General features: G+C 46.5%; 1 long non-coding RNA gene across 1 annotated transcript; it reads left to right on the top strand.

Annotated features, from left to right (window-relative positions):
- Window positions 1–16,083: 16,083 nt before the first annotated feature.
- On the top strand, window positions 16,084–32,531 carry LOC137677124 (uncharacterized). Its single transcript, XR_011050220.1, has 2 exons — window positions 16,084–16,201; window positions 32,046–32,531. It is a non-coding gene; the product is annotated as an uncharacterized lncRNA (long non-coding RNA).
- The last annotated feature ends 33,839 nt before the right edge of the window (window positions 32,532–66,370 follow it).

The following is a 66,370-nucleotide window of genomic DNA, read 5'->3' as shown; positions in this document are numbered from 1 at the left end:
AAATCCCGTTCCCATGAAGATTCTAAAACATGCTGGACTAGGCAAGCTTGTAAAAATCTTGTAAAAATCCTTTTCTCCAAAGTCTTAATACTTTCTGAATAAGTCATAGATTTTTCTTTCATATGATAAACCACTGGAATTAGAAACTTTTTTATTTGTCCTTGCTAGGGATGAAACAACATGAAAGGACCTTAAAATATTTATATTTAGCCACAAAAAAAGACTTATCCAAAAACAATGACCTAAACTATGTGCTGGAGGTGTGACTGAGAAATGCAAGGAACATCTATAGGTCTCAATTTAGGACACCATGTTCTACAGAGGGTATTGCAGCCCTCCAAACATCCCAGACCACGAGAGCACTATGAAAGGGTTGGGGCCCCAAGAGCAAGTGGGATGTTGTAAATACCTTAATTACTCAACTGTCCTGGGTGCTCAACTAAACAAAGGGAAGCCTTTGTAATTTGGAGAGCAGTAATGGCTATAAGATAAGGAGGCTCCAGGATGGTCTCACTTCAGATGGCTAGGCCTTGGGATGAGGGGATGCACGAGATAAGGGAATTGCAACAGTTACCTCGAAGGACACGGCCTACGTGATTCCAGGACTGAGTTTGCGCAGAGGCAGGGGTCAGTCAGCGAACACAGTGAGGAAGACTACCGGCCTTCATCTGAAGACCCCTGATGACCACCAGGGAAAACGACTGCGCATGCGGAACGGACATTTGCGTATCTCATGGCTATGTAAATGAGTTCTCAGAAATCCTATGGCTATGTATAACTTTATGGTATATATTCTCTGAAAATTTGCCAAACCGGTGGAGTACTCATGGTGGATAATCCCCGGTGCTGCCCAGCGCTGCAATAAAGAATGCCTGCTTAATGACACTCCAGTGTTATTGAGTTTTCTTTCGGACTCTTTACCCAGCCGCACCTAGCTTCCCACTTCGGTGAGGAAAGTTAGAAAGCAAGGGGGTTTGGAGATCTCAGATTTTTGTATCAACTATGATGGCTTATGGTCATCTTAGCGCACAGTCTTTCTGGCCATAAGAGCTGTGCTTAACCTCTTAGAGACACAGCACTGACATTTGCTGCATGGGTTTTAGTACAACCCAGCAGCTTAAAAAGAAAAAAAGAAACCAGTTATTGAAAACCACATTTTTTGATTAGAAAGTCTGAGCGAAGCACAAGAAAAGTACCAAAAATAAGTAAAGTAGGTCTTCATTAGAGATGGCTTTGACTCAGAACTGTGAATCCCACATTTCCATTTCCCTCTCGTTGCATCTCTCCCTGTTTCAAGGACATCTGTGCCACTGTGGGAGTCAGCCCTTCCAGCTGGGGGATGCTCCTTCCATGCAGGGCACTTCCTGAGCCAGGAGTTTCAAAGAGTGATTTCTGCTTCTGCATTTCAGGATTTGGACCTTGGTCACCTCTAACTGAGCTTTTCCAGTCCCTGCATGTGGAAGACCCTCAGCCTGCAAACAGCTGTGCTTTACTTGGGGAGCAGAAGATTCGCTTGGGAACACTGCATTGAGAATAGTTTTTGCTTGCTTCTAAGATAAAGGAGCCGAGACCAGTTCACAGGGCCTTTTGAGGCATGAAAGAAGTAAACATGTGTTGAAGGTCAGTTCTGAACACAGAGCTGAAAACAGGGAATGGTTGTTGATGTTTTGAGCCCAGGACACTGTGGCTCTTCTGTTGCCTTTACTGGCGTGGCGACCCGGTTCGGGAACGGCACGGCGACCAACCCCAGGCCGCTCGGGCCATTAACTCACAGACACCAATGTGGTGGACGGTAAATGGCGTTTATTAGTGTGTAAAACGGTATTATATATCCTGAGTTCACAACGTCACTTACGTCTAGTTGTGCCCTAACCCACACTCTATTGGCTATCAGGGTATTTGGGGAGGGGTCATATCTTTCCGTACAGCCCGATATCTTCCGGCCGCCAGACCCTAACTGCCTACATTTCCCCCCTCTCCATGCACGAGTAAATCTACTAAAGTATAACAATCCCAAAGAACACATGTGAATAACGAGAATAAAGAATACGTGTGTCATAGACGTGTATAAAATATGCTAAATACAAAGCGCTCTTACTCTATATCTTAAAACATACATTACAAACTTGAAATAAGGCACGTTATATAAAAGTAAATGGGGGATAGCTGGGGATAGCTAACGGAAATTTTGAGACAGAACATTCTTAAGGCAATTAGAGCATTCTTAAAGCATTTGTCGGCGTTCCATCAGCATAACATTAACTTTTTCTATCCGACTTCTGACAAACGACACGATCCTATTCAATATACAGGGTCCAAGGATCAATGCCACTACGATCATTATGATCGGTCCCGTCAAGGTTGATATCAGGGTGGTCAGCCATGGTGAATGATTAAACCATGATGCAAACCAGCTCTGCTGTGCTTCTCGTTCCTTTTTCCTTTTTTCCAGTCCCTCTCGCAATTTGGTCATGGTGTCTCTCACTACTCCGGTGTGGTCCGCATATACACAACATTCTTCCTTTAGAGCGGCGCACACTCCCCCTGCTTGTAAGAACACCAGATCTAATCCTCTTCGATTTTGCAATACTACTTCAGATAATGATCTAACTGATTGTTCTAATGCACTTATTGATTGTTCAATTCTAGCTAAGTCCTCATCCACTGCCATCCTCAAGGTGTTAAATTCTTTATTCTGTTGCACCAAAGATGCTACTCCTGTACCTACTCCTGCACCTCCCATGATCAGTAAAGCAGCTATTGTCAGTGCTGAAATGGGTTCTCGTTTTGACAAGTGATGTTCTGGCATAGTATGTAAGTCATAGGCAAAGTCCTCAGGGTGGTAAGAGATTTTAGGGACTATAGCTACCTGAATACAATAGTCGGCAGATTCGTTAAACATGCTTAATGACAAGCAAGGTGTAACTCCCGTAGCAGAACAAATCCATTTGGTATAGCTAGCCGGTATCAGCCATTTTGCTCTTGGATTTTTACTCAGTGTTCTAATACACAGTGATTCTACGTTTTTTGGGATTTTACCCACACAAATACCCCTTCCTACCACTTGTGTTAGTGTGATCCCTAATCTTTTTGGGTCCCATATACATTGGGGTGGGTTTGGATGGTTTGCCCATGTGGGTGCATCACTCACTCCCACCGCCTCATAAAAGGGTGGTTTTATTCCATAGCACAGCCAACAATGTTCTGTAAGATTCGGGTTAGTTTTGTTCAGTACCCGATAACTAGCCTGCATCATTTTCCAGAGAGAATTCCCATCAGGATCTTTGGTGGTGTGTATTGCATCACCTAAGGTAGCATGCCGTGATGGTGTAGGTAGAAGTGCTGGTGTTTGTGGCTTAATGGTGGGGCTAAGTGTGGGTGCTTGTGGGTTAAGAGCGGGGTTAGGCCCGATGGCTTGGGGTGCCTGAGGTAGAAGCTTAATAATGTGTACCACTACTCCCAGATCTGTACCAGCTTTGTAAATGAATACCGACCACATTTTTCCCACCATCCAGCCTGTATTAGTTGGCTGCAGGATTTCTAAACTCATATGGGTACAGGTACCTCTGAGGGATATCATTCCGTCAATCGCAAATTTTGGGTGGGTGCATCCATTTGGTCCCCATTTTACCCGCAGAAATTTGTCTTCTCTCTTTGGTTTCCATGCATCAGCTGTTACAATGGTTTCGCATCCCCAATGTCCACAATACAAATAACCTGGATAATTGCAATAACTCATTCCTGGGTTTGAGCTGGGACACCAATATGTTCCCCATAATGATTTGGATTTGGGCCCTCCCACCACGGGGAATAAGTCACCAACTGTTATCGTAAAGGTCGGAGCACCTACTGTTATACTTTCCTTTATCACCCTGCCATCGCTTGTGATGACCCACTTGAATGGTTGATAGGGATGATGCACTGATTCTGCCTGTCCTGTCGTGACGAGTCCTAGGATTAGGATGATGCAAAGGTGTCTTAGCTCTCTTCTGTGGGGGTCATATCGCTGGTGTTTGGATTCCGCGGATGCCGGGCTCTCAGGCGTGGGTAGGAAGCTTGTCGACTCGTCGTCCTGTCTCGCCACTAGGTCATACGGGTCACGAGGGCGTCCGATGAACTGTTCCTGCGAACAAAAACTCACAGTTCTCATTAGTTTCACTCTGGAGGTCTGGTTTAATGGACTTAAGTGGACACCACTTAACTTTCCCATCCTTTTTGACCGCGGCATACCCTCGCCCTGTAAGAACTAGCCTCCACCCCTGTTCCCATTCTCCCAGCTCATTTTTGATTATGATCAACGGACCTTCCTCTAACGCTCTGGTGGCCCAATGTTTTTGGGTGGGGCTATTCTTCTCTTCCCCCCTAGGAAATTGATTTAGTGCTAGAAGAGCGGTTGCTAACAGGCATGCTTGGTCTCCCGAGGGAATGGCGTTGGTGAATCCTTCTGTTCTCGCCAACACCTCTAATTTTGATTTCAGAGTCTGATTTGCTCGTTCAACTATGGCTTGTCCAGTACTGTTATACGGGATGCCATGTGTTAGGGTGATACCCCATTTCAAAACAAATGCCTGGACTGATTTAGAGATAAAGTTCGGACCATTGTCTGTTTTGATCTGATTAGGGATGCCAAGCCACGCCATGACTGTTAACCAATGTTGGATGGTTGCTTTGGAGTCGGTTTTGCGGTGTTGTGTGGCCACAATCATTCCACTATATGTATCTACTGTTACCGCTAACCACGCTCGAGGTTTCAACAACTGACAGAGCGTGAAATCTGTCTGCCACACCTCGGAGGCCTTGAGACCTCTGGGGTTGACTCCACTGGACCACAGTGGTGCTTTCTGACAGTGAGGACATGTTGCTACTACATGTTTCGCGTCCGCGACTGAGATTCCGCATTTCTTCGATAGTGCTTTCGCTCCGATGTGGAGAGACTCATGCAGCTGGCGGGCATCTCGTAATGTCCATAATCCTTTTGCTGCGGCGTCTGCTTTGTCATTGCCGTGTTGGAAAAACCCTTTAATTGGGTTGTGGCTGTTGACGTGGATGACCGATACGGTGCCCTTTCGAGAGAAAAGTGCTTCTTCCAGCATTAGGGCTGCTGTGGATGTTGACATGCCGGGCCCCGACATGGCTAAGCAGAGCTTGGCTACAAACATCGAATCAGTCACTATGTTGAGATGTTCCATTGGGAACAGTCCACACGCCAGTACCACGGCCTTCACTTCTAGCTGTTGGACTGAGAGCGCACGATCGGTCATTTTAATACACTGCCATTCATCTCCTGACTGCCACACCGCCGCCGCGGTTGAGGTCGTAGAGGACGCATCTGTAAAGACCGTTGGTCCCTGTTGGGGTCGGTCCATGATCTTCTGTGGGAGGTCGATGTCGACAATGGCCAGCATTTGAGTCCAGGGGGGTTTTGCAGCATACTGGACTTCGCCGCCGAATCCGGTAAGAGCTATGGCTAGATACTCTGACATCGCCACTGATTGCGTCGGGAGTTGTTTGCGAAAAGGTAGATATATCCTGGTAGGTTCGATGCCTAGGTGTCTTAGGGCGAGTTTTCTGCCTTTCATGATAAGATTACCAAGGCATTCGACTCCTGGAGAGAATGCACGTGATGGTTTTCCCAAAACTATCCACAGTATTGGTTGAGCTTTTTCAGGGGGCCCCTGGGCTAGTGCTCCTACTCCTCCCCCCTCTGTGAAATGCACATACAGATCGAGTGGTGCATCCGGGTTCCACCTGGCGAGTGTGCTTGACGATACTTGACGCTCAATAAAGTCAAGGGAGTTCATTGCTTCCGCTGTCAGAGTTTTCTGTTCCCATGGGTTCTTTCCTTTCAGAAGATCGTACAGGGGGGCCATGATTTCGGGAGGGATCAGGACAATGTGGCGAAACCATTGCAAGGATCCCACTAACTGTTGCATATCGTGGAGTGTTCTGATGTCTCGGCGGATTTTTATTTGCGGGGGGGTTATGTAGGAGCTCGTGACCCCTACTCCCAGGAAGGTTATACACGGTCCCTTTTTAACCTTCGCACTCGCGATTTCGAATCCGTTTGACTTTAGAGTTTCTGAAACTGTTGATATCAGCTGGTCCACCTGGTTTCCTGATGGTGCGGTGATTAAGATGTCATCCATGTATTGAATGATAGTCGCGGTTGGATTGTCACACCGAACCGGTGCCAGCGCCCGATCCACTGTAATCTGGCAGATAGTGGGTGAGTTGATCATTCCTTGAGGTAACACTTTCCACTGGAAGCGCAAGTTGGGGCGTTGGTTGTTTGGGAATATGACAGTGTCCTGGTTTGGCCCAAACCAGGCCATTTAGTCTTAGAGAAACCAAGGTCACTGCTAAATTCCTCACTGCTTATGAGTGAAGAGCCAAAGGGGGGTCACAGCTGCAGGGGGGAACAGACAGGGCAGGTGACCCAAGATTGACCAACGAGGTATTCCATCCCATACATGTCATTCTCACTTTCCTATTTATCACTAACCCACTGCCTCCTGGAGGTGGGGCCCAGGAGGGAGGGGCCCTCTTGTCTCCCACTGATTGGTACCAGCTTTGCCAGTTTCCAGTTAAAAGCCTGCAGGTGTGATGGCAGGGGGAGCTATTGAATTTTGCCCTCTGCCTGTGCTGGGGGGAGCTACTGCATTTTCCCCTCTGCTTGTGCTGGGGGGAGCAACTCTGTCTGAGGAGGATTTCCAAGCTCTCAGTCTTGGTTTTGTATATATTTGTATATATTTGTATATATTTGATTATTCCAATATTATTATTACACTCTTTTTCATTATTATAGTTTATTAAAACTGTTTTAACTTTCCAACCCGTAAGTCTCTCTCCCTTTTCCCTTTCCCTTTCCCTTAGGGTGGGGGGGGGAGAGGGTTAACAGAGAGCATCTGCCACCTGGTTAATAGCTGGCCCAGCTTTAAACAGTGACAGATTTATTGGTGCCCAACGTGGGGCTCGAGAGAAGCTCCAACAGGTTGCTCTGATAAGTTGAATCCTGGCTCTGGTGGGAGGAGACCCGGAGAGCTCAGCTGAGAGAATATCAGATTTCTTCCTTTGAGATTTACAAGGGGTTGGAAAGTTAAAACAGATAGTGAAGATGGTGATGTCATTTTTGAATGCTGTGTTATCTCGTCTTTTTATGGAGTTTCTTTCACAGTTGAGTATTGCAATGATGCCTTACCTGCCGTGGGCACTGTGTTATTGCTTGCTTCTTATGAATGTTTACATGCAGTTTAGCAGTGGGTGCTGGTCGAAATGTGTTGTTTTGGTATGGGGTTTGATACTGATTTATGCTGTGATAAACTGGGCAGTTAATATTCCGATCTCTTATCTCTATGACACGATGATGGGCAGCTTTAATCACGAATCAGTAGCAGCAACTTCATCTGCACGCTCCAGGCGTCCTTTAGCTGATTCTGTTAATGATTACACTTCCAGTTTTACTTTGGGAAATAGCACCTTCTCCTTTTCTGCCAAGCTGATTCCACTAGATTTTGCGAAATTAGGATGGTGCTGTCTAGGTGGCATGTTTTTATTTTTGGTTGTCCTGAATGTGTTTCTGATGTGGGATAAGATTAAATATCGGTGCAGGGACAGTTGTAGGTGTTATGCAGCCACCTCAGATCCTACAGTGTGTACTGCCGCTACAGCCTCAGATCCTACAGTGTGTACTGCCGCTACAGCCACGAAACCCACTGAAACCTCGGCAGCCTGTACCACAGCTGCTGCACCCCCCAAGATGGCCACTACAGCTACTCAGACTCTCAGCACTCCCACGACAGCCACTGCATCTACTCGGACCCCAGCATCTATCGAATCTGTACCAATTGCTCCTGTAACCAGGAAGAAATACCAAAAGAAATCAGCTCGTGAAGAGAAGGATGATGACTTAGAGCCTTCTAAGGCAGAGCCATCATATGACCCAGGTGAGGGCCCTTCTCAGGCAGAGTTAGGGCCTGACACAGAGGGGGGTTTCCTCGATCCTCCTTTTAAAGCAGACCCATCACAGAAGAAAGGTCCTTCTAAAGCAGAACTATCACAAGAGGACTCGGACGTAGAGATAACCTACCACTCCTTATCCCTGAAGGACCTGAGAAATATAAGGAAAGACTTCAGCCGTTATGACGGTGAACCTATTATTACCTGGTTGCTCCGATGCTGGGATAATGGGGCAGACAGCATGCAATTAGATGGCAGGGAAGCCAGACAGTTGGGATCCCTGTCCAGAGATGGTGGTATTGATAAGGCGCTCGCAAGAAAGTCAAACACTATCAGTCTCTGGAGGCGACTCTTGTCAGCTGTAAAGAGCAGGTATCCCTATAAAGATGATGTTATGAGTCACCTAAGCAAATGGACCACTATAGAAAAAGGTATTAACTACCTTAGAGAACTGGCTGTGCAAGAGATCATTTATAGACACCCACGGGACATTGTAGATCCTGTAGATCCTGATGAAGTGGAATGCAACCGATCCATGTTCCGGAAGGTTGTGAAGAATGCTCCACCGACATATACCCATACATTGTCAATATTAGTATGGGGAGAAGATGATATGGCACGATCTAGTGTGGGCGAAATGGCTAACTGTATGCGACAGTATGAAGATAGTATTTCTTCCCCACTGCGGGCACGCATCTCGGCTGTGGAAAAACTGACTAAGGAGAACAAGGACTCATTTAAACAACTGTCAGACAAACTGTCCATGATCGAGAATAAACTTGACTCTCTACCTACACAGGCCCGCGTTGCAGCTGTTAAGAGAAAACGTTCTCCTACAGGACCAGCTCAAAGGAAACAGAACACATCACGAGGTATCCTGTGGTTTGCCCTGCGTGGTTATGGGGAGGACATGAGCAGATGGCATGGACAACCTACCAGTACCCTACAGGCACGAGTACGTGAGTTGCAAGCTAAAAGAAATACCAGAGAGAATTTTCCTAGGAGGATGGCTGTTGAGAGGGCATGGAGTAAATGCATGCAGACCAATATGATCGTTAAGCAGATCTCGTTTATTCGCATATCTGAGGGTACATTTATACTATTCTATTTTTGTACACACTCTGTGTGTACATGTCATTTCTATTATGATTGGTTAGTATGCTTTGTTCACACGCCTCTATATTAGTTCTGATTGGCTTATGCTAAAAAGTTATATCTTGAAGGTGCAGCATTCTTTCTTATTTTTCAACTTCCCTATATCTTATTTTTCTCATAGCCAAGGTCCTCAACTTCCCCCATAGCTTGTTGGTCTCATAGCCAAGGCCCTTGTTCTGTATTATGATTGGCTAGTTCATCACCACCCCATTACCACCCCCTGGACATGCCTGGACATAGCTCGTTCAGTACTTGACCGTTGTCCCGTGGGAACCCCACAGATGGCTGCTCCAGTTACCAGTGAGCAGGACCCCAGTCAGGGGAGATGGGCCTTAAATCACTTTTTCCCAAGTGTGAATAGGAGAAATGAAGGTCCAGTCCCTGTGAGCAGCACGAATCCATTTCTTAATTAGGGGGGCCCTGCCTCCAGCCAGGTGGAGGAGAGGGACAACCGAGTTTATTGGACTGTGTGGATTCGATGGCCTGGCACATTAAAACCACAAAGGTATCGAGCCCTGGTAGACACTGGTGCACAGTGCACCCTAATGCCATCGGATCATAAAGGGGCAGAATCTATCAGCATTTCAGGAGTAACAGGAGGATCTCAAGTGTTATCTGTATTGGAGGCCGAAGTGAGCCTAACTAAAAATGAATGGAAAAAGCACCCCATTGTGACTGGCCCAGATGCTCCGTGCATCCTTGGCATAGACTACCTCAAGAGCGGGTATTTCAAGGACCCAAAAGGGTATAGATGGGCCTTTGGTATAGCAGCTGTAGAGACTGAGGACATTAAACAGCTGTCTACCTTGCCTGGCCTCTCAGAAGATCCTTCTGTTGTGGGGTTGCTGAAGGTTGAAGAACAACAGGTACCAATTGCTACTACCACGGTGCACCGACGACAATATCGCACCAATCGAGACTCCCTGATCCCCATTCATAAACTGATTAGACAATTAGAAAATCAAGGAGTGATTACCAAGACTCGCTCACCCTTTAATAGTCCCATATGGCCAGTGCGAAAGTCTGATGGAGAATGGAGATTAACTGTGGACTATCGTGGCCTAAATGAAGTTACGCCACCGCTGAGTGCTGCTGTGCCAGACATGCTAGAACTTCAATACGAACTGGAGTCAAAGGCAGCCAAGTGGTACGCCACTATAGACATTGCTAATGCATTTTTCTCTATTCCTTTGGCACCAAAGTGCAGGCCACAGTTTGCTTTTACCTGGAGAGGTATCCAGTATACCTGGAATCAACTGCCCCAGGGGTGGAAACACAGTCCTACTATTTGCCATGGACTGGTCCAGACTGCACTAGAAAAGGGTGGAGCTCCAGAACATTTGCAATACATTGATGACATCATTGTGTGGGGTGATACAGCAGCAGAAGTTTTTGACAAAGGGGAGAAAATAATCCAAATTCTTCTGAAAGCTGGTTTTGCCATAAAAAGAGGCAAGGTCAAGGGACCTGCCCGGGAGATCCAGTTTTTAGGGATTAAATGGCAAGATGGGCATCGCCAGATCCCGATAGAGGTGATCAACAAAATAACAGCTATGTCCGCACCAACTAACAAAAAGGAAACACAAGCCTTCTTAGGCGTTGTGGGTTTCTGGAGAATGCATATTCCAGATTACAGCCAGATTGTACGCCCTCTTTATCAGCTGACCAGAAAGAAAAATGATTTTCAGTGGGGCCCTGAACAACGACAGGCTTTTGAACAGATTAAACAAGAGATTGTGCATGCAGTAGCCCTTGGACCAGTCCGTATGGGACAAGATGTTAAAAATGTGCTCTACACCGCAGCTGGGGACAATGGTCCTACCTGGAGCCTCTGGCAGAAAGTACCAGGGGAGACTCGAGGTCGACCCCTAGGATTTTGGAGTCGAGGATACAAAGGCTCTGAGGCCAATTACACCCCAACTGAAAAAGAGATACTGGCAGCATATGAAGGAGTTAGAGCTGCCTCAGAGGTAATTGGTACTGAAGCACAACTTCTCCTAGCACCTCGATTACCAGTACTAGGCTGGATGTTCAAGGGTAAGGTTCCTACTACTCATCATGCAACTGATGCGACGTGGAGTAAATGGATTGCATTAATTACACAGAGGGCTCGAATAGGAAACTCTAATCGCCCAGGAATCTTAGAAGTGATCATGGACTGGCCAGAAGGCAAAGACTTCGGAATGCCACCAGAAAAGGAGGTGACACGTGCTGAAGAAGCCCCACCATATAATGATCTACCAGAGGATGAGAAGCAGTATGCCCTGTTCACCGATGGATCCTGCCGTCTTGTAGGAAAGCATCGGAAGTGGAAAGCTGCTGTATGGAGTCCTATACGACGAGTCACAGAAGGACAAGGTGAATCAAGTCAATTTGCAGAGGTAAAAGCCATCCAGCTGGCTTTAGACATTGCTGAACGAGAAAAGTGGCCAAGGCTGTATCTTTATACTGACTCATGGATGGTGGCAAATGCCTTGTGGGGGTGGTTAAAGCAGTGGAAGCGAAGCAACTGGCAGCGCAAAGGTAAACCTATTTGGGCTGCTAAATTGTGGCAAGATATTGCTGCTCGGCTAGAGAAACTAGTCGTGAAGGCACGTCATGTAGATGCTCACGTACCTAAAAGTCGGGCAACTGAGGAACATCGAAACAACCAACAAGCGGATCAAGCTGCTAAAGTGTTCCAAATAGATTTGGACTGGGAACACAAAGGTGAACTATTTTTAGCTCGGTGGGCTCATGACACTTCAGGTCATCAAGGGAGAGATGCAACATACAGAGGGGCTCGTGACCGAGGGGTGGACTTAACCATGGACTCTATTGCACAGGTTATCCGTGATTGTGAAACATGCGCCGCAATTAAGCAAGCCAAACGGTTAAAACCTTTGTGGTATGGGGGGCGGTGGTTGAAATATAAATATGGGGAGGCCTGGCAAATTGACTATATCACACTCCCTCAAACCCGCCAGGGTAAACGCTATGTGCTTACCATGGTGGAGGCGACCACCGGATGGTTGGAAACATACTCTGTGCCCCATGCCACTGCCCGGAACACTATTCTGGGCCTCGAAAAGCAAATCTTGTGGCGACACAGCATGCCAGAGAGAATTGAGTCGGACAACGGGACTCATTTCAAAAACAGTCTCATAGACAACTGGGCCAAAGAGCATGGCATTGAATGGGTATATCACATCCCCTATCATGCACCAGCCTCTGGGAAAATTGAACGGTATAATGGGCTGTTAAAAACTACCCTGAAAGCAATGGGGGGTGGAACCTTTAAAAACTGGGATAAGCATCTGGCACAAGCTACCTGGTTAGTTAACACCAGGGGATCTATCAATCGAGCTGGCCCTGCTCAGTCAGACATTCTACATACAGTAGAAGGGGATAAAGTCCCGGTGGTGCATGAAAGGAATCTATTGGGAAAAACTGTCTGGATTCTTCCTGTAACGGGCAAAGGTAAACCCATTCGTGGGATTGCTTTTGCTCAAGGACCTGGATGTACTTGGTGGGTGATGTTGCAAGATGGTGAAGTCCGATGTGTCCCTGAAGGTGATCTGATTCTGGGTGAGAATACTTAATTCTGAACTCTATGTTGTTGCTGCATAAGTGTCTTTCAGGTTAAGACAGTGGTGATGAGACCGGAACTAGCTTCATCAAGTGGCGTCCAGTAACCTCCTCGAGTCTGACATCTTTAACCTGCAACCCGTGGGCACGAACCATGACAAAAGAGAGACTGCTAGCCAGAGAGACTGCTGAAAGACTGCTAGCCAGATGGAAACCCACAATCCTGAACCAAATGAACTTAATGAACTTTTTGTATAGAGATGAATCATAAACTAGTGATATGCGTATATATATTTGAAAATGAAAAGGTAGTGGTGATCTGAGTATGATGTGAATGGTATGGAATAAGGGGTGGAATGTCCTGGTTTGGCCCAAACCAGGCCAATTAGTCTTAGAGAAACCAAGGTCACTGCTAAATTCCTCACTGCTTATGAGTGAAGAGCCAAAGGGGGGTCGCAGCTGCAGGGGGGAACAGACAGGGCAGGTGACCCAAGATTAACCAACGAGGTATTCCATCCCATACATGTCATTCTCACTTTCCTATTTATCACTAACCCACTGCCTCCTGGAGGTGGGGCCCAGGAGGGAGGGGCCCTCCTGTCTCCCACTGATTGGTACCAGCTTTGCCAGTTTCCAGTTAAAAGCCTACAGGTGTGATGGCAGGGGGAGCTATTGCATTTTGCCCTCTGCCCGTGCTGGGGGGAGCTACTGCATTTTCCCCTCTGCTTGTGCTGGGGGGAGCAACTCTGTCTGAGGAGGATTTCCAAGCTCTCAGTCTTGGTTTTGTATATATTTGTATATATTTGTATATATTTGATTATTCCAATATTGTTATTACACTCTTTTTCATTATTATAGTTTATTAAAACTGTTTTAACTTTCCAACCCGTAAGTCTCTCTCCCTTTTCCCTTTCCCTTAGGGTGGGGGGGGGAGAGGGTTAACAGAGAGCATCTGCCACCTGGTTAATAGCTGGCCCAGCTTTAAACCGTGACAGACAGAAAAAGCAAACCGCTCCCTGTCCTCCTCATGCAGTGGTATTGAAAAGAAACAGTCCTTAATATCAAGGACGGCACACGGTTGTCCTTTTGGTAGCATGGAGCTCATGGGCAGTAGTGTTTGAACGGGACCCATTGGTTGGATCCTTTTGTTTACTTCACGCAAGTCATGGAGAAGGCGGAATCCCTCGCCGGTTCGTTTGGGTGTTACAAAAACGGGGGTGTTCCATGGGCTGGTGGAAGGCTCTATATGACCTCGTTGTAGTTCGCGGTCGACTAGTTTAAGGAGAGCGTCCATTCGAGGCTGTGACAGGGGCCACTGCTCGACCCATACTGGGTCAGATGATTTCCAAGTCAGTCTAATAGGTGGAAGTGGGTGTACGGCAGTGGCCCTTACTGTAAATTTGTCACCCTGGCTTTCAAAAGAGCTAGGGCATCCCTCCCCAACAGGGGTGGGACCCCTGGTATGACATATGGGAAGAGGGTAATGGTTTTCTCCGGTCCCTTTTCAGTGTAGAGTGTGATTGCTATCCGGTAGGTACTCTTCTGAGCTCGGGCCACTCCCCCAACTCCACCCACCGTGGGGGCGTCCTCCAATTTCCAATGTGAGGGCCATTTTGCCTTAGGGATAACCGTAACATCTGCTCCGGTATCAATCAAAAAGGGGATACTAATGGTGGTGCCGTTTGTGGTATCATAGAGAGAGCAGGTTCCCCACACCACTGGCGGGTTATCACATTTTACTGCCAGGGCCACCCTGGGATCTCGCCCCCAGGAAATAGTCCTTGTTGCCCCTGAGGTAGGGATAGGTTCGGCTGGGTCGCCGGTTGAGCCATAAAGTTGGTCGTATCTCGAGGGGGTAATAGGTTTGATGGCACCTCGCCCCATCCAGGGTTGGTATAGCTGGGCCGCTTCGTGCTCCAAATGGGAGAGGGCTGCGCGCGGCCAGGTTGCCCCCTCCCCCTCACGTTTCCCTGGTTTTTTGATCTGCATTCCTTGGCGAGGTGTCCCTTTTTCCCACAGGCCCAACATGGTCCTCTGGGTCGATTTTGGCACGGAGGGGGTGCTGTTGATTGGTCCCCCAGCTGGGGGCAGTTTGCCACCACGTGGCCTACCTGACCACATTTAAAGCATACCATCACATTGGCTATTGCGGTACGAACAGCCACTTGAATCGGAGCTAAATGTTCTTCCTTTGCGACATGCTTAATCATGTCCGCAATACTTGACCCCACTGGCAGCGATCGCAGGATTTCTTTAGTGGCCGAATTACACTGTTGGCGTAAGCAATCTGCCACAACCGGGCCTTTCGCCTCCGCGGGTAAGGTCGAGGAGTCGACCGCTGCCTGGAGGCGGTCCACAAACTGCGTAAAGCTCTCACTTTCAGTTTGTTTAATCGTGGACCATGGTGATGGTTTGACAATGACCCTAGAGGTTGTGCGAATGGCCTCTCTGGCCGCACGAGTAGTTGTCATAACCTCATGGGCCCGCAGGCCTTGGGCCTGTGCATGGGGAGTAATCATTGTTGGATCTGTACCCATCAGCCGCTGCAGGCTGGAGCCATGTAGCGGGTGGTCCGCTCCGGTTACTTGAGCTAGTTGCCTTGCACAGTTATCCTCCCATTCTTGTTTAAAAACAATCATCCCTGCCCCATCAAAAATCAATCTGCAAGTTTGTTTTATATCAAATGGGAGCATATCATCTCCCCCGAAGACACCATCTATGAGGGTAGAAACCATGGCAGAATTAAGCCCTTTATCTGCAATTGCCTTAACGACCGCTTGTATGTCCTTAGGGTTTACTGGTGAGTGGACCCTCTGTCCTCCGTCCGTTACCTGGACCGGGAATGCTAGCACAGCCGATGGGGCCCAATCGGCACACGCAGTCTTTATTTTTCTCCAATCTGTGAGAGGGATTTTTTCCCTTCGCGGTCCCTTTCTATTTTTGTTTTTAACCGTATATGTTTCCTCTTTCTCCTCTTCCGAGCTTGAGTCAGTTACGAGCCACTCGTCCCAGCTCGTATCCGACCCGGAATCGGAACTTGGCCAGTCAGTTATTTCCGGGTTCCGGTACCCTTTTGTCGGGTTCCGGCCCCGCCCGCTCCCCTTACGCGGGTTCCGGCCCCGCCCGCTCCCCTCACGGGCGGGCCGTTCCCTCCCCCTTGGCTCGCCCCACCCTCTGGTTAGGGGGGGGTTTGCCCTAAAAAGGTATTTTCCCGGGCAGCAGCTCCGATTGGCGTTTTGCCCCGCGCTCGCGCTCCCCCCCTCTATGCTGGTTGTTCCTCCCACTTGTTTCCTTTTTATTCTCCTCCCCCTCCTGCTCGCGCGCGTTCGTTAACAATGGCGCTTCCGCCCTGTTCCCGCCACGGGCATCTTCGCCCCGCCCCCTCCCTTCCTGCTCGGCGCCATTTTGGGGCGCATAAGGCGGCGGTCTGGTCCAGACTTCCTCAGACTCCGCTTTCTCTGCGGCGCCCCTGGCCTCCTCGGCTAACCCACTCCAGAAGGATTTAGCTCGTTTCTGCCCCTCCGTAAGTGGGTCAGGGTTCGGGGATTGAGGGGATGTGCCGCCCTCACACAGCTCGTTAGGCACTGCATAATCGTTATCCTCCGGGGGGTGCAAAGTCTGTGTGGCTGCCCCGACTCCCAATTTAGGGATGGTTTGCAAACAGTCCTTTGCCGCCCTCCAGGTCTCCTGTTCTTGTATTGCTTTCTGCAGTGCCTGTATGACTTTTCCCCACGCTTTAAGGTTTTTCCCACAACCCGAAGACATCGTCTCCTCAGCCAACGCTTTAGTGCATTTGTCCCACACCTCAGGGTGGAGAATATCCACCGGCTGGTCGATAACACCAGTTTGCAAAAGCCTCGCAACAGCGAGAGTAAAATCTTTGGGTTTACAATCGATACCCCACTGCTTATGTAATTCTGATACGACCTTCACAAGGGCTTCCATCCTCCTTGTTGGTCCGGGAGCGTCCTCCCCGCCGGGCTGGTCCTGCCGCTTCGGCCGCCGTTCACCCGATTCCAGGCGAGTTCCCGGGTTTCGGCACCACTTGTTGCCTTTACTGGCGTGGCGACCCGGTTCGGGAACGGCACGGCGACCAACCCCAGGCCGCTCGGTTCATTAACTCACAGACACCAATGTGGTGGACGGTAAATGGCGTTTATTAGTGTGTAAAACGGTATTATATATCCTGAGTTCACAACGTCACTTACGTCTAGTTGTGCCCTAACCCACACTCTATTGGCTATCAGGGTATTTGGGGAGGGGTCATATCTTTCCGTACAGCCCGATATCTTCCGGCCGCCAGACCCTAACTGCCTACACTCTTCCCAGAATGGGTGATGAGTGCTTAGCGTGTGAATGTTGATGTTATCTTGAACTGCCTAGTCTGGCTCCTGCATTGTAGCAGTTAAATAGGGTAGTAGCATAACAATAAAAAGCCTTAGGCCTTTCGGCTTCAGGCCCTTGCATCCTCGATCTCAGAGTCTGTGCCTTCCTTGCCGCCCGCCGCACCTGCACACACATCACAGCTGGAAGATGACATTCTGTGAAATGTTTCAAGTACTGGGTGAATGTATTGGTATCAGAGAGTGATTATGGAAGCATAAGTATCTCCAGAGACAACAATATTTTGCTGTGTAACTGTGTAGCTGAGGGATTGGACTGGGCTGCTGGCGGCCCTGACCTTGAAGGAATGGAGCTATGTCCTTGAAACAGTTAAACCTGAGAGTGAAGAGGAATTCAGCAAGAAAACAGGATGTGAGAAAAACAAGATACGGAGTGACATTCCAGCTGCCAACTATGGACTCGTGGCCGGCGCGTGACGGCCAATCAGCGGTTGTGGTCGGGCGCGTGAACAGCAAGTGCAACCAATCATAAAGCTAGTCAGCTAGAGGGGGAGGGTATAAAAATGGAGTAAAAGAAACACAGGCACTTTTGCTTTTGCTTTTTGCTTTTGCTTTGCTGCCTGCTTGGAACTATCCTTCTGTCTCCTGTTTTTATTTGACTGCTGTGACAAATATAACCACAAATGGTGCCCCATGTGAGGAGCGACCGGAGCAACTAGAGTTGCTGAGAGACCGCAGACAACGAACGGTGACGGCAGTGCCCAACTTAGCTGAGACAGACGGAGTGAGCCTGGGGTCCTGACCACTGTAACAGACACCTGGAGAGGTGAGCCGTTGGGGACTGATTAACATGGGTGCGCAAATTTCAGCCGAGGAAAATTCCATACTAACGATATTGATGCACATACTCGAAAGGAGGGGCATCAAATATGAGGAGAATGCCTGAGAACATTGCTGGTATGGTGTAAAAAGAATAATTTGCCAGCTACGGCGCAGAATGCTTTCGAAGTTAGTACGTGGCAAAGCGCTGGAACTTCTCTCTTTGAGGCTGCCTCAAGGGGGACAAGATCACCACTGTATCGTTTGACGACGTGGAGATTAGTCTTAGACTCACTGGAGCAAATGAAGGCGGACAGAGAGGCAAAGGCGGCGGCTGAGGCGGCTACGGCTCCTTTCACAGTGACTTCGCACTCCGCGCCGACAGAGCCCCCCCCACCGCCCAGAGAACAGCAGCGGAACATTGATCCTTCCACCGTCCCGTTACCCGAATCTGAGGCTGAGCCACCCTTAATAGACCTTTCTGAAGAGATGGAAGCGGGACATAATTGTTGCAGAACCCGAGGGTCGGGAAAGTCAGGCGGTAGCATGGAGGAGTTATTCACGCTGCAGCCAGTCCAGGTTACTGTGCCTGGCCCGGACCCGGACAGGTTCTGGAGAAAATTAAGAGAGCATGCACTTGCGGACGGTGATTTCGGGGCCGCGGCTGCTATGGGTGGTGGGGTATTGGCTTGCCCGGTATATCGAGGGGACGGGAGCAGCCCACCAGAATGGGAGCCATTCAATTGGGGAGTGAATAAGGAGTTAAGAGCTACATGTATGCAACATGGTCTGGGCTCGCCCTATGCTCAATCGTTATTGCGTGGTATTTTTACGGGAGACTTGACAGCCCACGACTGCCGCGCGATTACTCAAGTGGCACTGACCCCTATGCAAATGTTGCTTTTTGAGGCAAACTGGAGGCGATTCGCTAACGAACAGGCATTGATGAATTTGGAACTATAAAAAAAAACAAAACAAAACAAAACAAAAAAAAACCCACCACGTCTCAGATGGAGCATTTAGCAAAAACATTTGCGGCAGCAGTTAAGGTAGCTCATCGTTGTTATACATGCAGGCAAGAGGGTCACTTTAAGAAAAATTGCCCTAAGAAGTCGAAGCTGAGTAGGGGAGGTAACTCTGTTTTGATGTGTCATCGCTGTGGGAAGCTGGGGCATTTTGTGAAGCAGTGCAGGTCTAAATATAATGCTCAAGGTCAGCTGATAACAAGCAGCAGCAGAGTGCAGGGAACCTGGAGAAAGAATGCAGGGGGGAACTGCGTGCTGACACAAATGAATCTTCCCAACCAGTTCCAGGCTTATGCAGTCAACTCGCAGCCCGAACCGCAGGGAGTGCCGGACTGGATGTTACCACAGCAACCGCAATCACAATAGAGAATACCAGAGTGCATAAGGTTCCATTGAATGATGTGGGACCCATTGGAAACAGGTTAAGTGCACTATTACTCGGATGTTCTAGTGTAACCTTGCAAGGTCTATTTGTTTTACCAGGAGTTATTGATGCAGACTATATGGGTCAAATTTGTGCGATGGTATGGACTCCTACCCCCCCCATGTCAATTTCCGAAGGTAGCTGGATCGCGCAGTTGATTCCCTTCCGAGTGCAAGTCACTTGTAAACAGGATAGGATCAGAGGGGAGGGGGGGTTCAGTTTGACAGGAACGCCGCAGATCTTTTGGGCTCAGAGCATATAGAATATCCACCCAACTTTAACTTGTATACTCACCTTCGCCAGAGGAACCCCCTCGACAATACAGGTGACCGGGATGATTGATACGGGAGCAGATGTGACTATCATAGCTGCACACATATGGCCTCGATCCTGGCCCACCTGCTCGGCTGGCTCCATGCTGGCAGGAGTAGGTGGTGCGACACAGATTGTCCAGAGCCGATTTATGGTGCAAGTTCAGAGCCCTGAGGGTCAGATGGTGACAGTGCGACCCTACGTGCTTGATGTCCCCTTGAATTTGTGTGGACGGGATGTTCTGGGACAATGGGGAGTGATCATTGGTACACAAAAGGATTTTTAATAGGGGCCACTGTTGTGGAGGGTGCACAGAGACCAACTCTGCATCTAACTTGGCTAACAAACACCCCCATCTGGGTGGAGCAGTGGCCCCTTCCTGAAGAAAAGTGTGTAGCCCTCCAACAATTAGTGGACGAACAAGTAGCACAAGGTCACTTAGAACCTTCCCATAGCCCCTGGAACACCCCTGTGTTTGTGATTAAGAAAAAGTCAGGTAAATGGCGACTACTGCAGGATCTGCGGAAAGTAAATGACGTGATGGAGGGGGATGGGAGCCTTACAACCAGGCATGCCCTCTCCGACTATGATTCCACAAAACTGGGACATTTTGGTTATTGATCTGAAAGATTGTTTTTTCACCATCCCTTTACATGAAACTGACAAATGCAAATTTGCTTTTTCAATACCTAGTAGAAACAACATGGCGCCTTCTCAACGATATCAGTGGACGGTATTACCGCAAGGCATGAAAAACAGTCCCACAATATGTCAATGGTATGTAGCAAAGGCGTTGACACCAGTACGGGAACAATTTTCACAGGTATACTGTTATCATTACATGGACGATATTCTTGTGTCAGCTGCAGATAAAGCAGAACTTCAACAAGTATATCCAGTTCTGCAGCAATCATTGGCCACTTTCGGGCTGTGTATAGCACCGGAAAAAGTTCAGCAGCAGGCCCCATGGAAGTACTTGGGAGTTAAGGTCTTGGATCAGACAATTGAGCCACAATCCATCCAATTCCGAGTAAATGTAAAAACCCTGAATGATGTGCAGAAATTATTGGGGATCATCAATTGGGTAAGGCCGTACTTGGGCCTCCCGACTGCTCAATTGAAGCTGCTCTTTGACCTATTGAAGGCAGACACTGATTTGATGTCTCCCCGGTCACTGACAGTGGAAGCCACCTTGGCTTTAGAGGAAGTGGCCAATGGTATGCAGCAGAAAAAGGTACATCATGTGGATTTAGAGACACCAGTAAGTTTATATGTAGCCATTGCCAACTATCATCTCATGGGATTACTGGGCCAGTGGAATGAGCGCTGGCAGGATCCACTACATGTTCTAGAGTGGCTGTTTTTATCCGTTCAACTACGAAAAACAGCGAGCACTCAGATTGAGCTAATATCGAAAATAATCACGAAAGGACGCACACGATGCGTTCAACTCATGGGCCGAGACCCCGGTCGACTGATAATTCCCATTGAACGCGATTATGTAAGCTGGTGTATGGCAAACAGTTTACCATTTCAATTGGCCCTGGAAGGATTTCCCAGTCACAAATTATTACAAGCTCATTCAGAGTTACAAGTGATTCAAAAGCCACTGGCAGCAGATAGCCCAGTACAATGCGGCGGGCGGCAAGGAAGGCACAGACTCTGAGATCGAGGATGCAAGGGCATGAAGCCGAAAGGCCTAAGGCTTTTTTATTGTTATTCTACTACCCTATTTAACTGCTACAATGCAGGAGCCAGACTAGGCAGTTCAAGATAACATCAACACTCACATGCTAAGCACTCATCACCCATTCTGGGAAGAGCCACAGTGTTCTGGGCTCAAAACATCAACAACCATTCCCTGTTTTCAGCTCTGTGTTCAGAACTGACCTTCAACACATGTTTACTTCTTTCATGCCTCAAAAGGCCCTGTGAACTGGTCTCAGCTCCTTTATCTTAGAAGCAAGCAAAAGCTATTCTCAATGCAGTGTTCCCAAGCGAATCTTCTGCTCCCCAAGTAAAGCACAGCTGTTTGCAGGCTGATGGTCTTCCACATTTCCCCCTTTTTTGTTTATTCGATGACAAGGGTGGTCATGATGTGGGCTTCAGCTTTCAGAGTCCTCTGATTGCAGACCAGGTAAAGTGAAGGACTCGCAAACCGAGGGATCTCCGAAGCAGCACTCGGGGCAAAGGCACGCAAGCGGGGACGCAGGCACCGTGGAGTTCAGTTCCTGCTAGAGAGAGAGTGAGAGAGATTCCGGGCCTGCTGCCTTCGCCTGTATATTGGGGATTTCTGGCAGGCGGCAGTTTTCCACTGTGCTTTGATCTTTCTCACAGCAGGGCAGGAATCTCAGGCATGAACAATTAGGTGCTCTGAGTCTTATCACAGGCCTATGTTATCTGAATGTAGATGCTCTACTTGTCCAGCACACAAGACTAAACAACAGGTACTAGTATGATATACGTGTTTTTTGACACCCCAGGTGCAAGTCACTTGAGCGTGTTTACAATCCTCCTCGCCAATCTTCCGTTATATTCCCACATTCTACCCCCTCGCTCAAGAGACCACTTCTCCTGGGGAGTGCAAAGCTGGACGTGCACATTTGGCTTGCGGGGTCGGGTTGACTGTTCTACGTCGCTTGCGTGGTCCCTGTACTTTCAGCGTCTGCATTTCTGGTACCGGGTTCTGGTTGTGGTTTCTCCAGCTCATGGTATGGCTTCATGTATCTCACAGGTAGCCAACGAGGACCTGTTGGGAATAAAACACAAGCATATCCCCTCCCCCATGTCAACAATTCTACTGGTCCACGCCAATCAGTTGGGCCTGGCAGATCTTTATACCAAACCTTAGGATTTTGTGTAAAGGGAACTTTACCCTGAAAATGTCGTTCCACTGCCGTGGTATCTAATCGACATGATGACCGATTTAGAAAATTTAAAGTGAACACAGCCATATCTAATTGTTCTTGAGGAGCTGTGGCTACACTCCCCCTTTTTTGTTTTTGCAACATGTGTTTCAAGTTTTGATGTGTCCATTCAATTATGGCTTGTCCAGTGGGGGTGTGCGGGATACCTGTAACGTGAGACACACCCCACTGTTGTAGGAATAAGGCCGCTGCTTGAGATACATAGGCGGGTCCATTGTCTGTTTTTATTTGTTTGGGGAGGCCCATAAGTGCAAAGCACCTTGTCCAATGTTTCTTAACATCCTGAGTCCGTTCCCCTGTAGCTGCAGAAGCAACAACATAACCAGAAAAGGTATCCACAGTAACGTGAACATACTTTTGCCTGCCAAAAGGTGGATAATGTGTAACATCTGTTTGCCAAATTTCATTAGCCTTCAGTCCCCTGACATTTACACCATCATGATAAGTTGCAGGATTATATAGTTGACAATCGTTACATGCCCGAATAATATCACGAGCCTGCGTTTTTGTCAGAGCAAATTCTTTCTGTAAACTGCGAGCATTTTGATGGAAAAAGGAGTGAGCTAATTGTGCATGTTGAAATCGTTGAGTAAGGGAGGATGATGTTATGGGCAAAACAGTGTACTTATCAGCTACCCCATTCCCTTCTACCAGAGGTCCTAGCAAGCGAGTGAGAGACCGAATATGAACAATAAAGCAAGGATGCTGTTGTTGCTGAAGCAGAGTTGCAATAGCAAGGAAAAGTTTATACAGCTCTTGATTGCTAATTTCTTTGATAGATGCAGCTTCTAAGCGGTTAATAGCGCCAACAGCATATAGTGAATCTGATACAATATTAATAGGTTCGCTTGCAAACAATTTCAGAGCTAAATTATTGCAGATAATTCAACAATCTGAGTGGACGCTTCCACAGTAATTGATGTGTGTTGCCATTGTGCCTCTTCTTTCCAGGCCACTACGGCCTTCTTTGTTTTACCTGAGCCGTCTGTAAAAACCATTTTTGCGTTTGGTATAGGGTGAGGCACCATCACTCTCTGTGGTTGTAAGCAGAGGGAAGGTAAGGCTTGCAAGATTTTATTCTGTGGCAAAGTAAACCGGATATCATGCAAATAATCAGCCAGAGCAACCTGAAAGTCAAGGCTGTCCCTCATCAGAGTAATGTGGGTTTCCTTATGAAAGGGGAGGTAAATAATGTCAGGGTCTCGACCTGTCAGCTGCTGTATCCTGAACCGTCCTTTCTGAATCACCATAATGACCATCTCCAAAGGGGTCATAATTGTTTTTGTAAAGGTGTGTGATAAGAAAATCCATTCCAGGTGTCCTGGTTTGGCCCAAACCAGGCCAATTAGTCTTAGAGAAACCAAGGTCACTGCTAAATTCCTCACTGCTTATGAGTGAAGAGCCAAAGTGGGGGCGCAGCTGCAGGGGGGAGCAGACAGGGCAGGTGACCCAAGATTGACCAACAAGGTATTCCATCCCACACACGTCATTCTCACTTTCCTATTTATCACTAACCCACTGCCTCCTGGAGGTGGGGCCCAGGAGGGAGGGGCCCTCCTGTCTCCCACTGATTGGTACCAGCTTTGCCAATTCTCCAGTTAAAAGCCTGCAGGTGTGATGGCAGGGGAGCTACTGCATTTTCCCCTCTGCCCGTGCTGGGGAGAGCTACTGCATTTTTCTCTCTGCCCGTGCTGGGGGGAGCTACTGCATTTTCCCCTCTGCCCGTGCTGGGGAGAGCTACTGCATTTTCCCCTCTGCCCATGCTGGGGGAGCAACTGCCTGAGGAGGATTTCCAAGCTCTCAGTCTTGGTTTTGTATATATTTGTGTATATTTGATTATTTCTATTATTATTGTTATTATACTCTTTTTCTTTATTATAGTTTATTAAAACTGTTTTAACTTTCCAACCCATAAGTCTCTCTCCCTTTTCCCTTTCCCTTAGTGGGGGGGAGAGGGTTAACAGAGAGCATCTGCCACCTGGTTAATAGCCAGCCCAGCTTTAAACCGTGACACCAGGGTAACTAATTACTGTGATTCTGTCAATTGAGCAAATAGCCCATAAGGCTGGAATTTCGTGTGAATCACAAAAAATAAAAGAGGCAAATGTACGATTATACGTCCTGCTTGGGAAGTTGTAAGTTTTTGAATTACCAACGCCAATTCCTGTTTTGCTTTGTCAGAAAGGATTCGAGGCGAAGTTAAATGTGAATCCCCCTTCAAGGTGTTAAACAGGGTACTTAACTGTTCAGTAGAAATACCCAGCACAGGACGAATCCTATTAATTGTCCCTAGTGATACAAAAATCGGAGATCTCCAAACCCCCTTGCTTTCTAACTTTCCTCACTGAGGTGGGAAGCTAGGTGCGGCTGGGTAAGGAGTCCGAAAGAAAACTCAATAACATCAGAGTGTGTCATTAAGCAGGCATTCTTTATTGCAGCACTGGGCAGCACTGGGGATTATCCACCATGAGTGCTCCACCGGTTTGGCAAATTTTCAGAGAATATATACCTTAAAGTTATACATAGTCATAGGATTTCCGAGAACTCATTTACATAGCCATGAGATATGCAAATGTCCGTTCGCATGCGCAGTTGTTTTCCCTGGTGGTCGTCGGGGGTCTTCAGATGAAGGCCGGTAGTCTTCCTCACTGTGTTCGCTGACTGACCCCTGCTTCTGCGCAAACTCAGTCCGGGGATCACGTAGGCCATGTCCTTTGAGGTAGCTGTTGCAATTCCCTTATCTTATGCATTGCCCATCCCAAGGCCCAGCCATCTGAAGTGAGACCATCCTGGAGCCTCCTTACCACTCTTCAAATTGTAAAAGCTTCCCTTTGTTTTGTATATCTATGTTAATCGAGTGTCTAAGGTATTTTCAACATCCCTTGTTCTTGGGGCCCCCAACCATTTCACTAGTAGTTGCTGCAAATCATTTAATGTAGAGATATTGTTTACCAAATGAAGTTGTTGTGGTTGTAAGGTTCTGGTAAACAGTACCCATCCCAAATACTTCCAGGGCGGTTCTGTCTGTATTTTTTCTGGGGAAATATGAAGCCCAAATTGTTGTAAAGAGTCTTTTAGATGATTTACAGCTTTCATCAGTTTTGTCTGTGTCAAAGCTGCAATGAGAATGTCATCCATATAATGGTAAATAAGAGACTGTTTAAAAATACTTGAGTCGGCTCTATTGCAGCAGAGTGTAGGTAGATTAGGGTACGGCGACCGGAAAATCTCGGGCTGTAACGGAAGGTAGGCGTGGCGAAAGGAGCAGGATGTGCAAGTATCGTGCGAGTTCGTACGGGACAAGACGACTATATAAGGCTGTTGCGCAGTTAAATAAACGCCATTTGTTGCATCCTCACATTGGTGTCACTGCTCAATGGCCCTGATGTGCGGATAGCCTCAGGCCAGCCAGCAACCGAATGGAGCTTGCCGCAGACAAGCGGCAACAAATGGTGACCCCGACGTGATTGCTGTGCTGGCGGGCCGCGGGCGGTCGGAGTGGGTTCGCGAACCATGGAAACCTTGATAAAGGTGATTTCATTACTGGGCGGGGAATTTAAGATTTCTGTGAAATCGAAAGACGTAGCCCAGTGTCTGGACCGTCGCGTTAAAGAGGGGGCGGTGGCAGGACCGGCTGATTGTTTACAGCCGAATACCTGGGAGCGGTGCTCGATGAAGCTCGCTGAGCGAGCTATGGCAGCGGGTTCTGCCAAAGAATTAAAAACATGGGGAGTTATCCTGCGGCTGCTACGGGCTGCGCGGGAGGACCGGGCGACATGGGATGCGACTCGGGCGTGTTTACATGGGGTCTACCCTGACCAAGACAGAAGTGGCAGTGGTGAAACATCTCCAACATATACTCTCTGAGAGAGGAATTAAATATGACGAAGCTGCGTTAAAGCAGTTACTGGTCTGGGCAAAAGATAAAGGACATTTTACAACCTTTAATGATGTCTTTGAAGTGCCTTTATGGGAGAAGATTGGTGACTCTCTCTGGAATGCGGTGTCAAGTGGTGATAAGGAAGCCTTTAAATTGTCTGCTACATGGAGGCTGGTTAGCGAAGCGTTAAAAGGAATAAAAGCAGAGAGAGAAGTCACACATACAGCTTTTATGGCTTTAGGACCGCAGACGTCTATTACCCCCTCACTGTTTGCGGGACCAACACCTCCCACGGCCCCGGTGGCTGTACCGGTGGCAGCTCCTTTATCGCCGTCAATACGGACGGCTCCGAAAAAAGCCGAGGAGCGGGGAGCGAGAAAAATAGATACAGATCCATCAGAACCGGTAGTGCGCCCTAAAACACGAACTCGATTTGGACTAATTGATTCAGACGCTGAACAGGAGACTTGGCCGAAACCCCCTCCGAAACCCCCTCCTCCTCTCATTGATCTCTCTACGGATGAGGCTGAGCAGGAGGACAAGAAGGAGGGTAAACATGCTTTGTATCCACCTTTACCGGATTCGCCATTTACGGAGTCAGCAGTACCAGAGTCACAAGGACTTAAAGGACCGTTACCATCACGAAATGGACACGAACTTGACATGACAGAGCTTGGTAGACGACTGGAAGAATTAAAGACGGAATTGCAGCAGCATCGTTCAGCCAATGCCTCGGGACACGTGACTATGTCTCCCCCAAACCCCCCTCTGTGTTCGGGACAAGTATTAGGGCCACCTCAACCTCCTTTACAACTCCCTACTCCACCTTTAGATCAGGGCTGGGGGGGAGGTTTGCGTCCATCTGGTAATGTGGGAGGTGAGGGAGAGGGTCAGCGTCCGCCCGCGTATACAGGGGAAGGGGGGGAGGTGAGGGAGGAGTGAAATGGAAAGGGGTCATTCGAGATGCGTTATTAGAAGGAGTTATAATTCCACAAGCATATCCGGTGATTGTGGGTGCGGGTCCTGAGGGGAGAAATATTTGGCAACTGTTAGATTGGAAAATTGTAAAAGAAGCATTGCCACTACAGTTAGCGAAGGACAACACAGGTGAGGACTGCAGGAAAGTTGTTGCAGGGATGGCAAATCGTAACCCCACCTTAACTGAGCTAATGGATGCTTGTGAGAAAGTAGGAACCACCACATCTCAGATGGAGCGTTTAGCAAAAACTTTTGCGGCGGCAGTTAAGGTAGTTCATCGTTGTTATACATGCGAACAGGAAGGTCACTTTAAGAAAAACTGCCTTAAGAAGTTGAAGCTGAGTGGGAGAGATAACTCTGTTTTGATGTGTCATTGCTGTGGGAAGCTAGGGCATTTTGTGAAGCTGTGCAGATCTCAGTATAATGCTCAAGGTCAGCTGATAACAACCAGCTGCAGAGTGCAGGGAACCTGGAGAAAGAACGGGGGGAGGAACCGTGTGCTGACACAAATGAATCTTCCCAACCAGTTCCAGGCCTAAGCAGTTAACTCGCAGCCCGAACCGCAGGGAGCGCAGGACTGGTGTTTCCACGCGGGGTTAACCTGTGCGGCTGCCAAGCCTTGGACCTGTGGCAAACAGGGATAATGCTAATGCTGATTGTCAAAAGATCATTGAAGTTTTACCTGGAAAAACAGATTTGAATGCTATGATAAAGGCATGTGCAAAAGTGGGTACTGTGGAACATAAGGCTCAAGTTATGGCTGCGGCCATACTTGGGGCTTACGTCGTCACAATTGCAGCCTCTATTCCAATTATTAACAGGGGACACAACTTCAACAGCACCACGACACACTACTTCAGAGGTACAGCAACTGATTACAGAAGTAGAAAGCAGGCTACATTCCAAATTTGTACATCATATTGATTTGAATCAGGAAATACAAATTATCACTTTGTTTGATAGGCAAATTCCGTATGCAATAATTGGTCAATGGAATTCAGAATGATCAGATTCGTTACAGAGCTACTGGCACAGATTATTCATCAAAGGACGGATGCGATGTCGGGAGCTTGTGGCCAGAGATCCCTGCATCACTACCCGTTCCTATTGCAGCTCAATATTTTGAGTGGTGTATGGCCAATAGCTTTGCTTTGCAAACAGCCATGGAGAATTTCTTGGGACAGGTTGTTTACCACTTGCCCTCCCATCCTGTTATAAAATTGAGTGCGGAACTTCCAATTGCCACAGGAGTGTGGTGCGCAGACACTCCTGTGGATGGAATTACCATTTTTACGGATGGATCTGGGAACAGAGGCAAGGCGGGCCTTGTCTGGTATTCTGATGGCAAGTGGGAATCTATGGTAATACAACAAAAGGGTTCACCTCAGGTGGTAGAATTACGAGCTGTATTAAAAATATTTCAGAATTTTCCCATTCCCTTTAATTTGATTACTGATTCAGCATATATAGCTGGCATTATAAAGCAATTGGATAGATCTGTTATAGAGCATATATGTAATCAGTGTGTTTTTGAATTGCTGCGAGCTCTGTGGCAAGAAATTCAAGTCCGAACTGCATTGTTTTATGTTTTACATGTAAGAAATCATACTAATTTGCCTGGGTTTATTGCAGAAGGCAATGCTCGAGTGGACTCTTTGGTTTCTGACCTTACAAATTCTACTGCAATGACTGTGCAGGTGCCGGACATTAAACAGCAAATCATAGAATGGGTTTTTCCACCTTTTCATCCTAAACCAACAATTTGTACTAGAGTGGAAGCAATAGCACAATTGCTTGTCAAAGTGCGTAAAAGAATTACAGACATTACCGGACTAGACTCAGATGCTATCTATTTACCTATCAGAAAGGAATATCTACAGTGGTTAACAAATCAGTCAACTCTTTTTCAAATGGCCTTACAGGACTTTACTGGACAATTGTTAACACATCTGCCAAAAGATAAAAAGCTACAGTTTATTTGCAAACAGGACTGGGAAGAAAAACCTATCAGATCAGAGATACCTGTGACTGGACTAACTGTTTTTACTGATGCAGGAAAGCGATCACATTCAGCAGTTATTACCTGGCAAGAGGATGGACAATGGAAACATTTTAAATTCTCAGGACAAACTGAGGACTCATTGCAGACACTTGAATTTTTTGCGATATATCAGGTTTTTGTAAAATGGAAGGATTTACCTGTCAATATTGTAACAGACTCTCTTTATGCAGCAGGCATTGTAAATCGAATTGAAAGAGCTTTTATACGACCAATAAGAAATATGCGACTTTACACCATTTTGCTAAAGTTACATCAAAAAATAAACCTCAGAGAGATACCTTATTTTGTTACTCACATTCGTAGTCATCAATTTGATCAGGCTTTGAGCATTGGAAATAATAAAGCAGACACACTTGTGTCCTATACGCAAATATCACCAAATTTATTTGAACAAGTACACCTATCCCATCAATTCTTTCATCAATCAGCGAAAATGTTATCGAAACAATTTCACCTCACCATGGCACAAGCACGTGAATTAGTTAGTGCTTGTCCTAGTTGTCAGAAAATTGGCATGAGAATTGGAATAGGGGTAAATCCTCGAGGATTGAGTGCGTTGCAACTGTGGCAAATGGATGTTACTCACATATTGCAGAATTTGGAAGTCTCAAATATGTTCATGTATCTGTTGATACGTTTTCACATGTAATATGGGCAACAGCACAAACTGGGGAAACAGGTCGTCATGTCAAACGACATTTACTTGCTTGCTTTTCAAGTCTTGGGGTTCCACAACAACTTAAGACTGATAATGGACCAGCATACTGTTCATAGATTTTTCGTCAATTTTGTCAACTATGGGATATTACACATGTCACTGGGATTCCTCATTCGCCTACGGGTCAGGCGATTGTGGAACGTGCTCATAGTACATTGAAACAGCTTCTGCAAAAACAAAAAGGGGGAGAGGTGACTGAACCTTCTGAGAGACTTGCAAAAGCTGTTTATGTACTTAACCGTTTAACTTTAGCAGGAGATAAGGAGCGACCCCCAATTGTAATACATTGGGAGGCAGTTTGACAGGGAGCAAGCTATGTGAAAAACAAAGGCAAAGTGTGGTATAGGGAACCAGGTACTAACGAATGGTTGGGACCAGGGGAACTATTACTAATGCGTCGAGGTTATGCTTCTGTCTCTACAGGCGCAGGAGTACGGTGGATTGTCTCTAAAAGGATGGTTAGCCACATTATTAGAGGGAATAGTTTATGTAGTTGTGATTATAGTTATCATAGGGATCTGCATGGGTTGTGTTAAGACAATCATTGAGAATAGTATATGGAAGTAGTGAGATAATAAATCTAACTACTTCCAAAGGGGGAAATTGATACCGGATGGTTTAGCAACGGTTTAGCAAGAGTAGGCCTCAGAGTAGGCTCTAAAAGGCCTGTTCTGTGTTACCTTTAAACAGAATCAGCTTTCCTGTCAGTACTTTTCCTTTCAGCTAGAATAACAGAGAATAACAGTATGTTCTGAAGTAAACTGCATGTTTTGTAGATAGAGTCTGCTTATGGGAATGTTTATAATAGGCATTATCCTACTTGTGTTACCCTGTTTGTTTGCAGAGAACTGTGCAACAAATGGTCAATACAACCTTTGTGGCACAACAACAGAGAGCAGGATTTATGGGTAACCAAGGCTGGGATTCTCTGACTGGGCTCTGCGAGACACAGGGAACCGGGTTTGAGTAAGAAACAAAAACAAAAAGGACGAGATAGGACATAGCTCGTTCAAAAACGAAAAGGGGGAATTGGGGGTTCCCACAGGACAATGGTGGGAACGAGCTACTGAATGAGCTATGTCCAGGCATGTCCAGGGGGTGGTAATGGGGTGGTGATGAACTAGCCAATCATAATACAGAACAAGGGCCTTGGCTATGAGACCAACAAGATATGGGGGAAGTTGAAAAATAAGAAAGAATGCTGCACCTGCAAGATATAGCTTTTTAGCATAAGCCAATCAGAACTAATATAGAGGCTCGTGGACACTTACAGTATGATGATTGTGGCCACCCCGCATCGGAAACAAACAGCACGCTCCATTCAGCTACATTGGAATCTTGCAATCGCTTGGCTAGGCCTAACTGTCGAGATCAAAACTGATAATGGCCCATGTTTTATTGCTCATACCACACGTCAGTGGTGTCAGCGGTGGGGTATCACGCTCAAACATGGCATTCCGTATAATTCTACCGGGCAGGCCATTGTAGAGCGCGCTAATCAGACGCTAAAACACAGAATTAAGATTCTTGGGGAGGGGGAAGGATTCCCAGACGTAATTCCTGTCACCTACCAATCTCACATTTTACATCGCGCTCTTTATTCTTTAAATCATTTTGCCCGGGGAGACCAAGAGCGTGCCCCAATTGAGCGACATTGGGGTCCAGGGGTGCCAGAAGTGGGCCCCCCAGTCGAGGTTCGGTTCCCTGGGACAGCGGAGTGGGAAACAGGTTGGGAGCTGCTACATCACGGGAGGGGGTATGCCGCCATCAAACGGGCTGATGTTATACAGTGGGTCCCTACACGCTGTTTGCGCCCTGATTTAAAACAAAATCCTAACCCGAAGTAATATGTACGCTGTCCGAGCTTTATGTTTTGCAGGAGTACCTGTGGGGGAAGCCGAAACAGCACCAGCCTCGACCTTCAGACGTGAGGAGTCATGACAGTACAGAGAGTCTGGTAAAGCGGCGGGGCGCCAAGAAAGATGAGGAACGGCGACCGTTGCTGAGTGAAACAAAAGCTTTGAACAATGCGCTCATGATTAGCTTGCTTTTGCTTTGCATCTCAGGAGTTGCAGGGGAATCTTACTGGAGAACCTGGGCTCGGGATGTTGTATCCGCCAGCTACGCTTACGCTTTGATGCAAGGCTCCAGAATCAGCGATACGCTTTAGTTCGCATGACTTGAAGCATGGGGAGGGGGAAATGTAGGTAGATTAGGGTACGGCGACCGGAAAATCTCGGGCTGTAACGGAAGGTAGGCGTGGCGAAAGGAGCAGGATGTGCAAGTATCGTGCGAGTTCGTACGGGACAAGACGACTATATAAGGCTGTTTCGCAGTTAAATAAACGCCATTTGTTGCATCCTCACATTGGTGTCAGTGCTCAATGGCCCTGGGGTGCGGATAGCCTCAGGCCAGCCAGCAACCGAACGGAGCTTGCCGCAGATAAGCGGCAACACAGAGACCACTAACTGACAAATTGTGTGACTGTTCATCATGCCCTGTGGGAGAACTGTCCATTGGTACCTTTTCATAGGTGCCTGATTATTAATGGAAGGTACAGAGAAAGCAAAATGTGGCTTGTCGTCAGGATGGAGAGGTATAGTAAAAAAGCAGTCCTTCAAATCAATTATATATAACTGCCAATCAGAAGGGAACATTGCTGGACTGGGTGTACCTGGTTGTAAAGCTCCCATAGGCTGCATTACTGCATTGACAGCTCTAAGATCCTGCAATAATCGCCATTTGCCAGATTTCTTTGGTATCACAAATATAGGGGTATTCCAAGGACTAGTTGAGGGTACGATATGTCCAGCCCTTAATTGTTCATTTACTAATTCCTCTGCCCGTTTTTGTTTCTCCCCGTTAAGGGGCCACTGATTTACCCAAACCGGTTTTGTTGTTAGCCACAGAATCACAGAATCAGCCAGGTTGGAAGAGACCTCAGGGATCATCAAGTCCAACCATTGCCCTGACACCACCCTGTCAACTAGACCATGGCACTAAGTACCATGTCCAATCTTTTCTTAAATACCTCCAGAGATGGTGACTCCACCACCTCCCTGGGCAGCCCATTCCAATGTCCAATAACCCTTTCTGAAAAGAAATTCTTCCTGATGTCCAACCTGAACCTCCCCTGGTGAAGCTTGAGGCTGTGTCCTCTTGTCCTATCGCTAGTTGCCCGGGAGAAGACGCCAACCCCCACTTCACTACAACCTCCCTTCAGGTAGTTGTAGACTGCAATAAGGTCAGACAAGTCAGTTTGAGCCCGGGTAAGAGATCAGTGACCCTTGGGTTTAAATGCGCCATCATAGCTGACAATACAATTCCCCACTGAGCTAAAAGATCACGTCCCCACAATGTAAAAGGAACTGAAAGAACAAAAGGAACTAAGGTTGCTGTTTTTCCTTCAGGGCCCACCACACACAGAGTACGTGCACTTTGCAATGGAATTTGCAACCCTCCTACTCCATTCACAGCAGCAGCTACTTGTTTAAGAGGCCAATCTGACGGCCAGTCATTTTTCCTGATGATGGACACGTCTGCTCCAGTATCTAACAGACCTGTGAATAACCGTCCATCAATTTTTACTGTGAGCATAGGCCGATCATTAGTTACCTTTTGATTCCACAACACCTGTGGCGTATTAGTAATGCCAAATCCTCCTGTTCCGCGTGGATGTGGATTAGTCACCGGCACAGTATATGGTATCAATAGCAACTGCGCCACACACTGACCTTTAGGTATAAAACAAGGTGGTTCTGATGTCCATAACATGATTTTAATTTGGCCCATATAATCTGAAACAATAACTCCGGGTATGACAAATATATTTTGCTTTCCCACAGAAGAACGCCCAAAAATCAATCCTACCAGTCCAGAAGGGAGAGGCCCATATACATTGGTATCTATGATCTTAGTCCTTTTATCATTCAATTCTGTATCGGTGGCTGAGGCCAGATCCAACCCGGTGCTGCCGGCTGTGCTGGCAACAAGTTCTGAGATTGTCCATTTATCGGATTCTCGGGCTGAGCATGTGCACAACAGACCCTGTTGTACTGGGGGGCACCGGGCCTCGCGCCCCTCCTCCAGTTTCCCTGCATGGGGTTTCCATCCTTATCAAACCTTGATCGACACTGATTGCTCCAATGATAGCCCTTTTCACACTTAGGACATAATCCTCTGGGTGTTCTGGGTCTTTTTGATCCTTTCTGCTCATCTTTTCTCTTTACTGTCAGCTTTGGGCAGTTCTTTCTAATATGCCCCATTTGATTACAGTCAAAACATTTCATTTCTGCTCGTCCCACAACGAGTTGCTGAGCCAAGGCACTTGCAAGTAAAGTAGCTTTATGCTCTTCGGAACCCATGTTCTGACAGGCTTTAATAAATTCTGCTATACTTTTGTAAGAGTTTCTTAGAGGGGCCAAAATGTTTTGACAATCTGCATTTGCATTTTCATAAGCCAATTGTAATAACAGCGTTTCTACTGTATTTTCATCATCAATCTGCCTGCTCAATGCAGTTTGTAAACAGTCAATAAATGTAACATAGGGTTCTTGAGCTCCTTGCCTGACTGCCGCAAAAGAGGGCTGGCGTTTCCCTGCCTCCGGAATGTGTTTCAGACACTTTAAAGCCAATGCAGATATCTGTTGTAAACGCTGTTGAGGTAGCCGTGCCTGTAACTCTGGTGTCGCATACTGATTAATTCCCAAATATTCTTGCCTATTTTCCAAAGTATCTGCAGAAGCTGCCTATGTAAACCTATGGACAAATCACAAGTGCGATCGGGGCACGTGATTAACATATGCATAGTCTATATAACCACTGCTTTCTTTGTTAATAAACGAGAAGCTTCCATATTCACATTGAGATCGTCTAGTTTACTCCGGACCGTCGCCCAGCACCCGCGAGCGCGCCCCCCCCCCCGTTTTCCCCTTACTTCACTAAGGTAGTGATACTCAGGAGAATGATTTGGGCGATAGATTACCGGCATCGCCGTCAGCATGGTAAAATCTCCTTTACAATTGGCTTCCTCTCTACATTTTTCTGCCAGCCTTTTGTATTTCGTTACACAAGACTCTGGTACCTTTTCAGCAAAGCCAATAGGTGGCTCGGCAGACGCAGGATACGGAGGAGCTGTTGGTGTTAACTGTGCTCTGGCCGTAGCCGCTGCTGCTGCCGGCTGTGAGATCCCCCGTACCAAAGGGACGTCCGCAGCCGTTTCTTTTACCGATGTTAATGGTGGGTATAAATTGGACTGTATGTCTGGATCTGTGAAATCAGGATCGTAAGGATCGTCTGATTCTCCGGAGACTGTTTCATATACAGGCTCCTGTTGCTCCTTCACATCCACTAAGGTGTTAATAGGAGTGGATGCCAGAGATTGCAAATACTCCTCTGCAGGCTGGAGTGCAGAGAGTGCTGTAAAAACAACCCTCCACGTTGCTTCTAAATCCTTTAGAATATCAGACTGCAACGTGTTCCGTTTTTGTATTTCTACCCCCACTTTCGCCCAGATCTTTGCATCGTAAGTCCCTGATACAGGGAACCAGGTACAGTTGTCTTTGATCCATACTAATAACTGCACCAATTTCGCTAATTGGACCTTATAGCCCTGTTCGCGTAATATACGCTGTAATACCTCAGTGTAGAGCTTATGCTCTTGGGAACTAGACTGTCCCATGTTTATTGCGATCACGGAACTCACTGATTCTGGGGACTCTCCGGTCCTGGGGACTCGTTCTCCGGTCCTGGGGTCTCGCTCTCCGGTCCTGAGGATTCTCCAATCCTGGGGACTCTCCGGTCCTGGGGACTCGCTCTCCGGTCCTGGGGACTCTCCGGTCCTGGGGATTCTCCGATCCTGGGGACTCTCAGGTCCTGGGGACTCTCTGGTCCTGGTGAGCGCTAGCCCCTGACAATCGTTCGATCAGAGTCGCCGCCGCTTCCTTAATCTTCAACCTTGTTCGGGCGCCATTTGCGGCGGGCGGGCGGGCGGCAAGGAAGGCACAGACTCTGAGATCAAGGATGCAAGGGCATGAAGCCGAAAGGCCTAAGGCTTTTTTATTGTTATTCTACTATCCTATTTAACTGCTACAATGCAGGAGCCAGACTAGGCAGTTCAAGATAACATCAACACTCACATGCTAAGCACTCATCACCCATTCTGGGAAGAGCCACAGTGTCCTGGGCTCAAAACATCAACAACCATTCCCTGTTTTCAGCTCTGTGTTCAGAACTGACCTTCAACACATGTTTACTTCTTTCATGCCTCAAAAGGCCCTGTGAACTGGTCTCGGCTCCTTTATCTTAGAAGCAAGCAAAAGCTATTCTCAGTGCAGTGTTCCCAAGCAAATCTTCTGCTCCCCAAGTAAAGCACAGCTGTTTGCAGGCTGAGGGTCTTCCACAGTACAAGGCCCTACGGTCTTTACTGACGGCTCTGGAAAATCGGGAAAAGCAGTAGTTACGTGGTATGACGGAAGGCAATGGCAGGAATTGGTGCATTTAGTACAGGGATCACCTCAATTGGTTGAACTTAGTGCTGCCATTGTTGCTTTTAAAACATTTTCGCATTGTGCTGTAAACATTGTTATGGACTCTGCTTATGTAGCAGACATTGCGCAGTGTGTTGATCGTGCGCTGCTCAAACAGGTAAACTCAGAACAATTATTTTCGTTGCTAAAAAATGCTGTGGACTGTAGTGAACCGACGTATGCATAGGTATTATATCTTGCATATTCGCAGCCACGCTGGTCTGCCAGGATTCACAGAATCACAGAATCACAGAATGTTAGGGATTGGAAGGGACCTCGAAAGATCATCTAGTCCAATCCCCCTGCCGGAGCAGGATTACCTAGACCATATCACACAGGAACGCGTCCAGGCGGGTTTTGAATGTCTCCAGAGAAGGAGACTCCACAACCTCTCTGGGCAACCTGTTCCAGTGTTCGGTCACCCTCACCATAAAGAAGTTTTTCCTCATATTTATGTGGAACCTCCTGTGTTCCAGCTTGCACCCATTGCCCCTTGTCCTGTCAAGGGATGTCACTGAGAAGAGCCTGGCTCCATCCTCATGACACTTGCCCTTTACATATTTATAAACATTAATGAGGTCACCCCCTCAGTCTCCTCTTCTCCAAGCTAAAGAGACCCAGCTCCCTCAGCCTCTCCTCATAAGGGAGATGTTCCACTCCCTTAAGCATCTTCGTGGCTTTGCGCTGGACTCTCTCTAGCAGTTCCCTGTCCTTCTTGAACTGAGGGGCCCAGAACTGGACACAATATTCCAGATGCAGCCTCACCAGGGCAGAGTAGAGGGGGAGGAGAACCTCTCTCGACCTGCTAACCACACCCCTTCTAATACACCCCAGGATGCCATTGGCCTTCTTGGCCCCAAGGGCACACTGCTGGCTCATGGTCATCCTGCTGTCCACTAGGACTCCCAGGTCCCTTTCCCCTACGCTGCTCTCCAACAGGTCTGCCCCCAACTTGTACTGGTACATGGGGTTGTTCTTGCCCAGATGCAGGACTCTACACTTGCCCTTGTTATATTTCATTAAATTTCTCCCCGCCCAACTCTCCAGCCTGTCCAGGTCTCTCTGAATGGCTGCGCAGCCTTCCGGCGCGTCAGCCACTCCTTCCAGTTTTGTGTCATCAGCGAACTTGCTGACAGTGCACTCTATTCCCTCATCCAAGTCATTAATGAATATATTGAATAGAACTGGTCCCAGTACCGACCCTTGAGGGACTCCACTAGATACAGACCTCCAACTGGACTCTGTCCCATTGACCACCACTCTCTGGCTTCTTTCCTTCAGCCAGTTCACAATCCACCTCACTACCCGATCATCCAGACCACACTTCCTCAGTTTAGCTGCGAGGATGCTGTGGGAGACCGTGTCAAACGCTTTACTGAAATCGAGATAGACCACATCCACAGCTTTACCATCATCTATCCACCGGGTAACATCCTCATAAAAGGCTATCAAGTTGGTTAAGCATGACTTCCCCTTGGTGAAGCCATGCTGAGTGCCCCTAATGATCCCCCTATCCTTGATGTGCCTAGAGACAGCACCAAGGACAAGTTGTTCCATCACCTTTCTGGGGATGGAGGTGAGGCTGACTGGTCTATAGTTACCCGGGTCCTCCTTCTTGCCCTTTTTGAAGACTGGAGTGACATTCGCTTTCCTCCAGTCCTCAGGCACCTCTCCCGTTGCCCACGACTTAGCAAAGATGATGGAGAGTGGCCTAGCAATGACTTCCGCCAGCTCCCTCAGCACCCGCGGGTGCATCCCATCAGGGCCCATGGACTTATGGATGTCCAGATTGCTTAATTGGTCCCTGACCCAGCCCTCATCAACCAAGACAGATTCCTCCTCTATCCTGACTTCCTCTGGGGCCGCAGGGGTCCAGGGCTCCTCAGGACAGCCTCCAGCAGTATAGACAGAGGCAAAGGCGGCCTTCAGTAACTCCGCCTTCTTTTTATCCTCTGTCTCCAGGGCCCCCACCTCATTCATCAGTGGGCCTACATTGCCTCTAGTGTTGGTTTTACCTGCAATGTATTTGAAGAAGCCCTTTCTGTTGTCCTTGACGTCTCTTGCAAGGTTGTCCTGGTTTGGCCTAAACCAGGCCGATTTTCCTTTCAGTGATTTTTACTTTCAGCTAAGTCTCCTCTAAGTAACTGCACTTTCTGAAACTAACTGAATGTTTTGCAGACAGTGTCTGCTTCCAGGACTGATAACGCTCGAAGTTTGTAGTTATCGCTGAGGCACCGGTAGGGATGTTGTGCAGTAAGGCTCTTGCTGTACTTATTCTTAGAGAAACCAAGGTCACTGCTGAATTCCTCACTGCTTATGAGTGAAGAGCCGAAGGGGGGTCGCAGCTGCAGGGGGGAGCAGACAGGGCAGGTGACCCAAAATTGACCAAAGAGGGTATTCCATCCCATACACGTCATTCTCGGTATAAAGCGGGGGGATCACGAGGGTCTCGCTCTCTTTCTGCTATGGCCGGTGTCCAAGGAGGACTCCGACTGTTTTCCTGCTGCCCCCGATCCCGATCCATGCATTCCTGAATCCAGCTCTCGACCGTCGCTAGGCCCAGCCTGGGCCTTCCCGGAGCCTGCCCTGCAGTGCCGGTGGTGACGTGGCCGACATCAGGGGAGCTCGATCTTGGTTTTGTATATATATTTGTATATATTTGATTATTCCAATATTATTATTATACTCTTTTTCATTATTATAGGTTTATTAAAACTGTTTTAACTTTCCAACCCGTAAGTCTCTCTCCCTTTTCCCTTTCCCTTTCCCTTCGGGTGGCGGGGGGAGGGTTAACAGAGAGCGTCTGCCTCAGGTTTAATAGCCGGCCCAGCTTTAAACCGTGACAGATTTATTGGAGCCCAACGTGGGGCTCGAGAGAAGCTCCAACAGGTTTCTCTGATAAGTTGAATCCTGGCTCTGGTGGGAGGAGACCCAGAGAGCTCAGCTGAGAGAGTATCAGATTTCTTCCTTTGAGATTTACGAGGGGTTGGAAATTAAAACAGATAGCGAAGATGATAATGTCATTTTTGAATGCTGTGTTATCTCCTCTTTTTATAGAGTTTCTTTCACAGTTGAGTACTGCAATGATGCCTTACCTGCCGTGGGCACTGTGTTATTGCTTGCTTCTTAATGTTTACATGCGGTTTAGCAGTGGGCACTGGTCGAAATGTATCGCTTTCATATGGGTTGTAATACTGATTTATGCCGTGATAAACTGGGCAGTTAGTATTCCGATCTCTTATATCTATGACACAATGATGGTCAGCTTTAATCGTGAATTAGTAGCAGCGACTTCATCTGCGCACTCCAGGCATCCTTTAGCTGATTGTGTTAATGATTACACTTCCAATTTTACTTTGGGAAATAGTACCTTCTCCTTTTCTGCCAAGCTGATTCCACTAGATTTTGCGAAATTAGGATGGTGCTGTCTAGGTGGCATGTTTTTATTTTCGGTTGTCCTGAATGTGTTTCTGATGTGGGATAAGATTAAATATCGGTGCAGGGACAGGTGTAGGTGTTACGCAGCCACCTCAGATCTTACAGCGTGTGCTGCCGCTACAGCTCGCACCGCAGCTGCTACACCCCCCAAGATGGCCACTGCAGCTACTCAGACTCTAACGAGTCTCAGCACTCCCACGACAGCCACTGCATCTACTCAGACCCCAGCATCTACCGAATCTGTACCAATCGCCCCTTTAACCAGGAAGAAATACTGAAAGAAATCAGCTCGTGAAGAGAAGGATGATGACTCAGAGCCTTCTAAGGCAGAGCCATCATATGACCCAGGTGAGGGCCCTTCTCAGTCAGACTCAGGGCCCGACACAGATGGGGGTTCCCTTGATCGTCTTTTTAAAGCAGACCCATCACAGAAGAAAGGTCTTTCTAAAGCAGAACTATCACAGGAGGAGGACTCGGACGTAGAGATAACCTACCACTCCTTATCCCTGAAGGACCTGAGAAATATAAGGAAAGATTTCAGCCATTATGATGGCGAGCCAATTATTACCTGGCTGCTCCGATGCTGGGATAATGGGGCGGATAGCAAGCAATTAGACGGTAGAGAAGCCAGACAGTTGGGATCCCTGTCCAGAGATGGTGGTATTGATAAGGCGCTCGCAAGAAAGTCAAACACTGTCAGTCTCTGGAGGCGACTCTTGTCAGCTGTAAAGAGCAGGTATCCCTATAAAGATGATGTTATGAGCCACCTGAGCAAATGGACCACTATAGAAAAAGGTATTAACTACCTTAGAGAACTGGCTGTGCAAGAGATCCTTTATAGACACCCATGGGAAGTTGTAGATCCAGTAGATCCTGATGAAGTGGAATGCAACCGATCCATGTTCCGGAAGGTTGTGAAGAATGCTCCACCGACATATACCCATACATTGTCAATATTAGTATGGGGAGAAGATGTTATGGCACGACCTAGTGTGGGTAAAATGGCTAACTGTATGCGACAGTATGAAGATAGTATTTCTTCCCCACTGCAGACCCGCATCTCAGCTGTGGAAAAACTGACTAAGGAGAACAAGGACTCATTTAAACAACTGTCAGACAAACTGTCCAGGATCGAGAATAAACTTGACTCTCTACCTACACAGGCCCGCGTTGCAGCTGTTAAGAGAAAACGCCCTCCTACAGGACCAGCTCAAAGGAAATGGAACACATCACGAGGTATCCTGTGGTTTGCCCTGCGTGGTTATGGGGAGGACATGAGCAGATGGCATGGACAACCTACCAGTACCCTACAGGCACGAGTACGTGAGTTGCAAGCTAAAAGAAATACCAGAGAGAATTTTTCTAGGAGGATGGCTGCTCCAGTTACCAGTGAGCAGGACCCCAGTCAGGGTAGATGGGCCTCAAATTCCTTTTTCCCAAGTGTGAATAGGAGAAATGAAGGTCCAGTCCCTGTGAGCAGCATGAATCCATTCCTTAATTAGGGGGGCCCTGCCTCCAGCCAGGTGGAGGAGAGGGACAACCGAGTTTATTGAACTGTGTGGATTCGATGGCCTGGCACATTAAAACCACAAAGGTATCGAGCCTTGGTAGACACTGGTGCACAGTGCACCCTAATGCCATCGGATCATAAAGGGGCAGAACCTATCAGTATTTCAGGAGTAACAGGAGGATCTCAAGTGTTATCTGTATTGGAGGCCGAAGTGAGCCTAACTAAAAATGAATGGAAAAAGCACCCCATTGTGACTGGCCCAGATGCTCCATGCATCCTTGGCATAGACTACCTCAAGAGAGGGTATTTTAAGGACCCAAAAGGGTATAGATGGGCCTTTGGTATAGCAGTTGTAGAGACTGAGGACATTCAACAGCTGTCTACCTTGCCTGGCCTCTCAGAGGATCCTTCTGTTGTGGGGTTGCTGAAGGTTGAAGAACAACAGGTGCCAATTGCTACTGCCACGGTGCACCGACGACAATATCGTACCAATCGAGACTCCCTGATCCCCATTCATAAACTGATTAGACAATTAGAAAATCAAGGAGTGATTAGCAAGACTCGCTCACCCTTTAATAGTCCTATATGGCCAGTGTGAAAGTCTAATGGAGAATGGAGATTAACTGTGGACTATCGTGGCCTAAATGAAGTTACGCCACCGCTGAGTGCTGCCGTGCCAGACATGCTAGAACTTCAATACGAACTGGAGTCAAAGGCAGCCAGGTGGTATGCCACCATAGACATAGCTAATGCATTTTTCTCTATTCCTTTGGCACCAAAGTGCAGGCCACAGTTTGCTTTTACCTGGAGAGGTATCCAGTATACCTGGAATCGACTGCCCCAGGGGTGGAAACACAGTCCTAATATTTGCCATGGACTGATCCAGACTGCACTAGAAAAGGGTGGTGGGGGGAGGGTTAACAGAGAGCGTCTGCCGCAGGTTTAATAGCCGGCCCAGCTTTAAACCGTGACAAAGGTTTAATTCCAAGGAGGCCTTAGCTTTCCTAGTTGCCTCCCTACATCCTCTGACAATAGACTTATATTCCTCCCAAGTGGCCAGCCCCTCCTTCCATGATCTGTACACTCTCTTCTTCCACTTGAGTTTGCCCAGCAGTTCCCCGTTTAACCATGCAGGTCTCCTGGTACCCTTCCTTGACTTCCTACCTGCTGGGATGCTCTGATCTTGAGCTTGGAAGAAGCAGTCCTTGAATGCTAACCAACTATCTTGGGCCCCCTTACCTTCTAGTACCCTGTCCCATGGGATTTCCCCTAGCAATTGCTTGAAAAGGCCAAAGTTGGCCCTCCTGAAGTCCAGGGTTGTGATTCTGCTAGATATTCTGTTCCTGACACATGAGATCCTGACCTCCACCATCTCATGGTCACTACAACCAAGGCTGCCCTCAACCTTCACCGCTTCAACCAGACCCTCCTTGTTAGTGAGGATAAGATCCAGCAACGCTCCTCTCCTAGTTGGCTCATCCACCATTTGCATCAGAAAGTTATCATCAATGCGCTGGAGGAACCTCCTGGACTGAGGATGGCTGGCTGAGTAGGCCTCCCAGCAAATATCTGGGTAGTTGAAATCCCCCACAACAACCAGGCCCTGTAATTGAGAGACTGCTCTCAGCTGCCTGTAGAAGGCCTCATCACCCTCCTCATCCTGATCTGGTGGCCTGTAATAGACACCCACAACAGTATCACCCCTGCCAGCCTGCCCCTTAATTCGCACCCACAAACTCTCAACTCGCTCCTGATCCGCCCCTGGATAGAACTCAATACATTCTAGCTGCTCACTCACATAAAGAGCAACTCCACCACCTCTCCTTAGTGGCCTGTCTTTCCTGAACAGGACATAGCCATCCATGACCACATTCCAGTCATGCGAGGCGTCCCACCAAGTCTCTGTGATTGCCACTAAATCATAGCCCCCCGACCGAACACGGATTTCTAACTCCTCCTGTTTATTCCCCATGCTGCATGCATTGGTGTACAGTAACACCAATGTATTCCCTTCATATGTGAAGGGAACGCGCGTGCCGACGCTCTCGCAGCCCCCGCTTGGACCCCTCCAGTGCCAGATCTAGTTCGTCAAGCGTTTCTGTCTCACCAGTTTTTTCACCAAGGGGCTCGGGCGTTAGTCCATCAATTCAAGATCTCTTTTGCAGACGTGAAATCTATCACTGCCGCTTGTCCGGAGTGTCAACGCCTAGGACCCGGACTGGTGTTTCCACGCGGGGTTAACCCGCGCGGCTGCCAAGCCTTGGACCTGTGGGAAAGGGACATAACACATATTCCCTCTTTTGGTCGCCTAAAATATGTTCACGTCTCTGTGGATACTTTTTCTAAGGTCGTGTGGGCATCGGCCCGTGCCGGCAAGAAAGCAATCGACGCCATTTCACATCTTCGGCAAGCCTGGGCTGCCCTTGGGATTCCGAAACGTATTAAGACGGACAACGGGCCGGCGTATGTATCTGCACGCATGGCCCGATTTCTCGCCTCCTGGGGGGTGGAACATGTTACTGGCATTCCTCATTCCCCGACCGGCCAGGCCATTGTGGAACGAGCACACCATGCTCTGAAGCAACTTCTCGAAAAACAAAAAGGGGGAATGAGCTCTGAGACCCCGCATGCTCGCCTATGGAAGGCTGTGTACACATTGAATCATTTAACTGTACCAGCCGGGAAAGAGCGTCCTGTAATTATCTCTCATTTTTTGTCTTTGCAGGGAGGCGATCCTCTTGTCAGGGCAAAGGTTTTAGCACGAGACCTGCAAAAGGGAAAGTGGACAGGCCCGTGGGATTTAATTACCTGGGGACATGGGTATGCTTGTGTCTCCACAGATGCAGGGCCGCAGTGGTTTCCCACCAGGTGTGTTAAGCCTGCTTTGGATCCTGGAGCTGACAAGAGGACATCAACCGATAGTCCTTCTGCCGACACCTTGGGAGGGGAGTCACAACGTTTGGGTGACTCTGATGCGGAGCCTGAACCAGATGCAGTTTTGTGCCTCCTTAGCTCAGCCTGAACAACCCTTTCATACATGTCTAGTGGGGGTCCCCTTAAACGGATCTGAAAGCAAAAATTACCAAAGGGTTTATTCCTAATTTGTGGGGATAGGGCTTGGCCAGGGCTGCCCAGTAAGAAGGTGGGAGGTCCATGTACCATAGGCAAATTAAATCTACTAATGCCTATGCAAAAAGTCATACTAAACCATACTAACCTACATAAGGCCAGGCAAAAAAGACGTGTCACTACCATAGGAATAGAATGTAATGATGCTGCCCAAGGGTTGACACAACTGCGAAATTTAGCTTGCTGGGTTGCAAAAAGAGCTAGCCAAACTTCTAGAGTTTTAGAAGCATTAGCCAATGATGTAGATAGTATTCGACATGCTACCTTGCAAAATAGAGCTGCTATAGACTTTTTATTATTAGCGCATGGTCATGGGTGTCAGGATTTTGATGGAATGTGTTGTATGGATCTGAACGATCACTCCAAATCAATTCATAAGCAAATCAAAGAACTAATGGACACAACGCATAAAATACGAGAGGGTCATGGGTTCTTAGATGACTGGCTGGGTCACCTAGGACTCGGGGGATGGCTGACAGGATTGATAAAGATGGGACTTATGGGATTGTTTGTAGTTTGTATCATCATGCTCGTGTTACTGTGTTTGTTTTCTTGTTTGCAAAGGGCCCTGCAACGGATGATAAACACGGCCTTTTTGGTTGAAAAACAAAAAGGGGGAATTGAGGGATTGGACTGGGTTGCTGGCAGCCCTGACCTTGAAGGAATTTAGCAAGAAAACAGGATGTGAGAAAAACAAGATACGGAGTGATATTCCAGCTGCCAACTATGGACACGTGGCCGGCGCATGACGGCCAATCAGCAGTTGTGGTCGGGCGCGTGAACAGCGAGTGCAACCAATCATAAAGATATCCAGCTAGAGGGGAAAGATATAAAAAAAGGAGCAAAATAAATGCGGGCGCTCTTTTTGCTTTTGCTCTTGCTTTGCTGCCTGCTTGGAACTATCCTTCTGTCTCCTGTCTTTATTTGACTGCCGTGACAAATATAACGACAAGTGAAGTGTTGGAAAAATTGTCCCAGATGGAGGACAGACCCCGCTCCCCACCTGCACCGAAGAATGTCTCAGCCATCAGGAGGCAGCGTTCCCCTGCAAGACCTGCTCAGGAGAGATAGTACACATCACGAGGCACCCTGTGGTTTTTCCTACATGACCGTGGAGAAGATTCGAGAAAAAGGGATGGAAAACCTACCTCGGCATTATGGACACGTGTACGTGAGTTGCAAGGTGAACCGATTAGGAATGGGGCTTCTTCCAGGAAATTTGTTGCTCCAGTTTTCAATGGGAAGCTCTCCAGACAGTGTAGATGGGCTTCGGATCCCTATTTACCACACATGAATAATGGGGATCAAATCTATGTGAGCCGCTCGAATCAAGGTGTTGATAACGAACACTATGTTCAGGATTAGAAGGGCCCTGCCTCCAGCCAGGTGGAGGATAGGGACAACCATGTTTTTTTGGACTGTGTGGATTCGATGGCCTGGCACATCAGAGATACAGCAGTATAAGGCTCTAGTGGACGATGGTGCACAATGCACCATAATACCATCAAACTGTAAAGGGCCAGAATCGATTTGTATCATCTCTGGCGTGAAAGGGGTCTCTCAAGAGCTGACTATATTGGAAGCTGAAGTGAATCTGACTGGGACTGAGTGGCAGATGCACCCTATTGTGACTGGCCCAGATGCCCCATACATTCTTGGCATAGATTCCCTGAGGAGAGGGTATTTCAAGGACCCAAGGGTGCACCAGTGGGTGTTTGGTGTAGTGGCTGTGGAGGCGGAAGAAATTGAACAGCTGTCTCCCCTGCCCAGTCTATCAGAGGACCCTTCTACTGTGGGGCTGCTGAGGGTCAAGGAGCAAAAGGTGCCTATTGCCACTAGAACGGTCCACCAATGGCAATATCGGACTAATAGAGGATCACTGATCCCCATCCATGGGCTGATCCATCAACTGGAGAATCAAGGTGTGATCAGCAAAATGTGCTCACCCTTCAACAGTCCCATATGTCCAGTGCAAAAGTCTAATGGGGAATGGAGACTAACTGTGGACTATCATGGCCTGAACGAAGTCATACCACCGCTGAGTGCTGCTGTACCGAACATGTTAGAACTCCATTATGAACTGGAGTTAAAGGCAGCCAAGTTGTATGTCACAATTAATATTGCAAATGCGTTTTTCTCTATTCCTTTGCCAGTGGAGTGTAGACAACAGTTTGCCTTCACCTGGAGGGGCATCCAGTGCACCTGGAGTTGACTGCCCCAGGGGTAGAAACATAGCCCCACCATTTGCCATGGACTGATCCAGACTGCACTGGAAAAGGGTGGAGCTCCAGAACACCTGCAATATATTGATGACATCATTTTATGGGGTAATACAGCAGGAGAAGTTTTTGAGAAAGGGGAAAAAGTCATTCAAATCCTTCTAGAAGCTGGTTTTGCCATCAAACATCCTAAGGTCAAGGGACCTGCAAAAGAGATGCAGTTTATAGGGATCAAGTGGCAAGATGGCCACTGTCAGATCCTAATGGACCTGATCAACAAAATAACAGCCATGTCTCTGCCAACTAACAAAAAGGAGACACAAGCTTTCCTAGGCATAGTAGGCTTCTGGAGGATGCACATTCCCCATTACAGTCAGACTGTGAGCCCTCTCTATGAAGTGACTCGAAAGAAGAATGACTTGAAATGGGGCCCTGAGCAACAACAGGCTTTTGAGCAAATTAAACAAGAGATAGTCCATGTAGTGGCCCTTGGGCCAGTCTGGACTGGACCAGATGTAAAGAACGTCCTCTATACTGCAGCTGGGGAGAATGGTGCTATCTGGAGCATCTGGCAAAAGGCACCAGGAGAGACTCGAGGTCGACCCCTGGGGTTTTGGAGTCGGGGATACAGAGGATCAGAGGACCGTTATACTCCAACAGAAAAAGAGATACTGGCAGCCTATGAAGGAGTTTGAGCTGCCTCAGAAGTAATTGGCACTGAGGCACAGCTCCTTGTGCCCCAGTTGCCAGTGTTGAAGTGGATGTTTAAAGGGAAGACCCCCTCTGCACATCATGCCACTGATGCTACATGGAGTAAGTGGGTTGCATTGATTACTCGGCATGCCTGCATAGGGAACCTCAATCACCCAGGAATTCTGGAAGTAATCATGGACTGGCCAGAAGGCAAAGATTTTGGAATGTTGCCAGAGGAGGAGGTGATGCATGTGGAAGAGGCCCCATCATACAATAAAATATCAGAGAATGAGAAGCATCATGCCTTGTTCACTGATGGATCTTGTTGTATTGTAGGCAAACAGCGAAAGTGGAAAGCTGCTAGGTGGCGTCCTACATGATGAGTAGCAGAAGCGGCTGAGGGAGAAGGTGAGTCGAGTCAGTTTGCAGAAGTAAAAGCCATCCAGCTGGCTCTAGACATTTCTGAGTGAGAAAAATGGCCAGTACTCTACCTGTATACTGACTTGTGGATGGTAGAAAATGCCCCGTGGGGATGGCTGAAGCACTGGAAGAAAACAAAATGGCAGCACAGAGGCAAACCCATCTGGGCAGCCAAATTGTGGCAGGATATTGCTAACCAATTAGAGAAGCTGGTTGTGAAGGTATGTCATGTAGATGCTCACGTACCCTGGAGTTGAGCCACTGAGGAACATCAAAACAACCAGCAGGTGGATCAGGGTGCTAAGGTTCAAGTGTCTCAAGTAGACCTGGACTGGCAGCATAAAGGTGAACTAATTTTAGCTTGGTGGGCCCATAATACATCAGGCCATCAAGGCAGAGATGCCACATATAAATGGGCCTGTGACCAAGGGGTGGATTTGACCATGGACACCATCGCACAGGTCATCCATGAATGTGAAACTTGTGCTGCAATTAAACAGGCCAAACGGCTGAAACCCCTGTGGTATGGAGGATGATGGCTGAAATATAAGTATGGAGAGGCCTGACAAATTGATTACATCTCGCTTCCACGAACCTGACAAGGCAAGCGCTATGTGCTCACGATGGTGGAAGCAAGTACTGGCTGGTTGGAAACATACCCCATACCTCATGCCACTGCCTGTAACACTATTATGGGCCTTGAGAAGCAGATTTTGTGGAGACATGGCACTCTGGAAAGAATAGTCAGACAAGGGGACTCATTTCCGAAATAGCCTCATAGACACCTGGGCTAAAGAGCATGGTATTGAATGGATATATCACATCCCCTCCCACGCACCAGCTGCTGGAAAAGTGGAGTGATGTAATGGACTGTTGAAGACTACCCTGAAAGCAATGGGTGATGGGACATTCAAAAATTGGGATGAACACTTAGGAAAGGCCCCACCTGGTTAGTTAATACCAGGGGATCTGTCAATCAGGCTGGTTCTGCTGAATCCGAACTGTTGTGCACTGGAGAGGGGGATAAAGTCTCTGGGGTTCATGTGAGAAATATGTTGGAGAAAACAGTTTGGATTACTACTGCCTCGAGCAAAGGCAAACCCAATGGTGGAGTTGCTTTTGCTCAAGGACCTTGGTGCACGTGGTGGATGATGCAGGAGACTGGGGAAGTTAGATGTGTACCCCAAGGAGACTTGATTTTGGGTGACAATAGCCAATAACTTGAACTGTATGATGCTAAGTGTCATTTCTTATAGTAAGAATCACCCCAGACCATGAACATGGGCTGCACCAGATACACCAGCTGCAAGATCAAGATGCAATACACCATCCTCCTATGCCCAACTTCACCAGTCCTGGTCCCGTTCTACCGACTGAGTGAATCCCACATCAATTTTCTCCTGCTTTGAGAGACTGTTATGAGAAATGGAGCCCACGGTTTTGGACTAAATTAATTCAATGGACTTCTTGGAGAGATAGCCCATAGACTATCTCTGTGTATGTATGGATGTGTATGTATGTTGAGAGATGGGGAAAATAGTAGTGACTTGATGTAAATGATATAGAATAAGGGGTGAAATCCTGTCCTGGTTTCATTGGGATTTTGTTTCAGTTTGTGGCCACCCATGGTGATCAAGGCCATTAGCAGTTAAATCCAGGGCAGCTGACCCAGCCTGGCACACAGGTGTCTTCTATATCATTGACATCAAGTCACTATAAAAAGGAGGGCTTGCGGGGGAGAGGTGGGGCTGTTTTGGCTTGTTTCTTTATTCCTGGGTATTGCTATCCCTAGAGCAACTTGCTGCAATGCTATAGCTGGGTATAATTTTGTGTGTTTTGTATTATCATTGATGTTGGTTTCTTTATTTTATTAAATCTGTTTAACGTTAAACCCACAAGTCTCCCTCCTTTTCTCAATTCCCTTCTTTTGTTGGGGAAGGGACATTGGGTGAGAGCACAGCTGTTCTTGTTTCACCCCAGGTGCAGGATAAACCAAGACAATTTCATTAAACCCATGCTGACTGGGCCTGATTGCCTGGTTTTCCTGTATGTATGTTTTGCCAATAGATGGGGTCAGCACAAAGGACACAGACACCAGGTTCAAAAGATGAGCTTCCTTTTACTTTAGTTTAAAGCAGCAATAGAATAGTAAGGGAAATAATACAGCAGGAACAAAACAAAGCAAGGTGATGCACCTAATCATTACTACATAGAATTAAGCATAGTGATTAAGAAAGATTCATCACCAATTGCTTTAATACTTTACTATCATCCAGATCCGTACATCAGCTGGGGACCCCTGTTACAGTGAGGAGTTGGAGAGCCTTTCCCAGCAATTGGGAGGTCCTACGCAGTGCGTCCACTCATAGGTGAAGTCTCCAAAGTCGCTGTAAGAGGGCCCAGCTTTTATACTATTGAATAAACAAGCTTATATAACTTCAAATACGGAAAGTCTGGTTTCACTTTGTTAGATGCCACCCAAAGCCTGGCCGGGGCTTAAGGAGGAACTTAGGGAGTGTCTTTATCTATTTGGCTCTGACTATGTGTTCCCAGACAAGGCCGAATACCTGGTTTCACAGCCTTGACAGCCTGCCTCTAAACAAGGAAAAATAGATACATTCTCATAACATGGATACGTTCTCATGGCTTTTCATTTTCACTAAGGATTATATTTTACCTAAGCTACATCTTTCGTTAATAATCGTGCATATTTCACTAATAATCAGATACTAATATTATATAATGTGTGGTTGGAGGTTCATATAGCGGTCGACTTTAGTTTGGGGCCTATTGCTCAGGCCTCAGCAATTCATTCGGTCCTCTGACCTATAGATGAACTGCAACCTTCACGTTTCTTCTATTACACCCAGTAAGTTGAAGTCCCCCACGAGGACAAGGGCTAGTGATGGTGAGACTTCTCCCATCTGCTTATAGAATATTTCATCTGCCTCTTCATCATGGTTGGGTGGTCTATAGCAGACTCCCACCAAGATATCTGCCTTGTTGGCCTCCCCCCTGATCCTTACCCATAAACACTCAACCCTTTCATCACCATCCTCACACTCTAGACAGTTAAAACACTCCCTAACATACAGGGCCACCCCACCACCTCTCCTACCTTGCCTGTCCCTTCTGAAGCGTTTATAACCATCCATTGCAGCTCTCCAGTTGTGTGAGTCATCCCACCATGTTTCCGTGATGGCAGTTATGTCATAGTTTTCTTGCCGCACAATGGCTTCCAGCTCCTCCTGTTTGTTGCCCATGCTGCATGCATTAGTGTAGATGCACTTTAGTTGGGCTATTGATCCTGCCACCTTTTTTGGGGGGGAAGCCCTAATTCCTACATGACCATTCTTAGGCACTTCCATGGTTTCTAACCCACCAATAACCCTTGTGTCTCTGCTGCCACATGGCTCTCCATCCCCTGCCTCCACTGAGATGGCAGACCAGAGGACCTCACTAGCACACTGTCCCTCAAACATTGATGTGCTGCCCCCCAGGCTTATCTTTAGCAAGCCTGGTTTTATCCCCTTCCCCCCTTCCATACTAGTTTAAAGCTCTTTCAATGAGCCCTGCTAACTCCTGTGCAAAGATCCTTTTCCCCCTTTGAGACAGGTGTACCTTGTCTGATGCCAACAGGCCTGGTGTCGTGTAGATTGACCCATGATCAAAAAAACCCCCAAAATTCTGCTGGTGACACTAGTCTCAGAGCCAGGTATTGATCATCTGAGTCTTCCTATTTCTTCATTCCCTGCAACTGAAGGGACAGAGGAGAACACTACTTGTGCTCCTGATCCCTTAACCAGTTGATCCAAGGCCCTGAAGTTTCCCTTGATTGCCCTCTGACTTCTTGTAACGACTTCATCACTGACTACCTGAAAAATCAATAATGGATAATAATCTAAGGGCCTTACCAGGGCAGGAAGCTTTCTCTTCACATCTTTAACCTGGGCCCAAGGGAGGCAGCAGACTTCCCTAAGAAGTGGATCTGGTCTGCATATCAGGCCTTCTGTTCCCTTCAGAAGGGAGTCTCCTATGACAATGACCCATCTTTTTTTCTTTATGGAAGCAGTTTTGACACAGAGCATAGGCCAGGCCTACTTAACCTTGGCGATACCTCCAAGCTAGACGAACCATCGTCCTCGTTATTGTTCGGTTTCACTTGCAGAGCCTCATACCTATTATGCAAGGGCACCTGGGAAGGTGGGGTAGTCACAGAGGAGACACGCCTGCTGTGCTGGGCAAGAACTTGTCGCCATTTCCCCCTATCCCTTAAGTCACTGTGTTCAGCCATGCATAGAGAGGACAGGGAATCCCCTTTGTCATGTGCCCTGTCTGCCTGTTCGACCTGTCCCAGGGAAGGTAGGGTGTGATTCCAGTAGTCTCTCTCTCTCTCTCTCTCTCTCTCACACTCCCTGATACTCCTCAACCTACTCACCTCCTCCTGGAGCTCTGTCACTGAGCAGAGGAGTTCCTCTACCTGGGTGCACCTCCCACAGCTGTGCTCACTACCGCTGTCTGATTCTGGTCTAAGAGTAGGGCACACCCTGCAGCCTGACACCTGGGTGGAAGTGTGTTCCCACTGGAGATCTGTCTGGCAAGCTGCATCAGTCGTGGTGGTTGCAGAGCTTAAGGAGACCATGACTTTCTGCCAGGTGGATACCATTGCTCCCTGGTTGAGCTGGCAGAGCTTCAGTGCCCTTCCTGAGCACCCTTCTGTGCAAATTTGATGAGGTCGGTCACCTCACAAATAGGGACGTAGACAAAGCAGAGACATTTAATGCCTTCTTCACCTCTGTCTTTAACACCAATTATGGGCCTTGGGGCCCCCAGAGCCCTGTGTTGGAAGACCGTGACTGGGGGGATGATAAACTCCCAGCCAACTCTGAACTTGTTCGAGACTTGTTGATCCAGCTGGATGCACATAAATCTATGGAGCCCAATGGGATTCAACCCAGGGTACTGAAAGAGCTGGCTGATGTTATCGTGGGACCTCTCTCCATTATTTTTCAACAGTCTTGGGAGTCTGGAGAGGTCCCATTCGACTGGAAGCTGGCAAATGTTGTCCCAGTTTTCAAGAACGGTAAGAAGGAAGACCCTGGTAATTACAGGCCTGTCAGTCTCACTTCAGTGCCTGGTAAAATTATGGAGAAGGTTATTCTGGGAGTTATTGAAAAACACTTGAGAGACAACGCAGTCATTGGTCATAGCCAGCATAGGTTCATGAGGGGAAAGTCCTGCTTAACTAACTTAATTTCCTTTTATGACAAGGTCACCCACCTAGTTGACCAAGGGAAGCCAGTAGATGTGTGGGGTTTTTTTATTTTAGCAAAGCTTTTGATACTGTCTCTCACGGTATCCTTCTGGACAAAATGTCCAGCATACAGCTAGACAAGTCCATAATATGTTGGGTGAGCAATTGGCTGACAGGTCAGGCTCAGTTATAGTAAATGGGGTTACATCAGGCTGGCGGACAGTCACCCCTGGGGTACCCCAGGGCTCAATTTTAGGGCCAGTGCTCTTTAATGTTTTTAGAAATGATCTGGATGCAGGAATTGAATGTACACTAAGTAAGTTTGCCAATGATACTAAACTAGGAGGAGCTGTAGACTCCCTCGAGGGTAGAGAGGCCTTGCAGAGAGATCTGGATAGACTAGAGAGCTGGGCAATCGCCAACTGGATGAAATTTAACAAGAGGAAGTGCCGGATTCTCCATCTGGGACAGGGTAATCCTGGTTATACATACAAATTGGGGGATGAGAGGCTGGAGAGCAGCCCCACGGAAAGAGATCTGGGGGTTTGGGTTGATGGCAAGTTGAATATGAGTCAACAGTGTGCCCTGGCAGCCAAAAGGGCCAACCATGTCCTGGGGTGCATCAAGCACAGCATAGCTAGCTGGTCGAGGGAGTTGATTGTCCCGCTCTACACTGCACTGGTGCAACCCCACCTCAAATACTGTGTGCAGTTTTGGGCACCTTAATATAAGAAGGACATCAAACTATTAGAGTGTGTCCAGAGGAGGGCGACCAAGATGGTGAAAGGTCTTGAGGGCAAGATTTATGAGGAGCAGCTGAGGTCACTTGGTTTGTTCAGCTTGGAGAAGAGAAGGCTGAGGGGTGACCTCATCGCAGTCTACAACTTCCTCAAGGGGGACAGCGGAGGTGGAGGTGCTGATCTCCTCTCTCTGGTGACCAGCGATAGGACATGAGGAAATGGAATGAAGCTGCATCAGGGGAAGTTCAGATTGGATATCAGGAAAAGGTTCTTCACTGAGAGGGTGGCTAGTCACTGGAACAGGCTCCCCAGGGAAGTGGTCACGGCACCAAGTCTGTCAGAGTTCAAGGAGCATCTGGACGATGCTCTTAGTCATATGGTTTAGTTTTAGGCAGTCCTGCAAGGAGCAGGGAGTTGGACTTGATGATCCTTACGGGTCCCTTCCAACTTGAGATATTCTATGATTCTATGAGATTTCTCCCCATGCTAGCTTAAGGTTGTGGTTCAGTTGCTCTGTGCTTATTCAGCCAAACATTCAAGCATGCGGTTAACTTTTGGGCACATGATTCAGTCCCTAGGACTCCTATGGGACTAAATCATGTGCTTAACTTTTAATTTGTGCTGAAGCTCTTTGTTGAACAGGAAGTTCAGAGAGTTAGTCCACTGAAATCACTACCTCCAGAGTCACTAAAAACAGAGAGAAAGGAGAGAAGAATCAGGCCTGCTCTTTCCCTTTTGGCTGAATCTGTTAATGCCAGCAAAAGTTGGGATACTTAAAAAAAACCACCCACACTTGTTTCAACATTATTTATGGGATAACAGAAACCAGGACAGGAGACTACCATTAAGCAACTGCATATCTTAAAAGACACTGCATAAAAAGGCCAACTATGATATTGACCCTAGTTTTCTTCTCCCATCACTGCAAAATTTTCATAAATGCTGACATTAGAGGTGCTGCTCCGTGATGCCAGAAAAAGGAGAATTAGGACTGATCTTTACGATCATCTACTTCGAGCAATTCATATTGTTGATCACGTGAGCATCTAAACATATATGTTTTATTTATAAATAACCCAACCCTTTTCCAACTCACTTCCTGGTAAAAAGGTAGTATTCAAACCACAGAAATCCTTTGTATTGTGTAGTGCTCATTATTCTGGGAAACTTTGACTGATGTCTATTGTATACTGAATGCTTTGTTTTTAAGCTTGCAGAGATCGTTCTGGGATGCTTCCCCACAATGTTACTGTGGCTGTGTTTAACAAGCACTTAAAGCTCAGATCATGTATTTGTAGCAAAAATGAGAATATGTGGCTGTATGTCAAGTGCTATTGAAAATCGCAGCCTCCCCCAATGCTGGAGGGAGGGAATTTCTGCAATTATCAGCAGGAAACTTCTGGAAGCCTGAAATAATAAGAGGAATAATAGAAATCGAAGTGTGATTTAGGAATGTAAATAGTTTTCCATTCCAGTATTGAGTATCTGTAAATAGTTTAGTTTCAGATTTTTTTAAAAAGTTCCAGAAATATGACTATATATTTCAGAGTTGCTGGGAAGCAGTAGTCAAATACCTCTTGCTCTGGTGTGATGCAAAATTCTGCCTGTTTACATAAATTGTAAGGTTATTAATATGAAAGCCACACTCTCTCAAGCCAGCCAGCTTGAGAAAATCCCAGTTAGCAGCCCTTGGGACATTAATTTTATGTCACTTAAGAACAACAGGAAATACAGTGGTGTTTTCTAGAGTTTTATACAGACCCACTGTGTGCATCACCCACAGCAGCACAATCCACAAAAATTTATGATCTCCATTCTAGCATTCACTCAGCAGTTGGCTTGGAAATCATTGAGCCCTGGGTATGTCCTTTACCTCTGTCTTCAGATGGCAGATAACAATATGCTCACTGTGATGCACTCTAAGTGAAAATTTCAGTAGCCTTTCCTCCTTCACGGGTGTCTAGGGATCTCACTGTATAATTTGCTGGTGTACCCCATTATCAGGTTCAGAAGTAAACATCAGATGGCTGTGTGTAATAATTACTGTGCCTGCTGCATTTTATTGACTCATTTTAACAGCAGGAATTGCATAATTTGTAAAAACAAGTCACTTTCCCCCCCCTCTCAGAATTCCCATAAAAATTCAATGATTTAGAGTCCACCGCCTTCACTTTCATAATTTCTACAAATGCATTAACTGAATTTTATAATGTGTTGCATAGGGAAATTATAGGACTGTTTCTAGATTGGCAATGGAACCATTCAGTTGTCACAGAATAGCAGTGTGATGCTGACATTAATTTCCAACAGCCGAAGTTGCACCCTTCTTGAGATGAAATGAGGGGATGCTTGCATCTGTAACCCCAAAAACTTCAGCTGTGAGAGATGTAGCATTAGACTATCCTGGTTCTGGCCTCAATTACTTAATAAAACTATGCCTGGTTTAAATAATTTTGTATCATCTGGTTCCTGGAGATTTCACATAATGGAAAGACTGACAGCAGACTAATTTCTGCAAATACAATTTTTTTTTTTCCTCATAAAGTGGCCTCACATACAGTACTGCAATTGTAACATGCAACGAAGAGTGCTCTTTGCCTACTAGATAAATCAAAGCCTGTCAATAATTGAATTCAGACTCCACCATCCCTGCCTCCCATTCCTGCTGCACATACTAGACCTTGAGGTAGATGGGACCATGCATAAGGGTATGTGGAAGGTGAGAGCATCTGCTTCATTAAAGTTATCCAGTCAAGGACCTTTCAATGTAAACGTGATAATATATAAAGATGAAAGTGATAAACAAAACCTCATAGAGACACAAACCTCATAGACAAGGGATAACGGAGATAATGCCAAAGACCAGAAGTCTCCAGTCACTTATTGATGGGTCATTAAGAAACTCTGGGCACAGCTTTGGAGAGGGCCAACCTGGACTTTGTAATGGATAAAAAGGGGGAAACAGGAGGAATTTGAGGATTTGGGATATTTGAGACAGTCCTGTGGGACTACGCAAAATTTAAGGAATGTTTACGGGAAGGAAACCGGGGAAGAACAAAGTGGGGACTAGACAGAAAGGAGTACTAAGGGATCAGTTATATGTAAAACGAGGCTGTCAGTACGTGTGTCTGAGCCCCGCTCCTGATCCCTGCAGTCTCTCCTGCCTTCTGATTTAATCCTTTCTTAATTATCTCTCTGCATAATCTCACTTTCTATCCCGTGTGTGTGTTTGAGGGCTGCAAGGACTAGGTGCCAGCTATGGGGGGGACCAGCAGGAGTGGATTTGGTGCCAGCTACTGGAGTCATACCAAGTATGTAGGTGCCCCTGCTGGTGTCATCTACTGAGCAAGTGAGGGTCCCAGTGCCAGTTGGTGAATGCACATGAGCTTGTGAACCCAGTATCATGTATGTGTGCACCTTGTCACGGTTTAAAGCTGGGCTGGCTATTAAACTGATGGCAGATGCTCTATATTAACCCTTCCCCCCCACCCCAGAAGGGGAAGAAAAAGAGAAAAGGGAGAGAGACTTACGGGTTGGAAAGTTAAAACAGTTTTAATAAACTATAATAATGAAAAAGAGTATAATAATAATAATAATGGAAATAATTAAATATATACAAATATATACAAAACCAAGATCGAGCTCCCCTGATGATGATCATGTCACCACCGGTGCTACAGGGCAGGCTCTGGGAAGGCCCAGACTGGACTCAGTGACAGACGGGAACTGGATTCAGGAACACACGGACTGGGATAGAAGGCAGGAGAAAAACGGACAGAGTCCTCTTCGGACGCCGGCCATAGAAGAAGAGGGTGAGACCCTCATGATCTCTCAGCTTTATACCGAGAATGACGTGTATGGGATGGAATACCTCGTTGGTCAATTTTGGGTCACCTGTCCATTTCGCTCCTCCCTGTAGGTGTGACCCTTCTACAGCTCTTCACTTGTAATTAGTGAGGAATTTAGCAGTGACCTTGGTTTCTATAGGAATAAGTATAAGCAAGAGCCTTTCTGCATACCGTTCTTACTGTTACCTTAGTAATAACTACAAACTTCGAGCGTTATCAGTCCTAGAAGCAGACACTGTCTGCACAACATGCAGTTAGTTTCAGGAAGTGCAGTTACTTAGAAGAAACTTAGCTGAAAGGAAAAATCACTGAAAGGAAAATTGGTTCTATTTTAGTCTAAACCAGGGCATGCTTGCACTAGTGACCTCCTGTCTCTGCCAGCCCAAGAGGAGAGGGGGTTTGGCTGTCTGTGCTTGTGTGTTATGTGGTGGTGGTGCAGGTGGGTTCTGCTGAAGGCAACACCTCTTCTGTATGACAGGACAGTCAAGTGAAAAGGAAGTTGCAGCCAAAGGGTGGGATTATGTTTTGTATTTACAGCTCTTGCTCAATAGAAGGGGCTGAGCTAGCGGCAGTTATTAGTTGATTTATCACTTCAGATACTTGGTCCTGCTCTAGAGCCCACAGTTGGGGTGTCAATTTTAGATGTAAGGCCTGATTGAGCTCTTTATCCTCTCTGTATGGGGACTGATCTGGAACGTCCAGTCACATCAGCTTTGACAAACCATCCACCTCAACATCTTGCCAACATGTCCAAGTTCCCTGAACCTCGTTTCATTCTGTCTTGTCCTGCTTCATTGCTGTGGCTTTTGCTTTTTCAGTGAGGTTCATGTACTGATCATACCATTCTGCATCAGAACGAGCAGATGCTCTTATTTCTTCTTCTCTTGGTGGCATGGCTACATGAAACAAAAAGCACTGAGTGTTTTCCAACACATTTCTTTGGGATTTAAATTCCACCACTGCAGAAATTAATGTAAGACATTTTCTACAAAGAAGTCTTATTCTTTCCAAAAAGCATTCTGCAAGGATAGAGTATTGGGTAACAAGCTGCAGTAAACTTATGTGGAGGGTGTTTAGTTTCCTCCTGGATGAACTTTACAGCTGCTGTGTATTTTGGAGCATTACTAATACATACATTATAAAGAGAGACTGATGGAATGTAGGTTGATTTATTGTATTTAGCTGTATATTTTTTTCTCTCTAGAACAGAGTTGTCTATTACTTTGCAAAAAACATATTTTGCTCTGCAAGATCTACCCTCACACTTTGTACAATGGCATATTGACCATTTTTCTATTAAAACTTTGTATTTTTACTGACAGTGTAAGAATGAGGTAATGAGTTGGTTTAGCTGTGACAGCTATTATCAGCATGAAATCAATGGTGCAGAAATAGTGGTTACTAACATGATGCATAGCAGGTGTTTGCATCCTTACTTTCCTTTTAATGGCATCTGAGAATATGGCTTCAAATTTGGATGCACTTCAGTTACAGAATAAATATTCTTATTCACTCTGAAGAACTACAGGCCTGTTCCTCTGAGAAAATGCTTAAGACCTCAGAGGAAAAGCTTTAAGATTATAATGGAGAGAAGGACTGACTTCAAAAGGATTTTGTATAGAGGTAGGAAATAACCATTACCCATCTTCTCCAAAATTTTGCATATGTTTAGTGCTAACTGTAAAATTGTTTTTCTGCAGTTTAAAGCTGAATAAAATTCCCAGTGAAGTCAGTCAATAAGCATCACAGTGTCAAATCCAAAGAAATAAAAGTAAATATTATTTCTGCCTGTCCATGTCAGAGTATTTTACTTTTAAGGTAAGCTGCTTAGAATCTTCATTTTTATTCATAAAATTCCTCAAGGAAAATCCTTCCAAGCACACTTTCAGTTCTTTAATTCAGAGGGAAACATTATGCATAGCTTAGAGCTGATGCACATTTCCCTTGCTGTTTTTCTGCAAGCCTCTCAGTTCCTTCAGGGGTTGTTCATGTTACAGCATATTCTATCTCTGGTTTGTTAATCATCACACAGATAATAAGGAAGAATATTAGGATCTATCTGAAATGTGAATACTTTATCACAATTTCCAAGCACTCATTAAAGTGTTTGCTACCTAGTAAGGCACTCAGTGGAAATATTTTGCTAAACTGTGATTAACTGCTCAACTAAGGCCTGAAAGTCCTTCCTTGAAAAGGTTGTGGTGCCAGTGAGTTCGAGTGTCAGATCTGGTTGCCTCTAAACAGATGCCTGTCATCACTTCCAGATTTTCTGGCTTTTAAACCGAATTCTTAGAGCACTGCCAGTGCACTGCAGCATGTCATGGTTGGAAGGAGTCAGAAGTCCAACAGCAATTTAGCTTTAAGCATAACAAAGGCAGGAAGCAGGGAACATAGGCACCATATATTTCTAAGCCTGCCGAAACATGCTTCCATAGATGTGTTGTTGAACAACAGGGGAGTATTGCCAAAAACATTGATAAGTGACCTTTAAGGGGAAAGTTAGCGTTACTTGTAACAGGAGCTGAAACCCTTACTTTTAAAATATAAATCATTACCATTAATTTGGCCAGTTACTTTTGCAGATGCGTTTCAAGACTGCATTTGTATTTTGTATCCCATCACTGAGTTAATCTCCCTTTGCATGCCTGGTATGTAGATGGAATCTGTTTCACTGCTTCTGCTGATTAGATAACAAAACAGACTGCAATGAAAATTATAAAGCTAAAAGCTATTTGTAAGAGCTGGTTTAAATCTTTCCAATGAATATTTCAACAGAATTTCAACAGGCCAACAGCATCCTGGATTCTATCAGAAATAATGTGGTCAGCAGGACTAGAGAAGTGGTTGACCCCATGTACTCGGCACTGGTGAGGCCGCACCTCGAATAGCGTGTTCAGTTTTGGGCCCCTCACTACAAGAAAAACATTGAGGTGCTGGAGCACATCCAAAGAAGGGCAACGAAACTGGTGAAGGGTCTAGAGCACAAGTCTTATGAGGAGCGGCTGAGGGAACTGGGGTTGTTTAGTCTAGAGAAAAGGAGACTGAGGGGAGACCTTATCACTCTCTACAACTACCTGAAAGGAGGTTGTAGCAAGGCAGGTGTTGGTCTCTTCTCTGAAGTAACAAGTGATAGGATGAGAGGAAATGGCCTCAAGTTGTGCCAGGGAAGGTTTAGATTGGATATTAGGAATAAATTTCTTCACTGAAAGGGTTATAAAGAATTGGAACAGGCTGCCCAGGGAAGTGGTGGAGTCACCATCCCTGGAGGTATTTTAAAGATGTGTAGATGTGGTGCTTAGGGGCATGGTTTAGTGGTGGACTTGGCAGTGCTAGGTTAATGGTTGGACTTGATGATCTTAAAGGTCCTTTCCAACCAAAATGATTCTATGATTCTAAGAACTGCTTTCATAAAATATTCCCAAGCAATGTAATTACAGATTTTTTTCTTCAAGATGAGTATTGAAAAAAATTATCTCTATATGTACATTTTGTTATGCAAATATTTTAAAAATATCTAAGACTACAGTTTCATCTGTTTCATAACTAACCCCATCTTTTTAATTCTGTGAAAAGTTTCTTCTATAGTTTATTCTCAAGAAAAATACTTCCTGAGAACTGTTTTTAATTCCATTTCCCTTTGCCTTGCCATCTGCATTTACTTGTAAAGTATAGGGTGAACTGAAATTTATTTGTAATATTGAATATTGCTCTGCTCTAGTTAAAGCTTTTTAAACTCTTACTCTTTCATTTTAACTAGTTTTTCTGCTTTGTCATCTTGGCTTATATTTTTTTTGCTGAGGAATGAGGTTATTTTTCAGGGCCTGTTCTACATTCAGTACTTGAAGCAGGGAGATAGTGCCATGGCTTAAGCACTAAACAGAGACTGCTCTCCACAACCTCTCTGTATCTTTGCAATCAGTTGAGAAGTCAGTATTATTAAAGAATGATAAATCTGTCCTGGGCTGCTAGTATAAAAGTTATATCAAAAAAGCTATATGTTAGCATAAGTTATTCCTGGAGACAAAGTTTGAGTTCCAAACTCCAAAACAAACTTTCTGTCTATCATGCTGGCTGTTTCAATGAACCTCTGTGCCTTAGCCTCCATCTATAAAATGAAAATTGTCACATGTCCCTACCACACACAGCTATAGCATGGAAGCATTCATGATGTCTCTGGGAACTTCAGGTATTGCAATAATGTTGGAAATGAACAAGAGAAAAGAAAAGATATGACTGTTCCTTTTCTGTGCCAGAAACAGCAGGAATAATTCAACTTCATTCTAAGGCAGTTGAGCTTCTGAGTTTCTAGTGTTTATCAGATTTGCATTTTGATGGCTACCTGATTATTTGTTAGAACTAGGAAATAGCCAGAGATGTCTGTGTGCTATCTTTCCTTGGTCAAAGGTTGATTTTATCTGAGGATATTCTTGAACCACAAGACTTGTCTGAGCATTCTGAGCTGTAGAGAAATTCAGATCCTGTGTCAGTCTTTAAATTTGTAGCTAAACCTGATTGTTGAGGACTGAATCAAAATCTAAGCTCCTGGTGGTATAGGTCTCTATTTATTGAATTATTTCAGTACTATAATAGTGACAGCTCTCACATTGTGCAAAGATTACAGGTCTCTCAAATGGTCATAATATATAATGGGACTGGAGCTGAGTTTCATAGCCCAAATGTTTCAACCATTATAAATATACAACACAGAAAAAAAAAAAAAAGCCAAATTATTTCTAATGCTCAGGATTGAGATCAGAAGGATACTTGAAACAGACCTAATGTGCTGTGGTTGAGAATTATGTGTGTTATTGAAAAGATTATTTCACATCTCAAATGTAAGTGCATTTTTTGGAAGTTCTATTGATTTATGCAATAACAGCTGCTCCTGAAACTTTCTCTGCTAATGACTCATCAGGATACACACTAAAGGAAGAGCAGAGGCAGAAATGATATTGTGTCTGGAAAGCTGAAGGCAAGTTACTGAGATGCAGGCAATGAGGAGGGCACATCCATCAATTGGTGACAAGGTGCGCTTTACGTAGGATACACACAGTGTACAGGAAAGGATATGGTGTCTCTTCTCCACCACGGTATCTTAGAAATGCACTGGGCAATATGGGCAACCAACCAAACAGTGGAGTATTTTTCCTCCTTGGTAGGGTGGTCTTTTATGTAAGTATACAGTAATTCTTATGATGCATGTCTAGACCTATAGTTTTAGGCTGCTGCTAGGTAAGACTCAGCTCTGACTGCTGAGCTACATCTCACTGTTGCCTCCCTTGTGCTGTCTGGGAGAGTTGAATTGTCCAACTCGGAGATCAGGCGGGTGGCAGAACTAGGACAAGGGAAGGGACAGAAGCAGCCACCAGGCACGCCAGAGACAGAAGAGGGGAGTGGGATTTCCCCTTTGATGGGGATGAGCTGTTAGATTTGCTCGCCCCATTTAATGAAACCACACCCTCAAGCTGCTATTCATCAAAGCAGCTAAGCGCATGCTTCAGTGCTTAACTTAAACCCGTGACACCTTGAGCATGAGGACAGATCAAGTGTCCTCGGTTACTGTTTTCAACATGGTAAATTTCTAAAAGAGCTAGCTTTTTTGTCACAAAGCGTTGACAAGATTTTGTCACTTTTTATAAAGATTTGGCTCCCATATAGGAACTCTGACTGGGAACATATGTTGGAGTCAAATGGCTGGACTTAATTGGCCTGCTTATAGGAATGCTTTAACATTTAAAAGGTTTGGATTTCAGTAATTACTCAAGAGAAAGAATGGGTGGATTTTAGGTGTTGTAGATACCAGTTAGCTTAGTGTTCACCACTGGCCATATGTCATTCATTCACCAGTGTCATCAACAAACCCATGGAAATTACAAGACCTGACAATGAACTTTTTTTTTTAAGCCCAATCCTAAACCTAAGCTAACCCTCGTGCTGAACATACTTCAGTAATGAGAACTTGTCCCAGAATTAGGTGTAGCCTATCAGCCCTTGTTGGTATTAAATGTCCTGGCTTCCCAGACACTGCAGCAGAGTCTAGAAAGAACTTGGGGCCTTACTGTCCTGAAACATAACCTTAGTCCCCAAACTAATGCTAGTCATGAATAGTCCCTGCCCAGATAGCAAAATGCTGAAAACTCATTTTAAATAATGTGCACAACCCCTCATCTTGGTCCTTATCCTAGCTATAAGATGTTAGTCTTCCTAAATAAGTAATGCCAAATTACTCTTACCTATAGATCAGCAAACCTTTTGTTGCACTATCAACGTCTCCATCATCAAGTGAAATTCACACATTGCAGTTCAGTACCTCAGGACTCTATGGCAAACCCCAGCCCCCCAATTTAACCTTAATCATGATTCAGCAACTGAAACTCATCCCAAAATTAAGCAGAATCCATTCACCGCTGGCAGCTCCACCCTTCCTTTCACCAGGTGCAGTCTACGGGAACCAGCAGTAGATCAAGCACATAAGGCAATGTTATTCTAAACCTTAATCCCAAATTTAATCACTTTCATAACACCATCACCACAAATCCAGTCCTCTTTAGGAACAATCACAGGCCATTTCCCTTGGCAGAAATGGCTTTTATGTAAATTGTGTAGATGTAGGAAAATTGAGGGGAAAAAAAAAAAAAGACCCATGTACACATCTTTCAAATTGTGCCTTTTCTCAGCCTGGTCTTACACTTTGGTTCTTACACTTTGGCCAAAACAACCCCATGCAGCACTACAGGCTGGGGGAAGAGTGGTTAGAAAGCGGCCCGGTGGAAAGAGACCTGGGGGTGCTGATTGACAGCTGGCTAAACATGAGCCAGCAGTGTGCCCAGGTGGCCAAGAAGGCCAATGGCATCCTGGCCTCTATTAGGAATAGTGTAGCCAGCCAGTCTAGGGAAGTGATCGTCCCTCTGTACTCGACACTGGTGAGGCCGCACCTTGAATACTGTGTCCAGTTCTGGGCCCCGCACTTCAAGAAAGATGTTGAGGTGTTGGAGCGAGTCCAGAGGAGGGCGACCAAGCTGGTGAAGGGTCTGGAGGGTCTGACCTACGAGGAATGGCTGAGGGAGCTGGGGTTGTTTAGCCTGGAGAAGAGGAGGCTCAGAGGTGACCTTATTGCAGCCTACAACTACCTGAAGGGAGGTTGTAGTGGAGTGGGAGTTGGCCTCTTCTCCCAGGCAACTAGCGATAGGACAAGAGGACACAGCCTCAAGCTTCGCCAGAGGAGGTTCAGGTTGGACATTAGGAAGAATTTATTTTCAGAAAGGGTTATTAGCCATTGGAATGGGCTGCCCAGGGAGGCGGTGGAGTCACCATCTCTGGATGTGTTTAAGAACAGACTGAACATGGCACTTAGTGCCATGGTCTAGTTGACAGGGTGGTGTCAGGGCAACGGTTGGACTTGATGATCCCAGAGGTCTCTTCCAACCTGGTTGATTCTGTGTGATTCTGTGGTCCTTAAGTCCTACATTGCTGCCTTCTGATGAATACTTCCCTGTCACGGTTTAAAGCTGGGCTGGCTATTAACCAGGTGGCAGATGCTCTCTGTTAACCCTCTCCCCCCCCCACCCTAAGGGAAAGGGAAAAGGGAGAGAGACTTATGGGTTGAAAAGTTAAAACAGTTTTAATAAACTATAATAATGAAAAAGAGTATAATAACAATAATAATAGAAATAATCAAATATATACAAATATATACAAATATATACAAAGCCAAGACTGAGAGCTTGGAAATCCTCCTCAGGCAAAGTTGTTCCCACAGCACGGGCAGAGGGAAAAATGCAGTAGCTCCCCCCAGCACAGGCAGAGGGCAAAATGCAATAGCTCTCCCTGCCATCACACCTGCAGGCTTTTAACTGGAAAATTGGCAAAGCTGGTACCAATCAGTGGGAGACAGGAGGGCCCCTCCCTCCTGGGCCCCACCTCCAGGAGGCAGTGGGTTAGTGATAAATAGGAAAGTGAGAATGACATGTATGGGATGGAATACCTCGTTGGTCAATTCTGGGCCACCTGCCCTGTCTGTTCCCCCCTGCAGCTGCGACCCCCCTTTGGCTCTTCACTCATAAGCAGTGAGGAATTTAGCAGTGACCTTGGTTTCTCTAAGACTAATTGGCCTGGTTTGGGCCAAACCAGGACATTCCACCCCTTATTCCATACCATTCACGTCATACTCAGATCACCACTACCTTTTCATTTTCAAATATATATATACATATCACTAGTTTATGATTCTTCTCTATACAAAAAGTTCATTAAGTTCATTTGGTTCAGGATTGTGGGTTTCCATCTGGCTAGCAGTCTCTCAGCAGTCTCTCTGGCTAGCAGTCTCTCTTTTGTCATGGTTCGTGCCCACGGGTTGCAGGTTAAAGATGTCAGACTCGAGGAGGTTACTGGACGCCACTTGATGAAGCTAGTTCCGGTCTCATCAC

The sequence above is a fragment of the Nyctibius grandis genome (assembly GCF_013368605.1).
Source record: "Nyctibius grandis isolate bNycGra1 chromosome W unlocalized genomic scaffold, bNycGra1.pri SUPER_W_unloc_1, whole genome shotgun sequence".
NCBI lineage: Eukaryota > Metazoa > Chordata > Aves > Nyctibiiformes > Nyctibiidae > Nyctibius > Nyctibius grandis.
The sequence above is the reverse complement of the archived record's forward strand: the minus strand, read 5'-3'. Positions and strand labels throughout refer to the sequence as shown.